This window comes from Oryza sativa, chromosome 11 (assembly GCF_034140825.1).
Source record: "Oryza sativa Japonica Group chromosome 11, ASM3414082v1".
NCBI classification, from domain to species: domain Eukaryota; kingdom Viridiplantae; phylum Streptophyta; class Magnoliopsida; order Poales; family Poaceae; genus Oryza; species Oryza sativa.
This window is the reverse complement of record NC_089045.1, coordinates 8301276-8351944: the sequence shown is the minus strand read 5'-3', so window position 1 is coordinate 8351944 and position 50669 is coordinate 8301276. Positions and strand designations below refer to the sequence as shown.

Sequence of the window (50669 nt, the reverse complement as noted above, 5' to 3'; positions counted from 1 at the left end):
AAACCACAGCCTATTCACAGGAAAATACAGCAAGGGCTTGTTCGGTTTTGAACGGCTCAAACCACACAGCCTAAGGCTTGTTCGGTTAATCCATATAAGGAAGACATTAGAGGGGAATTAACTTCACATGTGGAATTAATCCCTTTCAACCTTTTGAACCTTTTGGGAGGAATTAAGAAGGGATTAGAGGAGATTGAAGGAGATCTATTCCACACCTTCCCCAAATTCTCCTCAATCCTTAGGTGAGGAATTAACGGAACAAGGTCTAAAGCAGATGCACATGTTACTGCAGTTGAAAAAAAATCTAACCCTCCTACAGTTCCAGTTGCAGTCAGCTTACTGTCACACTATGCAAAATGGTAAAAGGCTGTTACTGTCTGAAGCTGTTTTCTTCCTACGATGTCCTGGTCCAAGGAATGGCATGTGAAAATGAAGTGTTGAGAAAAAGATGAAAGCATCGGCCCTGAAAAGCATACAGATGCTACAGCTAAAATAAAAATCATATGTGAATTGAATCATATTAGTGTGTTGTCAACCACAAATCTATGATGAACTATGCATGCAATCTTCATGAATGGTATGTTTATTGCCTTTTTCCCTGATGGGTAATCTAAGGGTGAAAGCATGGTGTAACATAAAGCAGTCAAGGTACAATTTTTTATAACATCAGAGCTGCAATGCTCTACCAAAATAAATCGACCAGTCTAAAGGTTGTGATTTGTGACAAGTCGGTCCATCTGCATTATTGTTGTTGTAGAGTAGAAAAATATACAAAAAGAAAAAAAAACGTGCTAAAATATATTTATAGGATTAAAAGGACATCTAGTCATGATCCTGAATGAGTTGTTTGCTAGCCCTAGAAATTCCTCCCAGAAACATATAATTAATTATAACAAATCGCTCACTAATTCGTTTCAGTGATAGACAGGCTTGAGTATTTCGCCAAATGATATGATTGCCCTATCAATCACAACCCCACAAGTAGTCGTAAAGTTCAACAGAAAGTTGTTTTTGATTTCTTGATTTCGACGCCTTAGGGTGACAACATAGAAAACACAATATATATATTTTTGTTTCCATAATAAAAAAAAGTCTTACAGTTACATGTACAGCATAGTTTATATAGACAGGGTCACATAACATAACATAATAGGCAATAATCTACCAATACAATTTACATCATGAACGTAGCAAAGACGGAATTAATTAGTATTTAAGCACAAATGATTCCGAGCAAGATGCAACGAGTTAAGCTAGGCTATTGGTACACCATACACAGGTAGAAAAAAGTGTACAACGATCAACAACATAAAAAAAAAAGAAAGAAATTATATCGCCCAATGATGAAGTACGAGAGGGACATTTCAACCAAAAGTATGATGTTGCATGTAACAACCAATAGAAATGGACCTAGGTTTTTCGGTATTGCACAAGGCAGGCAGGCAGCAGGGGGCGTGTGCCCACACCAAAGGTACCAACCTGAACTTGCAGACAAGCGAAAGATTCCAATACGCATAAAAAAGTTGCTTTCAAACAAATCTGTAAAATCATTCACCCCTTGAAACTTTTGCAATGCAGAAAGCAAAGAATTATTGATGGGGAGTTCACATTATTCAATCTCCATCTTTACATTTTTCCTTTGACACCATCGTACAAAAGTCGGGCATACTTGGTTGTTCTGAGACGACATGATAGCTGCTAACTATTTTTAGCATGTTGTTGAGATGTATCACTATGCCTTTGAATCTAAAACAGAAGGAAGTTGGCTGACATCTAGAACATATATACTGTACATACCATATGGAATTGGCAACATAGAACTGTATCAAGAAATGATTAATCTATCTGTATTGCTGTCTATTATTAGGGTTCCATTTTATTACGATGTGGTACTGATTAGGAGGGAAAAGACTTTATTTAGATTTAGGGACACAAGAATGAGAGCACAAGCTACACTGAGCTTGCCAAATAACAAAAGGTTATTTGAGACACTGACAATGAAACAAGCTGCAAACCACAGAACAGAACACAAGGCAAACATGGAAATCTCAGTTTATAAGCATATGCCACTGGCAAAATTGACTTGTTGCTCCAACTCCATATCGTACTATAATTCGCTCGCACCTTGTTTTCCTCTTCTGGAAAGGAGAGCATCTGTAGCCCCTGGTTAGAAAAACTCAACAAAGCGTTCATAGGGCATACTCCCTCCGTTTCACAATGTAAGTCATTCTAGCATTTCCCACATTCATATTGATGTTAATGAATCTAGATAGATATATATGTCTAGATTCATTACATCAATATGAATGTGGGAAATGCTAGAATGACTTATATTGTGAAACGGAGGAAGTATAAACTAAATTATATAGGATACATGAGTTGTGCTGGAAAATTCTACTCTTTGCTCAACCTTTCAAGCAAGATTAATTGTGAGTCATCTGCTAGAATCTGCTTCCTCTGGTATCACTGTCAAAGACACAGTTACATTGTTCGCCCTTTTAACAAGAACTTTAAATGGCACTCCAACCTTGTCCCCCATGATATCAATGATCTGGAATAAATATTTTATTTATAAATATGGTTTAACATGCTCTTGGCTCTTGGATTGAAGACAGGACAATATAATTACTAGGTTCCTAAAGGAATACTGTAAGTGATACACTAGTTAGCTTAGTTACCTCTTTGATGCTCTCAACCAGTTTACCATCAAATTCAACGACCACATCCCCAGGACGAAATCCTGCATGTTCAGCTGGTGATCCTGGTGTAACCTGGTTGACACTCATATGGTGTCAGCAGTGCCAACTACTATTATGATCATAATAAAAATAGACGCATGCTAAACATGTGACACCAGATTTGCAGTTGAGTTAAACAGTCATAGACTCCAGCCAATATCCAAAGGCCATTGCACTGTGATGATTAAAACTGAACAGTAAAATTCAATTCAAACAAGGTGATTAGATCCACTCTACCCAGCTGCAAGAAGATTCATCAGACATGATGAATTAAGCATCACTTACCATTGGAACAAGCACACCATTTTTTACATCTGGAAAAGAACTTGATCTTTCTTTAAGTTGTGCAATGATCATTGGGTTAAGGTCAAGCATCTTTAAACCAAGCCATGGTCTTACAACTCTCCTGCATTGCATGTTGGAGAAGTATAAGTAGCAGCTAAGCATATTACAAGCTAAACCAGAACAACTAAGCTAAGTGTTCATTACAAAAGCAAAGCCATGTCTGATTTCAAGTAATTGTTCACTATTGAATGAGGTTTCATTACTTCTCTTCGCACAAGAGAAACCAACAGGAACTAGAAGATTTAATCATGATAAAATAAATGTGACGATAATACATATATTACAGAACTTTACTGTTGTAAGCATGTTGAAACTATTTTGAAAGAACACACCCATTTTACCCCATTTGACTCTTATGAGCCCCCAAACTACAAAAGCATAGGCCTCACCAGTGTTTTCCTCTCTCTCTCTCTGTTTCTCTTATATGCAACTGCCAGCAGCTGAGCGCCGCTCCCTTCCCAATACCCTCACTGTCAAAGTTACTACACGAGCAACCTTGTCACTGTCTTATTTTCAAATATGCATCTTCTCGTAATTTTATCTCCCCAACTATCCTCAATAATCCTGCTGGGTCTAAGCAGTGCTCTCATTCCTCACATCTTAAGCCATGGAGGCAAGGTGGAGCAGTGGCCAAGATCAAACGAATTGATAAGATGCAAAGTTGGCTGGTTGGAAAAGTCTTGCTGTCTTGAAGAATGGTACAAAAGTTCACATACTCATCAAGAGTGAATTCATATCATTTTAAACACAGCGAAGGAAAACAGGTGAAATGGAAAACCACATGTATGCTACCAGAGAATTGAAATGGGTGAGAATCGCCTTCCTATTCACAGTCACCTACTCCTAGTCCTCATCTAGCCACTGATACGGATTGTTTGGGGAATTCGAACTAAATATACCAGCCCATCCCGGAAAATTGGTCATGATTTAACCCGTGCTAAACAAGACTTGAGTGGGATCAATGACTGCTATGGTGAGGAACTCAATAACATGGTAGCTAATTCAACAGCTTTATGGCTGTGTAAGGCACCGAAATAAGGTCAGTGACCACAACTGCTTGAAGCGGCGGTGATCAGCATGAAACTATTAGTGAGGGCTTCCATGTGTGCATTAGTATGCCAACTGTGACCATGTGCACACTAATATGCACATGAAAAGGACAAGTAGGGTTTGTTTTTGCCAAGATATAGTTACTACATTAGGACGTGACGACTCGAAATTTCGAATGCCATGTCAATCAAAACCACACTAGTCTTGAGAGTAAAGGGTTTACTGATTTTGATAATCAAGAGGGTGAAACTTAGACGGTCATGTAGTTGAAGGGTTGAAGTTGGATTCTTCTGGTAATTGAGGGTGTATACTAGATATATACCTATTTCAAAATTGACAGAAATATTACAAGCTGATTTGAAAGTATGATACTATGATGCTAGATGTCCTCATAATTCATTCTTGTACAAGAGTGCAATGCATGTGGAATTTATGTCACAAAAAAAAGAAAACTATTCATAAAAGTCAATGCATAAAGACAGACTAACCACCAAACGGTTTCTTGTATTTTATTTCTCCCACAGAACAAGTTGGAAACAATGAGGGCATTCCATTTAATTCTCACATTTATAGAAGTACCTAAGTGGGTAAACTACAGGCTTTAATCACTAAAAAAACCTCAACCTGAACTGAACAAATATATTTCAAAAGAAAAGACGAAATACACAGGAATGGTATCTAGGAATAAATAGTACAATGCAACTGGCATCATACAACTTAGAAGGAAGGCATACCCATTTTTCTTGAAGTTCTCCACTATTTTCACAATAGAGTCAATCGGTACTGCAAAGCTCAAACCATCAGCTGCCCAAACTTTCATCACATTAACTCCGACAATTTCACCGTCAAGATTCACAAGTGGACCACCAGAGTTTCCCTGTGTCCAATAAATGCGTGAACTATTTGACATAGAGAAATTGAGAAACTAGAACAGGAACTAGGGAAAAAAATATATCCTAGAAGTCGGTACATGTGAGCCCAATCATCCATAGGACAGAGTACAGAACCAACAAAAAATAACTCCAACAGACACAAAGGAGTTTATGTTCCTCCAAACAAGTATAACAAGAAAGCAAGAAAATTAAAAGGAAAATGGGATGGTTGACAGCACAATGTACTATATTTTTAGTTGGGTAAGCCCTGATAAGAAGGGGAAAAGTAATTCACAATTTTCCGATTACCCCCTTCTGCAATTACTAGAATTGCGATCCTGAATCAAATTGTATATGCTTCAGTAGAATTGAACTCTAGGATCAAAGCGTAGAATCTTAGACCTATTCCAAAGTGGCATGAGAGTCCGTTTGATCACCGTGGCACCTAATTTGATTCATTTATCGTTTATCTTAGCACCATAATACTGTATTCCTCTTAATAACATAATACCGTGGAATACATGCATTATTGACTGATTTTTTTTCAGCAATGTGCAGTACATTCCATGGGTTAATGGTAAGCATGTTTATTAGATCATTTACACATAATTTGGTTGGTAAATATACTCCCTCCGTCCCAAAATAAGTTCATCTTTGCCTCCACTTGTTTGTCCCAGAATAGGTTCATTTTTAAGCAATCATTACATTGTAGTTTGTGAAAGTAGGGGGACAAATGCGTTGGAAGTAAGTGGGGGACAATTCCATCGGGATTTAGTTGGAGGGTATTCTAGTCCTCTTGCTTTTGTATTGGTATGTATGTGATGGGTGAAAAATGAACTAATTTTGGGACGGAGGTAGTATTATTTAGCAACTAGGTCACATTCTGATATCATTTGAACAATTCTACGCCTAGAATAGCAATTTTAATGATCTTGACATTTTATGTGACAAACTAAACTAAATATATGTAATCCATTTTTACTTTTTCATCCTTCAGGATTCCAAATTTAAAGAGAAAATCTAATTCATCAAATAATAACTTCAAAGTAATCAACGTAGAAGTTCTAATTCTTTCCAAACCTGAGAAAGACCACACAAGCCAACTCCCAGAATGGTACAATCTTATACGATCCTACACGACTAGTGATCCTATGACTGGGATTACAAGCATTCGTGGATGAGCTGTAGCTCAGTGGTAGATCACCCAGTAGAGGTCTCGGTGGGCTTCGTACCCACTTCCCTGCACAAGGTTTCGGGGGCCCCTTCTTTAAAGCCAACTCAAGGGGGACATACTTGCCCCTTCATTGAGTTTTTTTAGGATTGCGAGACTTCCAGATATGATTCTTGATATGATTTTAGTTGTTTGGTTGGGTGGAATCGTAGAAATCACCCTATAACTAGAATCGTGATTTTAACAACCAATTGTTACCACCCAGTGAGATGATATACCAATGGTAACCACTCACTGAACAAACAGAGTACATAAAGGAGATAACACCTATGAGTACCACTCACTGAACAACAGAACAGAGTAGCTGAGAACTGTGTGGTGTTACGTTAATTGTTTTATCAGTGGGTTTGAACCACAAAACTACTTTGACATATGCTTATTAGATATATTAAAATTTTTCTGCATTTATTGTGATGGTTTGGTGACAGGGAGTAGTACAATGGCATAAACATTAGTATAAAACAATCTAGTGTACTCATAAAAGCAATGACTTAGGGGTATAATGTAAAGGGTCTTGCCTTATTGATAGCACAATCTGTTTGCAAATACTCCCTTCTTATTCCTCCAAGACCTAGGTCACTGCTTTTCCGGTCAACACAACTACAAGAGAATGGGGTGGAAGTGAAACATTGAAGCCATAAAAACAAGTAGAAAGCTTGCAATCAGAAGGTAGCTAATAATCTTAGTGATGGACAACAAATGAGAGTACAACAAACTAAAGAGATTAGGTCTGCACTTAGGGAGGTGTTAACCTTACAATACCAGCTGTAACTGTGTTTTGAAGAGAAAGTGGGCAGCCCAAAGCAACAACCCAATCACCTGGTCGAAGTTTAGATGATGATCCAAGATTTGCAGATGGTAAAGGGGTCTTCGATTTAATCTTCACAACAGCAATGTCAGAGTGACGATCAGCATTGAGAACAGTGCCTTCAAACTCACGACCATCTTGCAAAGTCACACTAACCTATTACAATTTCAACCTTTGTAAGAAAAGAATCAGGATTTATACAAACACATTGCAAAAATAACCTATATCAACCAAAATCATGCAAGAATTATCAAATAGTACTAAGTAAGAAACAGTATAAAAGTATTTATCATAATTCATAAGCACAACTATTGTATAATAATTTTTAAGAAAACAAGTACTTAGATGATCCGGACCATTAGGCACTGAATTATCCATTCTAACATGGACAATAATTTGGCCCCACACTTCATAGCTATCATAAGCACAGCTATAATAATTTGACCATACTAAAATTTAGGATTTTACCACTAGTACAGAGAAAAAAATTATTCTACGTCATTCTCTTTCTTCAAAAGAACATTAAAGGCCTATAACACTCAGTTTGTCCAAGCGCAAAGTGGTATTTGAAATACAAAACCAAACAGTAAATTCCAATACAAGCCAATTGTAATTTGTTGCATCTGTACTAATATAAGGAAATAAGTTAGTACATAAAAGCCTGAATTCTAAAGCTTGGAGTATATCAGATAAGTGTATTTCTGATGTCCAAGATTATTTTCCCATATTAGGGAAAAAAACACTAACCCCGGAAAAGAAGAAGAAGAAGAAAAGAACAATATGATATAAGGGGTTATCCATATCATGGCATTGAGTTTCATCAAATGCCTATGTGTGCCACTAATGTCTCACCAACGTAAGACAACTGCATGTTACCCTCACATTTTCTTTGGCATATTTCAGATATTGATGAAAACTATTGGCACAGCATGGATTTATCCTATAAAATACTGGTATACTTCCCCCGTGAGTAAATTATATTCAGGACTGAGCAAAAATCACAGATTTATATGAATAAGTGCAGGAAACATAATGAAGAAGTGTACAGCTTGAGATGAACAGAAAACTACGAAAGTTAGTGACATGTTAACAACCTTTCCCCTCAAGATTGGTTTTGTGCTTTGAAAATCTAGAACAACATGGGCACATGTCAATATTGTCCCATCTGGGTCTATTATGGTTCCAGATCCAATGCTCTTCTCTAGAACCCATCCATGAGTTTCTACAAAAAGACAAACAAAAGTTTATTATGTATAGCTAATGTGCTGACTGTAAGTTTTCACACCCTCCTTTAGACAGTTTTTACCTTGTGTAGAAGAAATGTTGACAACAGCAGGACCAACTGCAGCTGCAGCCTTGGCGATTGTATTTCGGTTAATACATCCTGGGCAACATTTTGAATCATCTGAGTTTCCATCAGAGCTCTGGTTGCTCAAATTAGTGGGTGGAACTGACGCAGATGCGAAGGAATTTTGGGTGGGAAACCCTGCACTCCAATTTGATGCAGATGTGAAGAAATTTAGGAAGGAAAACCCTGCACGTAAACTGTACACATTAAGATCTTCAAGGAAAAAAATACGAGAGATTAATCAAGAAGATATGGTGGCTACTATTGTTTTCAGCAAAAATAAATAAATAAATAAATTCTCTTGAGTGCTTCTCTTATATAGTGAATATGTTGTTAAGTTACACATCGTGAATATTCTCATAACATTTTATTGACAATCACAGAAGCTGTTCAGCTCAAATACTCATAAAAGGCATTTATACAGTGTAGAGGCAATTTCATACCTTCTACAGAACAAGCGAAAGTCAAAGCTAACTGTTAACAGCTGAAATCTAGCACATACTTACATGGTCAGATATACGCAGATTCTGCAATGTAATGGGATAACATACTATGTTCTCATCTCCACACACAACATGCCATCAGATTGGTCCTCAACCAGTCCTTTTGGTACACAGCACAATAGAGTACATATAATATAACATAGTGGGGGCACACGCTCAATTTAACTTTTTTATTTTAGGAATGACTGAATTTAAATTAACTACCCATCAAGAAAGCAACTGCACAGATAAACAAAGAAAAACTCCCACGCACAGGATCTCTCACCCACCTACTAAAAATTCAGAAGCATTGTTCATTTCCACATCGAACCACCATTTCCGGAAATCACAATGGTGGTTAAACTAGAATAACTCCAGCACATTGATGCACAACACCGTAGCTACACACCACACGCTAGAATGTATGCATATGACAAGGCGGCCACAAATTTATAGCTCAATATCACACTATGTTCATACATAGTTGGCAAAATACATTGAACTCGCCCAGGAAAGCAGATCACGCATCTACGTCGAGCAATCACAGTAGGAAAAAAAAACAATGAATCAATCCACCGTTGCGAGAACCGTACACGTCACCCCGACGAACGACGACGCCGAAAAATGGCAGGAGCTAGTCTGAAAGAGAAAACGGAAGGAAACCGAAGTACCTTCACCGAGAGGGAGCGGCGACGGGAGGAGGTGTGCACTGCCCCCCGGGAGGATCCCCGAGGCCGCGGAGGACAGCGCGCGGCGGAGCGGCGAGGACGCCGAGATGCGGACTGCGGTGGTGGTGGTGGAGAAGGCTTCACCGTCACCGTCGCCGTCGCCGTCGCCGCCGCGGCGGTCGTACGCGAGCGCTCCTGAGGAGGAGGCGGCGGCCGCGGCGGCGAGGAGGAGCGCGCCGGCTCGGCGGGGGCGAGCGGCGCGGAGCATTGCGGCGGCGGCGGCGAGAAGAGACGAGAAGAAGAAATAAAGAAAGAAAAGAAAAGGGAAACGTGTTTGGTGGGCCGTATCGAGGCCCATTTCATGGGTGAAGTCGGCTGGGCCCATTTCGAATGAAGAGTGGGTAGGGCTGGATGGATCTATGTTTTTTTTCTCATTGGAGTAAGTCTATTTTACCTCTCTCATTATCTTGCCCCTTAATCGAACCGCATCCCTCAACGGGTCCCCCTATTACGCGATTGATCGCTGGCGCCTGCGGCGAGCGATCGGGGAAGGACCCACTTGTATGCCTAACTTGCGTGTGTGGAGGACGGGAGATCGAAACGAGAAAAAAAACTGGTTCGTTGGTTTTGCCTTTTTTCTGTCTTACATACAACTGGTTTGTTGGTATTCTAACCATTGCTTCACATATTTTTCAGTAATTTGGGATGATCTAAATCCTAGTGTAATTAGGATGTAGTTGTGGGCCACTGGGCCCTAACATGTTACTTCCTACGTACGTTTACTTTTGACATATAAACTAACTGTGTCTAAACCCTATACATACAAATTTTTGTAGAAAATTTATACACGTAAACTTTTAATATAGAAACTTTATAGGTATAAACTTTAGATCTATAAACTTTCTATAGATGAATTCAAACGAATTTAAAAAATAAATTTTAAAAAGTCCCACATAGATATTCGCAAAAAGAAATGATATGCACGTACACACGTCTCCTTAGGAAGAAGAAAAGGAAAAAAAAGCGCTAACTTGGCTCCATGAAAATCGGTAATAGTAAAAAAAAAGGAAAATAAAAACAGTTAAGGAGCAATTTCTAACATAAAAAGGTAAAAAAAAAGATGACTCGATCACGTGGGCGCACGGATGGCGATCGTCCGCCCGTTAGCAATTTCGTCCCTCAACCACACAACCAAGTATAACTCCATCCTCAACTTGAAAATGGTTTATGCTGAGTTAGCAGAAAATACTTTAAACAATAATAGTGACCCCATGTGTCATCCCCTCTCTCTCTTTCCCTCTTCTCTCTCCTTCCACCGCCTCCCCAGCCTCCGCTTGGTGGGTTGTATTTTGGCCCATTGCTGAGGTGCAGAAGATTTGTGGCCCGTTTTGCATGAACGGCCAGTTCAGTTTGGTTGTTTGGATAGGCCTAGATGGTCCATGTTTTTTTCTTTTTCTTTTCCAAACTCATTCGTGTGTGTTGCGGGGTACCGAAAACCTAGTGCTCTCTCTGTTTTAAATTAAGGGACATTGTAGATTGACGTCAAAATGTGCCCTACTAATTTATCGGTAGTTTAAATAGTAAATGTGATAGTTTAGTTTAATGCTAAATAGTTGGTAATGCCCATGCTTTTATTATAAGATTTGCCATCATGTTGCTAACAAAACATTAATAACGAAAAAAAGTATTAACAGCCGCATCATTTGCTTGTTGGCTTATCAGACGTAATCAGAATTTAAATTTCAAAAGTTAATTTTAGATTTGATTTTAAAGTTTCATTAGTAGTTTATTATTTTTTAACATAAGCTTTTATAAGTTACTAAAGGATACAAGTATATAAAACTTCTACTTATAAATTATTTTAGTTGCTTTAGTTTGTTTTTCTACGGATTATCAAGTAGGGATCAAACAATGAGAAGTGCTAAAAGAACTCGCGCAATCCTTGACTTCACCAGAGCTATTTACGCATTTCATCTCCTTTTCTCTCTGACTGATCTAATATTCTTCCCTGTTGGAAGCTTCCATTGTACGGTAACGTACCATTGAATTTTCAGACCGAATCGAATCGAAGCAGGTTTTCCAGGATACACATCATCATACATGATGAAACCAAGAATTCGTCGTTCAAAGTTCTAAAATCGAGAAAGAGAAGCAGTATCAATTTAGTACTTTTATAATTTATATTTACGCCTGCGGGCAACGGACGCTGTCTGATGCGAGACAACATCAGGCAAATTACATCGATCGTCGACAAGTTAACTAACTCCATCCACCACTGCTGGATCGATTTCATCATACATATATGTGCAAAACGGAATCAAATCGCTTCTCATTCTAGCAGAGATCAGAGTCTGAACTCGGGAAATTAAACAGCAGTTCAATTGTCTAATCAACGTTTGCTCTTCCTTCTCTTCTAGCAGAGAATTGCAGAAAATGATGATAGAGATTAATAATAAAAAACTTTCGCGGACAAGTCGATGCAACTGATGATGATGCCAGATATGGATCTTGTTCAAGTGCAGACAAATCGTGATATCGACCAAATTTTCAGAGCGAACCGAAGCATCGATCGATCGATCGTCTCGCCCGGTGCAGTTTTTTTTCCAGCTCCAGCCAAGAAAATCTCTTCTTCCAGGATATACACATGATCAGACACGGAAGAACTTGCCGTTGAAAGCTCTGCTGTTTTTGTTCTTGAGAAAACAAAGTTACGTTGTCGTGTAAAGAGGAGCACGGTCAGTCAGTATTCGTGCAGAGATAGATCACTGTCTGAAAAAAAAGAACAGTTCAAGATTCTCTTCTTCCGTTCTCTGTTTAGATTAGTTGTAAAAAAAACCTTGCGTCCATAGTACAGATTAATGATGGTTAGATTAATCAAACTTTTTTGCAGAGAAGTCGATCGATGCAAACTGATGAAGTCGAAGCAGACAAGTGGCGATCAGTTTCTTCTGCTGAAGATTTCTGAAGGCAAACGTTGCTTGTTTTGCCGCCATGGACGAGACGACCAGGCTATAGGCGGCCATTTTCGTCCCTGACGCCATCGATGAGCTCGCTCGATCAGATTCCAGACGAAAAACCTCTACAAGATGGTTTAATTGCTTAATTAAATCGCAGTGCTGTTTGTGATCGATGACGTCCATGTGGATCAGAGACAAAGCATCCGTGGCATTACTTTCAGAAAAGATAGAGTAAAGAGTGAAAGATATTGTTGCAGCCTTATCATGATGCACTTAGAAGTTAGAATGCAGTTCAGACGATGACAAACGGACCATTGCAAACAAAAAAATAAGTAGAATTAATCTCGTAAAATAGTTTAGAGATGATGCTGATGAACTGTGATGGAGACCTGTATGTTGACATGTTGTGTCTCTCCTTAATTATGTAGAGCATGACAATTTAGTGTGATAAAATAATAGTAACATTTCATGCTAGCTAGAATGACTCAACACTGTCGTTTGGATTGATCCAATGGGCATCTGATTCGACAACCACAGCCACTTGCATTAACAAGTTAACATCAGCTGCAAGCAGACATGGATACTTTGGCATGCAGCTCTGATGAACATCAGTAGACTCACTGTACTCCAGTCCACTAGACTTGTCTGCTCTGCATATGCCATGGAATTCTCTGAACTTTGTTGCATTTTGCATCATGCTGCCTGCAGAAGCCTGAATTTTACAAGGCAGAGAACGACCAGTCCACATGTCACAATGACTTTGCACGGTGCTGTACTGTAGTACTATGTACTTTTCTCTATGTCCAAACACTTTCTCTGAATAGTGGTGATCTTGGACAGTTCAGAAGCTCAGTACGTATACTTTTCTGTGGTCCAGGAGAAAGAGTTTTTTCATTTCTTTCTTGTTCTGTTCTGCAAATAACTGAACATTAATTTGATCGATTTGTATGAGGTGGTGGCTCCATCTGTTGCCTTGTCTGGCTGCAGTGTTCTCGAAGACAGGGACTGAATTTTACTTTCGGTAGTTTACTCCTCAAACCAAAAAATGTTTCTAGAAGCAAAGGTTTGGATGTGGACATATTTTGTAGCTAAACTGATGTGGATTGATGGGGGTTAAAGAAATGCATGGAAGTGGAAGCTGCAGGAAGGTTTTCTTTTCTGAAACCATGTTCAGCATCGGTATTGTATAATACTAATAGTTTCATTGTCTTGTATGTTTCTTTCTCATTTAAAAACTTTTTAGAGGCGCATACTTTCGTGGTATTTGTTAATGCAGATAATGCAAATAACCCGCTACTTGCCACTGCTTTTGTAAAACAAAATTCTGGCATAATGTTAACATAAGCACCTTCTGTGTAAAAAAATAATTTCTAGCTATAAATCTAAGCACCGTCTATACCCAGATTTAAAGTTAGAAGTTGATTTTTTTTCCTGTAACAGGGGAGCAGCGGGGAAGTGTGTATACCTATCTGTAATGAACTGACATTTCTAAATAGCTATCCTTAATGGTGGATCTAAACAAAATAACGGGAAAGCATAGTGCTTCCTTCGTTTCAAAATATAAGGATTTTCATGTTGTTTAGCCAATCCCAAGGTTAGGTCAAAAGATTCATTTTTAGTCACTTAAGTTGTTAATTTTGATATTCTAAATTACTTAGATCCTCTTTCTAGGCATGTGATCGACTTAAAATCACTAAAATAACGAGAATCATATGAATCAATATAGAAATCACTATATAGTGGTATAAAGTTCGAGTTCCAGAAATTCATTGTAGAATGAAGGGAGGACCAAAGAACACGTGATGAGTAGAAAAATGTTGTGAAAACACCTGCACAGCACCTCTACTGTACTCCGTCAAACCGGCAAACCCATGGCGGCTGCCTAGCGGTCGTCGGTTCCTTTGGTCGGCCACTGCTTCTGCTGGATCTGCATCTGTGGAGACAACAAATCGTGTCTTGAGGAAATCATTCAAGCTCATACTCGTATTAATCAACATCAAAATTCTCTCTCTAGATCTCTCTCCCAATTCATCATCATGTCTAAGACTAAGATCGAGAAGGTGGAATAAGGGCAATCCCAACCCCCTACCTCAGTTAGTGTCCATAGTATTAAATACACTGTCACATATGTAAAATTTTGAAGCGCTAAACAGGGGCGAAGCTAGCATCAAAACAAGGGGAATGCACTACCATTGAGAATCTAGAAAATTTCAGTACAACACTGTACATTCTAGTGTTTTTAAGTGAGAAATTAGGAATTTGGGGGTTCATGTGCACCTCCAATATAACATAGCTTCGCCACTAGCGCTAAAAGAGTTAACAAGAAGATAGGTAAAAAGATGAATACACTATTTTTTATGTAAGAAATCATCTCTATACAAGGAGATATGTGGCTAAAAGAGAAGAGAAGAGAGGTGATTGGATGATAATTTAATTTGAAGATACCAATGGTATAATGTTTATATGGCAGAGCAAGTACGTGGTTGGGATTGTCCTATTGCATCGATCAATCTCTCATTCAATCGTATCATGAACCCAGGATGGGCCAGATTCATCACTTACCGGCATGGCAGGGAGATCCAAATTAAATACAGACACTTGCCTCGTTGCTTTACATGTCATCGATTGCCTCTACATATCACCTTGATTTTCTTTTTCTTCTTTTGTCCTTTGGATTGTTCTGGGGGCAGCCTAATCTAGTTTTGTGTGATTGGTTCACGGTGGTATAACTTTAGTTCTGGTTTGTGCCTTTGAGGATTATTTGTTGATTAATTAACTTTAGTTTGCGTTTGTACCTTTCAGGTTATATTGATTTTGGGTCTGTTCACTTTGATGTCATTTTTAACCATACTAATTTTTCTGTTAAAGTTGTCAAAAAAATATCTACGTTTAGTTTATTGCCAAATTTGGTCAATACATAAGAAATCCTGTCAAAATTTTAGCAATATTGCCATCTTGCTAAAATTCTAAAAATTTTGATATTACTAAAACTTGTTAAGGTTTATTTTGACTACAATCTGAACAGAACAGGCTCTTTAGGCAAGCTGTTAGAAAAGCAAAAGCTTCTAGAAGGAAACTATACATCGGTGTGCATGGATTCTTTTTACCAGCCTGGATGTTGATGGGTGAGTCAACACTCGAGACACCACAAGCGTGAGTGCGTGACATGTACTGCATATTCCAAATGGAGGGATTTTTACACACAAGGACAATAGAGTTTAGTACTTTTGGGGAAGAAATGACCGGACATTTGGAGTTAACATATGCATTTTTTACTATTGTTACCACAAGGACAATTTTCATGAAGTCATTATCTTTGACTGAGTACACCCTTTTCTGGGTGTAGAGGTTTTAATCTATTGTTTTTTAAGAAAATAAAGTATTTATCTTATTAGTACAAGTTATGATTTTATTGTACCGTTTCATGCAAATAGATGATGGTGAAATTTTGTCAAATAAATATGACATTGTGCTATATTGTAGTACTATAGTATTTATAGAAAATTTCATAATCATCAGGGCGCGCACGTTTTTCCTGAAGCTTGGATATTGTATAATATCTAATTAGGCTGAGTTCTAAATAGATATTCAGAACGTCTATTTTCTTTCGTGAAACCAGCTTTCTCAAACCACGTGTTTCTTGTAAAAGTTATATATACACATGTTTTTCTTTAAAAATATTTTTAAATTTATAGTAGTTAACACTAATTTATCTCGTTTGCATGCCAAAAAATCCTAAACAGTTATAGAGTTGTGTATATAGATCAAGAAAACAAAACCGGCCTTATTGTCAAGTACCAGTAATTAAGCACTGAAAATGATACTTCCTCCATCCATTAAAGTTAGACATATTTTATATTTAAGTTTTTCAAATAAGTTGTTCCTACTTATAGGCTCTACACATTTAAATAGAGAGGAAAATTAAATGATTGATCAGAATCCGAGAAACCATTTTTATACTAAATGGTTGTACGCGTGCATATATCTTTGTTTTGTTATATACCAGATGAGTTAATTTTTTTTGGTCTTGGTGATAAAAATAATGTGTAATATTTGGAAAGGATATGAAGTACCACATATTTTATCGACGAGAGTGGTACTCCCAAGATCCACAGCAAAATTAATTTTGGATCGAGTCTCTTCATCGCTTTTGTCATTCGGCTCCAGCTCTTCTCAGGGCACTCCCAACCCTCCACCTCAGCTAGTGTCTATAGAATTTATTAGGCTGCCACATAAGCAAAAATATGATGTGGCAAAGAATTTAATGAAGGGAGAGAAGAAAAAAAGAGAGAAACCGTGTCTCATGCACGAAACGGGGTCGGGCGCAGGCACCAAGACTACGAAACAAGAGAAACTAGCGTTGGGGGCAACTCATCGTTTCTTCCGCCCGGATTTTCCTCGAGCTCTCGATCTGCTGCGCCCGCCTCCATCCCGCCGCCATGCCTACCACCGTCCCGCGCCAAATCCTCACGATTTTTCGGCGCGCCCCTAATCCTCTTCGCGCCAACACCAGCTCGTGCTTCTCTCTATCCATCTCGTTGCCTCCTTTTTTCCCTAATCACTTGTCTTCTCCAATCTCTCTCGTGACAGCTAGAATCAGCCAAAACCATCCCCAATCGCTCATCCCTGAGAAAGTAGTTCTCCCTAGCCATGCGCAAGCATGAATCTGACGGAATCGAAGATGCGTCGATCCAAATCCAATCAGGCTGCCGGTGAATCGACTGCCCTTGATCCAGATGCCGCTAGTGTTGTGGGAGCCGACGGTGCTCCAGATTCTACTGTTGTTGCTTGTGGTGCTCTACGAGCTAGTGCTCTAGGCGCTGGCTTTCCTACCGTAGGTGCTCATGCCGCCAGTGCATGGTGGCAGGAATCATCTCCCGGTAGCTCGGAATGGTAAGGTGCAAATTTTTGTATGCAAAGATTTAGGTTAATCAATGTTATTAGTAAATTAATGGGTTATATTAGGCTGACAACTTTTTGCTTCAGAGAATTGCTAATCTAGTGTTGTATAGCTGGCACTTTTTTACTTTAAAGAATTTTTTGCTAGCCTCGGTGGCAAGATGTATAGCTGGTACTGCTAATTACTTGTATTCACCTGATTAATTTAAGTCAAACTCATATATGCTAGTTTATGGGGACTGATTTTTTTCTGAAATATATTGTGCTTGTATTTCACCACTTCTGTTCTTGACACAGATATTAATTTTTTTTGTTGTTTTCTTTTTCAAGATGTATCCACCAGGTGGTTTCCTAAATTATTTACAGAGTAATAAGATCTCTCCATTTACCCAGACACATCCATTTGTGAACTATCATAATGCAAGTCAGCTGCCAGAAAATTTCCACTTTGTTGGTGCACCAATGAGTTATTCTACAATGTCACCTACAACTCCATGTTCTAAAGCGATACCGTCACCAACTGGGAGGTGTGCTGCAGCACAAATAGGTTCACAAGATAAAGAAACAATTGATATTGAGGACGATGACACCATCGAGCCTGCTAGATCCGATGCTAGGTCCGAGAAGCGATTGAATTGGTCAAATGAAGAAGACATTAGATTGGTAAGTTAATTTTCTTTGTTTCTTTTTGAAGATTTCAGTCTGTATGCATTTAAAATTATTTGCACTTCATTAAAGGTACGGTTTATTCTTCTCCTAATTGTAGGCTAGTGCTTGGCTGCACAATTCAATTGACCCGATCAATGGAAATGATAAGAAGTCATATCAATATTGGTTAGATGTTACTGCTACATACAACAGTACCACTAAGAGTAACCGTATGAGAAATCGTAACCAGTTGAAGCAACGTTGGGAGCGCATTAAGAAACCAGTCTCCGAATTCAATGGTTGCTATGCAAGAATCACTAAAATACATCAAAGTGGTATGAGTGAAGACCAAAAGATGGACCAAGCATTCCAGCTATATGCCTCTGAACATAATGACAAGCCTTTCACAATGGTGCATGTATGGAGGATATTACGGCATGAGAAAAAGTGGTCTACATATTTGAAGAAAATTAACAAGGAAAAGTACAAGAGTATAACTTCTAACCCAACTCATGTTGTGAATGTCGAAGATGCTCCAAAACTGCGTCCTATTAGGCATAAGAAGGCCAAAGATGAACGCAGCGGAAAACGTCTGGCATCAGAGGCTATTTCTGTTATTGACCAGAAACTAGATAAATTCATTGAAGCAAGCAGCAAGGCTGAGAAGATAGGAGAGGTACAACAAAGTTTGGCAAATAAGAAGCTAGAAGTAGCCAACCTTAATCATAAAGCAGCTCAGGAACAAACAAAGAGTAAAATGATTGACCTTTACAAAGACTTACTGCTAGCTCCCACAAGTGATCTTAGAGAAAGTTCAATACTATAGCCCACTACTAGCTCCAATTCATCTATAGCCAATCTAATAGCTAATTTATACAATGTTGCTTCCTATAATATTAATATATGGTCCCACCTGCCATACACATATTGCATCTTGGAGCCTGTGCTACAGCTGGCTACAAATCTGTAGTCTGCTGCTCTTCTCTCTTATTATTTATCTCATTAAAATATATTTATAGCTGGCTAATAGCCTGCTATTGTACCTGCTCTTAGTGAAGAAGCTTTGGCTGAGAGATCCAAAACATTGGAGTGTATGAGATTGGCTTTGTTTGCTAAAGATAATTGAGGTATGTTTTTAATATATTGTTGGCAAACAAATTGTGTTGTGATAGTACCATTCAAATCTGAACAAGTGTTAATTTTGTCAATTGTGTGAACTCATTTTATTTTTCTAGTGCTTGTTTGAACACAATTAATTATGTTAACTCATTTTTTATACTGCATGTTGAACACAATTAATTTTGTGAACCTATTTTCTTTTTATACTACAACTGAATACTATCAATTGTGTGAATGCATCCTCTTTTTGTACTGCATTTGACCACTATCTATTGTGTGGACCCATTTTATTTTTCTAGTTCTTGTTTGAACACAACTAATTATGTGAACTCATTTTTTTATACTGCATGTTGAACACAATTAATTTTGTGAACCCATTTTCCTTTTATACTACAACTGAATACTATCAATTGTGTGAATGCATCTTCTTTTTATACTGCATCTGACCACTATCTATTGTGTGAACCCATTTTTTCTACTGCAACTGAACACCATTAATTGTGTGAACCCATTTGACTACCCTGACATATTTATGTGTGTGTATATATATCCTCTAGCTCACACATTCTCCCCCTCCTCTGCCTTCCACATTCTTTCTTCCCTCTTTACTCTTCCATCTTCTCTCATCCTTAACACCATGTCGAACCAATCTGATGGTGATTCCCCTACACATGATGATTCTCTTGATGAGGTGAGCAGCATAGATCCAATGGATCTGTACCCATTGGATGAGATCAGCAACATATTGGGTGATCTTGCTGATCATGTGGTAGCCGAATTGAAGTCCGAAGTTGAAGCTCTACAAGATATGAGACCTACTAGGCAGAGTGGTCCGAGGAGGTATGTTGATAGGCCTTATGAAGAATCTAAACATGGGCTATTGAAAGATTACTTTGTACAGAATCCAGTCTATAATGATACAACCTTCCGGAGAAGATTCAGGATGAAAAAGCACCTCTTCTTACGCATTGTTGAAGCCCTAGGCCAGTGGGATAAATATTTCACACTGAGAATGGATGCTCTTAACCGCCCAGGGTTATCTCCACTTAAGAAATGCACATCGGCTATTTGCCAATTGGGAAATGGTAGCCCTGCAGATCAGCTTGATGAGTATCTAAATATTGGAGATAGTACTACAGTGGAGTGCTTGAAGATGTTTGTGAAGGGTGTGATTGAGGTATTCGGTGCAGAGTATTTGCGACGCCCCATGGTGCAAGATGTTGAACGCTTAGTGCAGATTGGTGAGCGTCGTGGTTTCCCGGGCATGTTAGGGAGCATTGACTGCATGCACTGGCATTGGGAGAAATGCCCTGTTGCATGGAAGGAAATGTATACCCGTGGTAATCAAGGTGTTCCTACGGTCATTCTAGAAGCAGTAGCTTCACATGATCGTTGGATATGGCATGCCTTTTTTGGTGTTGCTGGATCCAACAATGATATTAACGTCCTTAATCAATCACCATTGTTCGTCCAGCAACTAAGAGGGGAAGGTCCTCAGGTGCAGTACCATGTCAATGGAAGGCAATACAACACAGGTTATTACCTTGCAGATGGCATATACCCAGAATGGGCTGTCTTTGTTAAGTCAATACGTCATCCACAATCTGAAAAGCACAAGTTGTTTGCAAAACATCAAGAAGGGAAATGGAAGGATGTTGAATGTGCTTTTGGTATTTTACAATCTCGCTTTAGTATTTTGAAACGACCTGCACGTCTATATGATCAAGGGGATCTTGAGAATATCATGCTAGCTTGTATTATCCTTCACAACATGGTAATCGAAGATGAGAAAGACATCGAGCAGCTTCCTCTTGATTTGAATGAGACACCAAGCACATTAACTGTATAAGAAGCTACAATCTCACAAGGACCTAACCCAGAGATGGAAGAAGTGATACAAAGAAATGCTATTATTCGTGATCGTATTACTCATAAGCAACTTCAATCAGACTTGATTGAGCATATCTAGCAAAACTTTAGGAATTCAAACTAATTAGGTGATTGTTAATCATTTAAAGTCTAATTTACAATTTGCGTGTTGCTAATAACTAGTATGTTTCATTTTAAGTTGCAATCTCTGTTACATTTTAGCCTAGCAGTACCAGTTTAGCTAATTATGTTCTCACTTATTTTTCTTGATGTAAAGCTTCTGCATTATTTTGATATTGACTTGCCAACTATTTTCTTTTTATAGATCAAGTCCTGCTATTTTGGTGCTGTTGTGCTGCTGGTGGAAATGCTATGGATCAAGTTCGGTATGCTGTCGAAGCGTGTGGCAGACTTATGGTTACATATGTTTTTTTGGTTTGGTGTTGCAGTGCATCTAGAAGAACTGCTCATGTCATAAGAGACTAATTTGAGTCCAACTATTTTGGCTGCCAGTTTGGGTCCTACCATTTGGCTACCTATATGTTTTTTTTCCTTTTTATTGTACTGAGATGGATGAACTTGAAAATTCGCTACTACTTTATGCTCATATATGCACTGATATCTGCTAGTTTCTACTCATATAATGTGATTTGCACTAATATATGTTCATGTTTTGATATTTGGCACTACAGTACTATGTAGATTGGCGTTCATATTTGGACGTATGCATTGATGTGTGTCACAGTTGATCCTTCTCCATTTACAGGACATGCAAATAGCTATTAAATTTTCTTCTCTTAGAAACTGCTATAGACACTGTGCATTGGGGAGGTAGTGTCTACAAATGCATTTATTATTGTTTCTCTCTTCTAGACACTACCTATAGACACCATGGATTGGGAGTGCACTCAGACCGTACGTCAAGAGCAATAAATATAGAAAAGCCGTGCTATAAAACCGTTTCGTACTTTCTCATTGCTTCGGTCAAGGAGCCGTTTCTCACGGCATTTAACGCATAAAATCCGTATTAGTGAAGATGTGCACATTTCGATCGTGCAGCTAGCTAGCTAGCACGCAAATTTTGTGGCACGACCGTGTGCCACGCCACGACGGCTACTCGCGTCGACCATTATTCGTAAAATCTCAGTTGGTTCGTTTTCCACGCGAGGATTGTAATTAACTTTGGATGACGCCCATGGATATATCGAGCGATAGACCCACACAACACGCGTCGATGATGAGCAACCAAGCGGTGGCCGATGGATCGATATATCCACCGCCGGAATTGACCGAAATTCCGTGGGCGCGCCGGCAATTTTCCAGCCAGCGAGACCACGGATCACGTGGCCGGCAAGTTTAAGCTTGATCATCCCCTAAGATTATTTTTAGGATCTTCTAAAAAATAATTATTCTCCCTAACTAGTCGTGTCTCTCTGTTTATTTGTATGAAGAATAAATAGACATAATTTAATACGCTGCATGTAACCACGGCCAAGATTAATTTATATTAGTGTAACCTCGTGCAATATTTAAAGCTTGATGCAATTCACGGGGCACGAGCGACGTAGCATCTTAACCGATGAGGATTAATTTCAGAATTATAAAGGTTTTATTGTCTTTGGCCTTTACATTCTTTGCTTAGGTGATGATCAAATCAGGATAAAGGGAGTAGTAGGCTATGTTCGGATGTATGGTTCCTAACTTTAATTCCTTGTTTTCCACGCGCACATTTTTATACTCGGTGCATTTTTATAAGAAAAAAATATAGGAAAGTTAATTTTAAAAAAATCATATGAATCCATCTTTCAAGTTATCTTTAGCTCTGCGCCATGAACACAATAGATCCAACCTAGTGCTCGCTGCATTTGGCCTCGGAGGCAATGGTAGCTCAAGCGTCGGATCTGGCTTCCTCTACTTCCTCGGCTAGTTGGATCCTATTGAAGCTCAATGGTGGTGGCAACAGATGCTTTGCGTCGTGATCACAACCTCCCTAACGCGGTTTCGACCTTTGCTCATGTGCATCATTGTCCTTCGTCCTAACAATCCGTGACAAGATTCGTGTATTCTCGTGAGGGCTTGCGCACCCTAGCAAGGGCATAACCCACGCTTATGTGGACGGGAATCTTCGAGCTGACGAGGTGAGGCCAACCACTATCTCACCACACTGTAAATGGCCTAAGTATAGATTTTAACAATGTGTAGCCATGGAATTAGAAAATGAACTACACTATATAAAGCTGACAAAAGCAATTCTTTCAGAGTCTCATATGTTAGCTACTCCCTCCATCTCAAAATATAAGCATTTTTAGTTTAGTGACAAGTCAAACATTATCAACTTTGACTATTAATAGAAAAAAATAAAAAAGATTAATCATATAAAATTGATGTTACTAGATTTATCATTAAACAAACTATCATAATATGTAATTTTTTTATTTTAAACATCTTACTTTTATAAATATTATTGATCAAAATAGCATCTCGGAGACCATGTCAGAGACTAAAAATGCTTATATTTGAGAACGGAGGGAGTACTCATTTAGATCCCCAAACAACCCCAAAGATCCCGCTAACGAGTAAATCATCAAATTTTCTCAGAAACCATGGCAGCTCTCTACTAGCGTTACCGACAGACATATGACGCTGAACAGCAATCTTTTTGTTGATAGATTGATATATATATATCGTCGCAAATTCTAGGATGTAGTGACTCCCAAATTAAATTAAGGCAAGTGATGATCGATGCGACGTCGACAACAGGGCTGGATTTTTTTTTTCTGGTTTGGTTTATTTGAAATCTTATCATCTTTGCTTTTACAAAGTTCACATGTCGTCTCTAGGCATTTTCTTTCAATCCCTTTCCGAGAGCATTAATTAGTTGAGGTAGAATTATGCAGTGCGTATAATTGCCGTGTTGGGTGGGCACCATAACATGATGTGCTTCTGCCACCGTTCAAGGTGCACAATACGTTGTTACTGTATTATCAGGGTTTTTCTGCTTGCAGCTGTATTGTAAAATGGTTCTATGGCCAAAGTATATACTCCCTCTATTTTATATTATAATATATTTTGATTTTTCTAAAATTAAACTTCTTTAAATTTAAAGATAGAGAAATGTAGTAACTTTTTAAACATGAAATAAATATATTATCAAAATAAAATCAATGTTAGATTTAATCAAACTAATTTAATTTTATAAATATTATTATGTTTTTTATAAACTTGGTCAAACTAAATTTAAGAAAGTTTAACTTAAAAAAAGTCAAAGCGTTCGTACCAGTATATATCAAGCTTTCGTCATCCCCCTAAGATAGAACAAATTATTTTGTTAAAATTTATTATACCCATATTTAAATATATAATATTGTTGACTTTATTCGGTCTTTAGTACTCCTATGTAACATTTATCTCTGTTTTTATTGAAATATAACAATAACATCTAACAAAATTATAGCATGTAAAAGTATATAACGAAAAATATACCCATATGATTCTTATGTTCTCAATATATTTTTTTTTAAGAATTATTGATGGTTAAAGTTTTAAAAGTTTGATTGGATAGTCAACATTGTCATACTTTAAATAAGGAGTTAGCTAGTAGTACTAGATTTTAATGGAAATTCCCATATAAAATAAAATAAAAAAATGTGTTAAAAGGAGGATGGATATTTCAGTTAAAAAGTACAGGGAGGACAAGCCAGATGATATGACTCTAGGTTACTTTTGTACCAGCTAATTTGATGCAATGGAATTGACTAATAATGTGGTGAGGACAGTGAGGAGGGGCCCATGGGAGTGGTACCTATGATGTTGCAGGGTGGCCATGCAGTAGATGAGCTAGAAAAGTGAGTGGCCATGTCCTTGATTAGCATGGCCTAACAATCAAGTGAGCAATGGTAATATCTTGGTTGCTTTGACATGTCATCATCATTGATTTATTATTGGCAACTATACATTGCCCACAATAGGGTGGGATAAGATAAACCTAGGCATCTTTTTATCTTTATTTTCTCTCATTCTTAACGGATATACTATTTATCGGATGTCTAAGATCATTGCCCATTAATAGATCTCAATCCAACAGCTACGGTTTAATTTATCTTTCCCTTTAACTAGAAGTCTAGAGCCCAAAATATGTAAGGAGTGTTTAAGAGAGTCCAAGGTGACAAAAGACCATGCCACACTTCAATGAAATGTGATAGGAAGAACCATGGATTGTGGTGCAGTAGCAGTGATGCCGCCTCAACCACAAGATAATATGATGATAGTAGATAAGGTTGGTAATAATGATGAGAGAGATCAGCGGCACAGAACAATGCAACAACGACAAGTCTGATGGCGCAAATCGTGACATATAAGATAGGACATATGGGGTAATGGAGTATCATCACGGAAGATGAAGAAACGTGTGACCGACAACAATGATGTGCAACAACAAAATAAGCAGCACATAGGACAGGGGAAGACGTGGCCTGGTTTTGTGACATAGAATCCATATCAAATTGTGTATGTTGAGACTTGAGATACGAGGAAGCAATAACTCTAAGAGCCCCTTTAAATTGGACGGTTGGTAAATGAATTTTTTTTAGATTCAGTACCTTTATGATTTTGTTCTTATGGATCCCTCTAATTCATAGGAAAAGGGTAGGAAACTTTCCTCTACTTCAACTCTTCCTATGGTACCATCAAAGGACATCTCTTCTTATTTCACGCGTTTCAATTCATATAGGATTGAACAAGCATATGCTACTTTTTAATTCCTATGTTTTTTTTTCTATCCAATGCTTTAAAGGTGCCCTGAAGTCCAATGAGATTAGAGCAAACTCTAAATGAAATGAAAGTGAATCGAATTATTGATTGTGTAGTAAACGCCCTTAATTATGCCTTCATGCCGGAATAGGAACAAGGTGCATGACTCCTCATAGCCAACATGAAAACGGACAGTAAAATCCTATTGCAGTTGTAGTACTAGTATATATTGGTCCAATTTAGGTCAACTGCTTCTCTCTGAAATATTGTCTCCTTTTCCGACATACTCCATATGTAGTCGGAATGTTTGTATGGGCACGCGAGTCGGCTCATGTTATTTTTTTCCCTCTTAATTTCCAAATTATGGCAAGTTGGTCTCGTGTTATTTTCAGTCCAAGCTCTGTTAATTTAATCAGTAGTACCAAAACAAGCAGCCGTGCATATCATCTGTGTGCTATATTATATGCCACACATGCAGCCATTTGCTTTGTGTTCCCTTCTAGAAGCTTAATCGATCGTATCACCGCCCTCTTGCCAATTAATTAAGCATGGGCTTCTAGAAGCTTAATCATACTGTAGTAATATCTTAGTGGAGCAGATAATTAATTAATTAACAGTCATGCTTAATTTAATTTGTGAGTTGTGAAGCCATTCGAATTTTGGACAATGAAAAAGACACCCATGCAGGAGATTAATTTAAAAACCAAAGGACAGAAGGGAATGGAACTCGACCAAAATTAAACCATCGTTCGTTCGTACTAGTAGCATGTTGTGGCCATTGGCAATGGAATAAAAGTTTGAATTCAAAAGATAGAATTTGTTTATGTTCTATTGAGGAGAGTGATTTATTTAATTAATTTGTTCCATCGCGTGGCGTCAAAATCACGGTGAGATAATGGCTGGCGTCGCTTGATTGTGTTTTTTTTATCGTGACGCCCAAGTAATTAGTAGTACTTAATTTTTTGTTAATGGAATAAAACATCCCGGCCTTTACTCATCAGAGCTATAGCCAATTATTACAAAAGTAACACCCAAACACTGAGTGTAGTTCAAATGAATTAAACACACCTAACAAAATAAAAGATCAAACTAAGATAAGGAGAGTACATTTATTCAAATCTATTTGTGAATCTCCATCCATAGTTTGCAAGGAGTTGCATGGCCGTTGTCTCAAGTCTACGACATGCAATCTTCATAAACTCTCGATCATCTTCACACATTTGCAGCTGTACCCAAAATCTTAACGCCTGTATATATTTCGCATTTATTTATTATTTTTCTTCAAATATGCTAATCCTTCCTGCTGCTCGAGCATGCATGTTTCATCTGCATCTTTAAGAAATCTTACAGGTTCAGTTTGACTTTATTTTCTTCTTAATTTTCTGTCCGTGTTCTCGATTTCCATCTTATCTCGTGTATCGCCTGCTGCTCAAATTCTGGCCTCGTTGGCTTTCGAAATATACGAAACCATTGACTTTTAATATAACATTTAATTATTTATTTTATTTAAAAATTTAATATAGCATAAGTTAAAATTATTTGATGATAAAACAAGTCACAATAAAATAAATAATACTTATATATATTTTTAAAATGAGATGAAGGGACAATCGTTGGCATCATATATTCCGGAACAGAGGAAGGAGTAATTAAGAAGAAGATCGCATCTCTGCGACGAACAGATAAAGTAGGTTCATTTACACGCACTACTTGCGATGCAAGGCAAACCTTAATTTAGGTCAGACAGCAGAAGCAAAGACCAAGAAATTAAACGTATGTAGTACTCCCTCAATCCCTAAATATTAACACCGTTGACTTTTTTAAATATATTTGACTGTTTGTCTTATTAAAAAAATAAGTAATTATTAATTTTTTTTTCTATCATTTTATTCATTGTTAAATATACTTTTATGTATACATATAGTTTTACATGATTCACAAAGGTTTTTGAATAAGATGAATGGTCAAACATGTGTTAAAAAGTCAACCGCGTCAAACATTTAGGGAAGGAGGGAGTATTATTTTTGTCATATAATCAGAAGGTCAACCATAGTATCTGTCACAACCTGTTTCAGCGCGCATACGGCACACACCGCGCACTCGCGTTCACGGCAGAAAAAAATGAATAATACGCGCCCGCCCACACCTTTTTTAAAATTTGCTGCAAATCCCGAACGACTTGTTGCTTTCAAATACAGAAGATTTTCGGCCAACTTGACCCCTCCTCCATCTGCCTGGAGATTTAATTGATTGATTTTTTTGTTTCTTCTCTGTTTCGGCCTCTTTCTTTCTTGTGTGCCATACACTGCCACTTGTGCAGGCCAGCGTTCCATCACTGTACACAAGGTGTGCACACACGCGTTTTCTGCGAGTGGAAATTAACACTAGGTAAGGTCGACTGTGTGACAGCGATATTATAGGATCCACACAGTCGGCCTGAACAGTAGGGATTTCGCAGGAAATGGTCGTGGTATATGATGAGTCCTCATCGGTATCGGTGTCAGATTCTTAACCTGGCACTAGCTAGGGCGAAAGTTTAGTGCCGATTCGATTTCAGACACTGATAAGGGGTTATGACCCGACACTAAAGCCATTTTCTGTAATAGTGGATATAGGATCGACGTAGTCGGCACGAACAATAGGGATTTCGCAGGAAATGATCTTAATATATGAACAATGTTATGATTCGATATGCCTGAGATGTTGTTATCAAGTTCATCACAAAAATGATTTTACATGGTTTTCATTTTTATTTTTTTTAGAAACACAGTACAAACATCGTCTCACTATCAACAGGTACGTCGCTTACCACTAAAATAATAGTTAGCCGTAAATACGAGCACACGTGTCAAGTCTAGGACTTGAGCTCGGGTGGGTTGGTTTCACCACAAGGAATCTAACCAGTTAAGTTACACTCAATTTACTTTTTGTTTTATTTTTATAAACATTGAATTAGGAAATATAAGAACTGAAATGCATATTGAAAACTACGTAGATTGGTATATAAATGTGAACAAACATTGAGTATTGCCCACTACTTTCTCCTTGCGTCTTAGGTCCTACTAATATTTAGGAAGCTGTAAATTAATTCTGATAAGTAGTAAGTGAGAATTTAAAATGTTAGATTAATTTTTTTGAGTTTATTTTTTAACTAAATCTGTACCCAACGTTCTTAAATATGAGTGAAAGTGATCTAAATTATTTAGGGGTTGTTCAGATTGATGTTGTTTCAAATCATATCTTTTTTAAAGTAAAGTTATCAAATATGTGCATACATTTTTTTCCAAACTTGCCTAAACACATATAAGGAATCCTGTTAAAATTCAATAATATTGTCAACTTAACAAAATTTTGATAATGCCAAAATTCGGTAAATTTCATTTTGATTACAATCTGATCAGCTCCTTAGATAGCTAAAAATTATGGAAGCTCTCTAAACATGAGCTATAATCATATTCCTACATGTTTGGAACACGGGAGACATGAGGAATATCTCTATGGAATAAGTGAAAGCTAACATGAGAATTGAGATTAATTTGCATGAGATGAGTGCCTGACACATCCACACGTGCATAAGCTTCATCAGTTCCCTGGTCATCAGGAATCTGCACAGTACGTATATATCCTACTTAATTATGTGCTCCACCATGTTATGAGATCTAAAGATTCTCTGAGAACCGAGCGTTGCTCGGTTGGCTAGCTTCGCTGGTGAGCGAGCAGCCCGCGCGGGTTCGATCCCTGGGATCGTCACCCGCGTGTCTCACCGGGATTTATTCCCAAATAAATTTCCAGCTCTCCCGTGCCAGCGCCACAATAGTAGAGTGACGTCCTCGTCACACACAAGGTTCTTAGGTGGCTTTGTGTATCTCATTAGTACGTGTGTGTATAGTTGATAGGTCTAGCATGCGTGTAGGGGTGTGGGTGTGTGTGCGTGGTGGAGTGCGTTTGCACGTATGTTCAGATACTACAGCTTGTACTCAAAGTGGAGAGCTCTCAAAAAAAAAAAATCTAAAGATTCTCTTAGAGAGAGTATAATAGCAGACTAATAGCTAGCTATAAATATATTTTAGTAAGATAAAAGATGAGAGAGAAGAACAGCGGGCTACAAATTCGTAGTCAGCTATAGCACGGACTACAAGACGTAATGTGCATATAATAGGTGGGATCATATATTAATAGTATAGTAAGCAACTATTATATAAATTAACTATTAGATTGGTTATAAATGAATTAGAGTTAGTAGTGGGCTATACTATTAAACTTGCTCTTGGAGATAACTATGAAAATTAGCAGATGGATTGCCATGGCAGAGGGGATCGATCAGTACGATCGATTTGAAATAATAATGCTCTTGTCTTCGCTTTACATGTCATATCGGAGCCTCTTCATCACTTTATAGTACTCCGTACATATTTTTTTTGTAAGGTGCTAGTATATGTGTAAGCGATTGGTGCGTGGTGGGGCCATCGTGTTTGTGCGATTGTGGGATCGATCGATCTCACGATGGATGGGTACGGGTGCTCATGCAGGCTGTGATCGGTCGCAATGATTGAAATGATTTGATTGAAATGATTTGCTACGCTTCGGTGCAGAAATTATTAAGTAATTTTTATTTATTTTTTTTGACAATCGGCTATAAGTAAAAGGAAAAAATAATAAAATGTGAGGGTTTATTAGTATTTATCATCAGACAAGCAAATCATTACTCGCGATTTAATGTGGAACAGATTGATAATATATTGATAAGTGCATGTTAAATACTATAAAAAATGATATATAGATTTGTTAAAATATTGTAAAAATGATGTGAGGGATGATGATTAGATATACTTGCAGATTGATTTGTAGAATTAAATAAGTTATAGATGATGTTGTATGTTTGTATGATATTAAATATGCAATTATTGAGTGTGTGATGATGTGCCATGGTTGCAAGTTGAGTTTTAGAGGTTAGTGGACATTAACTTTATTAACTTTATAGTAATATAGGATTAAAGCAAAACTCTCGTCGTCCACAGATCGCTTTTTTTTTTCATCAAATCCAAATTACAATTTGCTCGTTATTCGGTAGCACATCTTTTAAACTGTTAAATAGTATGCTTTTAAAAATCCTATTTACATAGAAGTTTCTTTAAAAATTTAGATTAACTCACTTTTAAAGTTTGTAATAATTAACCACTCCATCCTAAATTATAAGACCTATATTTTTTATACGATCCTTGATGCCATATTTTAGTTATTAATTTATTTCATATTATACTTCCAACGAATATGAAAAATACTTGATATAACACGTGTAATGCTTAGCATAGATATGGTTAGTATGATTATCAGTTAAAAAATACCGAGTTTAATTTCCTTTAAAAAGAGGTGCCATATAATTTGAAACGAAGGGAGTAATACTTGATTATCCATGTGCGAATGACTTATCTTACTTTATGTGCCGTTGAAAAGCTAAAGTAAGCTAAATTCAAATAGCCATATCAAAAAATTAATTCTAAAGTTGATTTTTTTTTTGAAGTAGTCTATTTTTAACCTTCTTTTAAATTGATATAATATAACATATGTAAAAGTTTATACTGTAAATCAGCTTTAGTTGCTTCGTTTATTTTTTTAACACTTTAGTCGTCATAGCTCTCAACATAATCCTATTTATTTTTAAAGTTTATATTCAATTAAGTGTTGCTAATATTATTTCTCTATTATCTATTAAGCTACATTAGCTTAATTGTTCCTAACACTTGATAATTAATCTATGGTCCAAATTACCCTATCATTTTTTCTCTTATGAAGTCATATCATCTTAGCTTTGTATTTAGATGATTAATTTATATTATCTTTCTTCTTTTCTTTCTCTTATTGAGCCAATCATTTTAGTTCTAATTTTGGACGATCAATCTATATATAATTTAAATTATTATAAACTACATTATCTTAATTATTTATAGGCCATGTTCTTTTCTCTAACAAAAGTTGGATTAAATTTTGGATACTCGTGGCATGCTTTTCAAACTGCTAAATGGTGCGTTCCGTGCGAAAACTTTCTATATAAAAGTTATTCTAAAATATCAGATTAATCTATTTTTTAAATTTGAAATAATTAGAACTCAATTAATCACATGTTATTACAACCTCGTTTTACGTGAAACACTTAATCTTCATATTAATCTTTATTTTCATGACATTCAAACACCACCATAGTTTTTTTAATAGTCGATCAAAGATGAAAATTACATAAAGTTATGTTGTCTAGCTCTCTTAAATATTATTTGTACTATTATATACAATTTTTTTAGCAACATGCGAGGTTTCATCTGATTAACCTGGAATTAGAGCGATAACGTATTGTACCTATCTAGGTTAAAGCCATAGTACTGCAGCTGGAACATCTTCTAGAAGCAGAGATCGATGGAGCTAGCTAGCTGAGCAACAAGAGGATCTGGATATGAATGTACGATGCAACCTTGTCACCAGCTCAGATGTTGACCCTTGCATGGGAAAGGCGCCAAGAAAAAGGACATTGTAGAGTAGTGATTCAGATGTTGGGAGTGAATAATTAAGTGCAGCTTAATTAGATCAGATAGGACAGTGATGAGTGGTTGTGTGTCCTCAAATTAGGCACTTTTGATTAGTTAGTATCACTCAAATGTACATATGTAAAGTCTATGTTAGCTTTTAGGGCACCATGTGCAAATGCTTGGTCGTCCTTGGCCGATAGATGTGAATAATAAGTGGTGAAAATTACGTATATTTTTCGTTTAGTAGGGTATCAATAAGAGATTGTTAAACCAGTGCGATGTTTTAATATTAACTTACTCATACTATTAGATTAGACTCCGTCTTATATATAGATTTACTGGAAAAATATCCGTACGTTGCAACGGGTGAAGAATATTTTAATCTTATTATTGTTATATGGTTTAGTTGAGATGAAATTCACTGTGTTAAACTCACTTGGATAAATAGTTTGTTAGAAAATCATGAGCTGTAATTAGGAGTCCAATTGTCTCAAGTTAATATGCGAGGTTTTTGAAAAGATTTCTTATACGATTCCTTCTATATTTTTAAAAGCGAAAGAACTTAAAACCCGTCTCAAATATAGATTTTGTATTTCTAAAAGCGAACGGATTTAAAACCCGACTCATATACAGATAACGTAGCAAAAACATCTTCAATTTTTATAATAGTAGAGATTATTAGCGGCTTTGACATGTCACTCTGCCTTATCAACATGACTTGGTGACTAACTAGCTAGGTGGAGTACTATGGTACTATGCCTTGATACTTCAATTGTGTAATAAAGTTTGCTCGTCTCACACATCCATCAGTCCAACCAGTTAATTCTTATCGTCTTGCTATCTCTATCAGTTGGTCTTTTTTTCCTCACATTCATTTTCCATTTTCTTTGTACAAGATGAAAAGGAAACTCGTTGAAAGACCCCCCACAAGTAGAATGTACAGGAAGATATTACCTTTTCCGTCTTAGAAAAAATAACTTTTACCTACGAATCTAAGTTAAAAGTGATTTTTTTTACAGATACGCAAAGAGGCCGAGCTATCCTAATAACCAGGATTTATCTTTTCGTTTTTGAAGTAAATCGCTCTTCACCGGTTCACCCAAAACCGATAAACACCAACGACTCACGGTCAACACCTTACGAAAATCGGCTAATATCCAACGGTTCAATAAAGCATTGTCCAGGTCAAGTGATGCCGTCCTACGTGGAAGGATTGGAACGGGTGAGCTGGAAAAGTGACTACCAGGTGGGCCCCACCGATCCTAAATCCGTTTCTCATTTTTTTACTGCAAGTAATAACTATCCCTCTTTTCTTTGTCCCGTACTGGACGGTTGAAAGTACATGAATGAGAGGCGGTGGTGGGGCCCGCGGCTGGTAAGGTGGGCCCACCGACGACTTGTCCACCCAGCGGGAGAGCCGGGCCCACCGGCCGGCCGCCGAACACCCGCCTGCCTGCCTGCCCCATGTGGGCTCGGGCCCACCAGGTTTTTTTCCCTTTTCTTTTTAAGTTTTCCCCGTAGTAATCTATACAAGCTGTTGTCATTTTCTTCCTTAAAAATGTGATCCTAATCCAACGAATACTCCTAAAATTATGGAGAAACTTATTGGTTTATTATAGCACTATAGTTGAATTCACTTCTCCAGTGTTCTAGGTCAACTGCTAATCTCCACCGCGGTTCACACCCTGCCCAAGTTCACAATTACCATGGCAATAATAATATAATATTTTTCACCATGAGAAAATCAAAGAATAATGTTTTCCCCATTTTCAACCTGGTGTAATTGATTACGTACATGGAAATTTTAGGACAAAATAAGGGCGGTGCAACATAAGTAGATACGCAAACGAACATTAATAATTTAATTAGTCGGCGGTTTTTGTTTTCCACTTGTTTAGTGATAAAGGATGCGCTGAACCGGGAGCGCTAACGGGAATCGAGCGCCCACCTTTTTCTCCCTTTTTCTTCTCTTCATCATCCAAAAGCCAAGTTGCCAAGTTGCATATATCCATGTCATTTATAGTTTTCAATTCTAGCTTTGGTGATAGATTAGGGTCAAGTGGTCGATTTAGTTATCAAGGAGGAAAGCTAGTGCCCAATATCCAGAGTAATGGTAATTAATAATAAATTGTAAGCACATGAATTACATATATAACATAAATCTTAGGACTCTTCAACATGACAAAAGAATCGGTGAAGTGAACACCTCCACCGATTTTTCTCCAAATCTGGGCAAGTCGCATGATGCATGCAGACATGAGCATCAGTGGACAAATCATTTTGTATTTTATATCGTTTTTCTAAATACTTTTCCGAGTTGGATTCCTTTCCATGATGGCAGCGGGCGGCTTCTACTATAGTTGTCGGTTTGTCATGGCAAGACAAATATTGCCGCACTAGGTTAAAGTTGGGATATAGCTATACAAACTATGTTATTAAATAGCGTCGGTTTGTACGTCATGCAGGTTGCCTTGTCTATTTATTTAGAAATATAATTTTAAGTTGCATAGATTATTTTAAAAATATATATGTAATTACTGTTAAACTCAGTATTGAAATTGGGTTCAATGTCGTCATACACACGGCGACTGATGGTTAAACCCATTAATCATAACAATTGAGATTAATTATGCATGTTAGCTAGTGTATCATTGTCTCTCTCCATGAAACTCTACAATCTAGTACTATAGTATATCTTGCAGTATATCCCATGTCCTCCAATTAGGCCGCTGTTTATATCTACTGTATGCCCTAACCGCTGGATTCGATATGATTGAGGAGTACTGGATTGAAACTATCATCGAACGAGAACATAATTAATTAATTAATTAATTAACATGTTGTAAAGGACACTACCTTTTTCCCCGGCCCATCTCCATCTCAAGAGGATGACAGCATGAATATGTTTTTCTTCAGACAAGATGCAACACAACACACTGAAAATATCTACATATATCTGTGTGCTATAATTAAACCACCCAATGCAAGGCCCCCTGTTCTAGAAGCTGGATCTTACGGTTGCCCTCTTGCAAAGAAATAGTTTTCTCGAGGGTATCATCTTTAGTGGAGTATGTGGAGATAGCATTAATTAAGCTGGTAATCTCAATTAACTAATTAGATGATCAAAGCCTTGGGACTATGGTACTGTTTCAATAAAGAAAATAAAAAAACATGGAAGATGTTTAGCCCCATTGGTTGTCCTAATAAGTCAAAACCAAAGAAAAAAATTTAAATTTTCAAACTTAATTTTAAAGTTGATTTTAAACTATTTGCAACGTAATTTTTTTCAGCATTAACTTAAGTCGCTAAAAACACATATATAAAAGTTTTATCTACAAATTAATTTTTATTTTTTAATAGTAAGTTGTTTTGGTTTATTAGGGAATATGAGCAACCAATAAAGCGGGTTAAAATCACACGGACCTTTTACTTCACCTCTGTCCTATGTCCATTGTCCATATTCATCTTTAAGATTGGATTTATTTTTGGACAGAGAAAGTACGTGCGTATATCAAATTTGACAAACTATTCATATCCGCAAGCAAATGCAGCCAAAATGGTGAGATTTGAGAGCTAGAGATCGCACGAGACACAGTTGCCGACTTGGCGTTCTCTTCTCTCCAACAATATCGCCACAACTATTTATTTCCAACGAAGAAAACGTACCTTTTCTATCACACAGGAACCGGGAGAATCTTTCCACATGACTGACGACTACTAATATTCTCTTGGAACATAATCTAATTAATCTAGTTTTTTAGCTCGATTTTTCAACTCGAAAAAGGAAAATTGGAAAAGGAAATCAGAGTGGCAGATCTCTGCCACTTTTCTCGAGGCAATCTTGCATATCACACCTCTACAAAACTAATATCCCAGTTGTCAGTGGTATAACCCATATTATTCAGTTAAAAGCATTCTAGAGTAGCTAAATGTTTACGTGGTTTCCACACAACTTTTGTGGTTTTTCACCATAATTTACTCCACTTCCCCCGAGACAATCTTAAAAAATCACATCCTCCACAAAATTAATACTCCTTCCGTCACATAATATAGCAATCTAATACCGGATGGGACATCTCATAATACAATAAATCTGAATATCCGGTTATATATTATGGGACGGAGGAAGTACTAGCTTCGATTTGTTTGTCCCTATAACCCAAATGATTCCGTTGGAAAAGCATACCCTACCAACATATCCAGTTTTTTTTTAAAAAAAAAACCAACATATCCAGAATTACAAAAGAAACAAACCTCTGCAGAGCATGCACGCTTGCTTCTGGAGACACTCATGACATGCAGTCTCCTTTGATCTGATCTTCACTCCATCACTGAACCTGAAAACGAAGTGGCAACAGCTCAAAAGGTAGACGGACAACTCACACTCCTATCTCCTACTTGAGCTTCTAGAAGCTTGTGCTTTTGCTTTGCTTGATAACCAGCTTAGCTTGGCTGATCATTTCATGCCCTTGGTGTGATCCACTGATCACTGCTGAGTGATGACTCAACACCAAGCGGCCCTCCTCCTCTCTAGCTAAGCTCCTTTTAGATCTGCATTGTGGGGCCCACTGTGACTTTTAGGTGGCCCACATGTGCCAAAAGGTACAAATAAAAAGAATTGTGGTTTGATTTGCTTCGTACTAGTCCATACTAAACCTCGGAATATTGTGGTATTGATTTAATTAGTAGAAAAATATTTTCGTATTACATGAAACAATTATCACACAAAGCTATATGCGTTATGCAAGGAATAAGTTTAAGAAAAAGGAGAAGTGGTGGTAATACAATTTATAGCTAATCCGGTTGGCAATGGATGAATTAAATAAATGGCTGATAAGGAGTTAAAAAAAATAGAACTTATAGCTATGAACCTAAACATGGTTTTGTTTTGTGAGCTTAAAATTCGGAGAAGCTACTGGTTTATAGTTAACATCTGTAAATCTAAAAAGAAGTTAGGTTTTTCCACATTCTGGCTTGTAATTCATTTTTTATCTACACTATTTATGAGAGTTAGAGAATATGGGGCTTTTAACTATTTGCCACACCTATCTCAATGACATGTGGGTCCACATGTATCTATGACATGTGGGTCCACATGTATCTATGACATGTGGGTCTAGTGGCAAATAGTTAATTGCCACATCTAAAAGTGGCATATATAGTTCAATATCTCAGAGAATATGGGAAAAGCTATAACTGCTAAAAGTCCCCTCTGATAGGTTCTAGGAGTCTATCAAGGGAGTTTCTGACGGTTGCAGCTTATCTAAGAATCTCCAGCTGCCAGAAGCTCCCCTAAACAGTCCAGGATTTCACTCAGAATTTTAGAATGTGTAGCCGTAGAATTTAGATACTATTAGTTAGAAACTAGGTTTTTCAGCCCAGATTATTAAGAGCTGACTACCAATTAATTACTCTTAAAATCATAAGTTTCCAACAGGGCCCAAGTTTGTGGTAGAAATTGGTGTCCCCATCATTTGGCTTATTTCGTAATAAGCCAAAACGGTTTATTAGGAAATAAAAATGAATTTGTAGATAAAACTTTTGTAAATGTATTCTTGGTGACTTAAAAGTCAATGTTGAAAAAGAAACTACGTTGAAAATATCTCAAAATCAATCTCAAAATTAAGCTTGAAAATTTAAAATTTAGTTTTTTCTTTGACCGATTAGGCCATCAGATAGGACCCTGGATTTTTCGACCAAGGGTAAGCAGCGTAGGCCCTGACCCTCTTAACAGCTGAACAAACCTGAACACTGAAGCAAGTGATGGAGACCATTCTCCTTCCACCTCACATGAGCTGTCCTTGTTGCCCAGCCTCCTCTCCTCTCCTCTCCTCTCCACCCTCATCCTTATCCTAATCCAAATCCACCTCCATCTCCATGTTCATCTCAAGCTTCTCAGTCCCCACACACCCCAGAAGCCTCATCACATTCACTGATTGCAAAAAAAAAAAAAAACAAATCACTCAAGGATAATTTTAAGATCACTGTCACTGATTGATCCTTTGCATCAGGAGGTTCTTTTATTGTTTCCATGGACCAAGTTTGGATGGCATCTTTTGGGGGTGGAAAATTTGGGTCCATAATATGTTTTTTCCATTGTCTGGATTTTATTCTGGGGGTGTTCAAGAAGAGCACCAAGTTGGACAAAGAATAAGTCTACAATGCCATCTAGTCAAATTTGGGATAAGAATTTAGAAACAGTGTGCTTTGCTGGTCTATATGGTGACAGCATGTGATTAATTTATTTAGTTTTCTTTGTGGGGGAGATTCGGATGCTGTTCTGGACTCTCGTTTTAAGCGCGCTGGAGATTTATATTAGTGGGACATCAAAATGGAATTTTTCAGGTAAGAGAATGCAAGCTAAATAATTGAAATAGAATTATTGTTATTTTTATTATTACTCATGCCAAGATGGACCGGCTAGTATCTCCTTAACTACTACTGTGGATAAATTCTAAGCGCTATAATTAACACCACTACGGTGAATAATTATTTTTAAACTTAACGATAAGTGAGCTGCTAATTAATTAAATCAAATAATATTAAGAGGAAAATGTTGTCATAAAAAGTCAGGCAAAATGAAATGGAGTAAAAAAAACACTCTCATTATAGGCACTGCAATAATTCAACAAAAGAATACAAAGGCCTTGTCAGGTTGTCATGGACTGTTCTACTATTATAGAAGTAGCAAGGAAAAATGAAGCCTTTCTTTTGGCCATAAAAATAATTAGACAGCAACTAATTTTTCAGGCAAAAAGGCACTTACTAGTCATTATCACCTTTTCCATAGTTCCATCATCAAAAACCACAAGATCAAGTTTTCCAGCTCGCTCTTTCTTTTCTTTTCATTTCCCTGTGTACTTGTTCTGATCTACTTCTACTCAATTACACCTCATCCTTGCATACAAACAAACAAAAAAAGTAAAAAAATGAATTTCCACTAATGATCATTACCTGTAATTCAAGCCCCTCTTTAAGCAACAAAATAAACTTTTTTTTTTATGAAGAGTTGCATGTTGAACCGGCAGAAAAACAGGCTTTCCAAACAGGTTGCTTTCATTTTTAAAATTTAATTTTCATTAAATTTCGTTAGCGGTGGAGATCCACCAATCAGAAGGCGCCACGTAGCCTTGAGTGAGCTCTATTTAAACCACTCCTCTCCCCCCAGAGAGAGGCGACCCACAGATCCAGAAGCAGCAAAAAAAAGAGAAAAAAATCAGAGAAAAAAAAATGAGGAGCCCGAGGAGCCGTGCGCTAGAGCGCGACGCCGGCGGCGTCGCCGTCGAGCACGTCGAGCTCATCCCGGGGATGCCCGACGACGTCGCCGTCGACTGCCTGGCGCGCGTCCCGCACGGGGCTCACCGGGCGATGCGGCGCGTGTGCCGCGGGTGGAGGAGCGCGGCGGCGACGCCCGCGTTCGCCATGGCGCGCGCCGAGGCGGGCGCCAACGAGGATTTGGTTTACCTGCTCCAGTTCGCGAACCCCGCGGCGGCCGCGGCGGCCGCGGAGGAGGCGAAGGAGGACGGCGACGCGCCGGCGAACTCCCCGGCGTACGGGGTGGCGGTGTACAACGTGACGACGGGGGAGTGGAGGCGGGAGAAGGCGGCGCCGCCGGTGCCCATGTTCGCGCAGTGCGCCGCGGTGGGGACGCGCCTGGCGGTGCTCGGCGGGTGGGACCCCGAGACGTTCGAGCCCGTGGCGGACGTCCACGTGCTCGACGCCTCCACCGGCGTGTGGCGGAGCGCGCCGCCGATGCGGTCGGCGAGGTCCTTCTTCGCGTGCGCGGAGGCCGGCGGGAGGATCTACGTGGCGGGCGGGCACGACAAGCACAAGAACGCGCTCAAGACGGCGGAGGCGTACGACGCCGTGGCGGACGCGTGGGACCCGCTCCCGGACATGTCGGAGGAGCGGGACGAGTGCGACGGGATGGCGACCGTCGCCGGCGACAGGTTCCTCGCCGTGAGCGGGTACCGCACGGCGAGGCAGGGCGGGTTCGAGCGCGACGCCGAGTGGTTCGACCCGGCGGCGCGCGCGTGGCGCCGCCTCGACCGCGTCCGCGCCCCTCCCTCCGCCGCCCACGTCGTGGTCCGCGGCCGCGTCTGGTGCATCGAGGGCGCCGCCGTGATGGAGTGGCTCGGCTCGCGCGGCGGGTGGCGCGAGGTCGGCCCCTCCCCCCCGGGCCTCAAGGCCGGCACCGCCCGCGCCGTCTGCGTCGGCGGCGGCGAGCGCGTCGTCGTCACCGGCGCCATCGAGGACTCCGACGGCGGGTCCGGCCGCCACGCCCTCTGGGTGTTCGACGTAAAGACCAAGAACTGGACCGTGGTTCGCCCACCTCCAGAGTTCGCCGGATTCGCCTTCTCCGTCGCCGCCGTCCGCATCTGATCCGATCCGATCCGCCATTGACGACGAACCCCGCCAAGATCCAAGATCTCGATCTGGATCCAGCTGCTCCGCCTCAAGGAGATCTCTACTACACACAACCAAATACTACTCTACTCTACTAGAACAGTAGTATGTGCACAAGAAAAGAATCACAAGGAGAAGAGAAGGAGAGGAAGCTAGTGGTGAGTTTGTGAAGCTCCTCTCCTCTCTCTATCTCTCCCCAATCTGTTGTTGTTGTGAGGATGATGATGATGATGAGTGTGGTGTTTTTGTCCAAGAAAACCATGGAGGAATCAAGGGGATGATCTTGGATCTCCTCCTCATCCTCCATCGTTCAACCATGGTTATGGTTATGAGTAGCAATAATCCAATCCATTGTACATATTATGACCAGCCGTTTGAGGTGCAGATTGCAGAGTCCATCTTTTGTCTCAAAATGAAACCATCTCGTCTTATGATTTCTTGAGAAATTTGAATCAGTTCTTGCTGCAAGAGAAACACAAGCTGTGGCCGGATTTGCGCCGGGATCTTGGCCGGTGTAGAGTGGTTGACATTGGCGTTTGGATCTGGAGGTTGTAGTTAATTGGTCGATTATTGGTAATTAATTAGCTGTGGAGCGTTGCGTGAGGCGATGGAAGCACGTCGCCATCGGCGAGGAAGGAAGGAAGGGAGATAAGGTCGGCACCGAGTAAACCTCACATTTGCTTTGCTTGATTGCTTCTCTTTTCGCCCTTCTTTTCCTTTTCGTTTTTGTTTTTGGTTCTCACATGGGAGATGACGAGATCCTCTCGTTTATGGACTTCTCCCTCTGTTTTTAGCTCCCCTATGTTTCATCGTATTGTATGACCCGTTTTGATTCTTTATACCATGTTGAAACTTTTAAAGTTTAACCAAGTTTCTTGAAAATTTTAGTAGCATTAGTTTCATTAAATCTAACACATATGTTTTGATAATACATTTGTTTTGGGTTAGAAATGGTATTATATTTTTTATAAACTTAATAAAACTGGTCTAGGAAAAAAAATTCAAAATAACTATAATATGAAACGGATATAGTATCTAAGTTAAGGTTTGTGATCTCGTTTTGCACCGTGTTTAGATCCCAATTTTTTCTTCAAACTTCTAACTTTTTCCATCTCATTAAACTTTCCTACTCACATAAACTTTCAACTTTTTCGTCACATCGTTTCAATTTCAACCAAATTTCTAATTTTGACGTGAACTAAACAGCCTTGGGGTCGAAAATGCTAAGCTAGTCAATGAATTTTTACATAGAGGGGGCCTGTTTTATAGGGCTTCTAACTTTAGCCCATCTACCCCTCTCCCGCTCACTCATATTAGGAGTCCTTTTAGTTTAGGTGATAAAATCTGGATAAAATTACATTCAGTTGCGGTGGAAATCAAAATGTTTTCATTGACGGACAGTTTTACAACTTTGACACAATCTCATGTTTTCTGCATTTCCTTGTGAAGGAGTACTTAAAAATACTACCTCTGTCCAAAAATAAGTGCAGTCATGGATATCCGTGCCCAACGTTTGATCGTCCGTCTTATTTGAAAAATTTGTGAAAAATTTAAAAATATTTAGTCACACATAAAGTACTATTCATGATTTATCATCTAATAGCAATAAAAATACTAATCATAAAATTTTTCTAAATAAGACGAACGGTCAAACGTTGAACGTGAATGGTATAAAACTGCATTTATTTTGGGATGGAGGGAGTAATAACATACAGTTTTTGACCTAAGTTACTTTTTTTTCTATCCTTGAAGCCCGTAGAACAGATTTTCCCTTCTGATCCAACCAGATGTCCACAGATAGTGCTAATGTGATGGAGCTATGCATTTACTAACATGAAGTAATCCATACTTCTGACGGTTAGGGGGTCGAGAGGCAGCCAACGGCCCAACCCCCTCTCTCTCTCGTTGCTTGGAAACGCAAGGAATTGATGAATCCAAGCCATTGAAACTTGTAAATAGCCAAGTGTCACACTCCATTGCCACATCAGTGATTTCCTTCATTGACAAGTTCATAGAGTATCGACGATGATATCGTCTGCACCGCGCGATCTCTTTGAACTATTCAGGACTATCGCGTTCGTAGTTGACTTCCTTTCCAAAGGTTTTGTTAAGATTTTCGGTGGCATGAAAATAGTTACAGTATTGTACTAGTCGGGCTGTGTTTAGATCCAAATTTTGGATCCAAACTTCAGTCATTTTTCATCACATCAACATGTCATACACACACAACTTTTCAGTCACATCATCTCCAATTTCAATCAAAATCCAAACTTTGCGCTGAACTAAACACAGCCTCGGTTTTGTGAGAATTTATATCATGAGCTATGCCGCCGTGGAGTTCAAATTCAGTGTTTTGGAATGTTCTATTTCAAGAATTTAGTTAGTCCCAAAACGCTCGTCTCGGATCGAGACTAAACTCAGGTTGAAACGAAAGACTAAAACTGGAGTATTTGTCACCATCACCCCCCGTTGGCTTTTCTTTGTATAACCATGATCCAAGCAATTTTAATTTCCCCTTCCATGCTTGGTCCCAAAGAAAAACAAACCTCCCTAAAATCAAAGAAAAAAACTAAAAAAAAAGGTAAACCTTCTTGCCAAGAAAATTGGGGGAGAAAAAAAAAGAAAAACAAAGGATAAGATCGAGAGAGGCAGCCATGACGGCGTCCATACTCCGCTGGCGGTTGATGCTGACAAGCTGAGGCACGCAGTTTTGATTTGTAGCGTCCGGAGAAGAAGAGAAGAGAAGCGACGACTTGGTTGTGAGGAATCATGCTGAGTTTGCTGACGGCTGTACGTTCCAGCTTAGGAAGAGGAGATCGACTTGATTTGTTGAAAGCTCCAGCAAACGAACTTGTCTGGATCACTTTGATCAAGAGGTGACATGGTGGATGAACAAGCTGTGTTCGATTAATACAAAGGTTCGGAAAATCGGAACCTTTCTACAGCGCACGAAAAACATGTTAACTTATTATTGCAAAACTAACTAATTATTAGCTTAAAAAAATTTAAAAACAAATTAATATTATTTCTAAAGCAACTTTTTATTTTTTTAAAAAAACGTACTTGCTCCGTTCCAAAATATAAGAGATTTTAAATAGATATGACACATCCTAGTACAATGAATTTGAATAGATGGTCCGCCTATTTAGATTCATTGTGCTAGGATGTATTATATCCATGCAAAACCCGAGGGAGTATTCTTTAGTAATTGGGGAAGTGTGCTTGTGGAAAGCGAGAGAACAAAAGTTGGAAAAATGCAGGTGAGAACACACCAAGCCTTGCAAGGTAGCTTAGCTACTTCTAGTTATTTTATACATTTTTTAAAATGCTAAACAATTTGGTTTTTTCAAAAGCTTTCTATATACAAGTTTTAAATAAATCAATCTATTTTTAAAATTATAATAGTTAATACTTAATTAACTATGTGCTAATGATCTTACTCGTTTTGCATGCATCTGCAGTTTAGCCTTGGCAATATGCTCAAACGATCGCAGCTTAAGTTTCACCCCTTGTGTTTGTCAGCTAGTTAGCGTTCTAAAAAATTTGGATTGCTAGGTTCATGCGTGTGGGGAGGCCCAACGGCATGTTGGTTTGCCACACCGAAAAAAACACGAGAAACCAGAGTCTTACTTTTGAAGTTACCGAATTCTGGGGAAGCTAAAAGTTGGTTAAAACTTAAATTTCAGTTGGAGTTGGGAAAGAAGAACATTTCCATCCATCACTCCATGAGAACAGCACTGAAACTGAAAGGAGTTCGTGCCCATCAATCCGTGCATTCTCATGGTTTAATTTCCATTTTCTGTTTTCTCCTCGACAGATAGGCATGGGAGATGCAACCAACATTTAATGAAAACTGGAAACAGCAAGCAATCCTCATGTATATATATATATATATATATATTTTAAAAAATTCTCCTTTGAATAACTAAACAATGTTATCGATACTAACTAACGGTAGCTATCAAATTATTTCAGTTATTTCAGCATTTTCGCAGCAGGTAGCATTAATCAGATTCTCTGTATGCATTTGTGTATTATCTCGGAAGTACTACATGTTGTTGCGAAACCTAATAGAGGAAGCTAGGCAGATGTGTGTATCAATCATTCCAATTAGCTTAAAATAAAATTTATTGTACAACCTTTCAGGTTCGAAAATTGAGCTTATCTCATCCGAACTTTTATTATACTGCAAGTTTTGTGTACTTGTACCATTCAAAGCAGAATTATTGTGCCTGATAGACCTGGACCTATAGGTTCCAATTAAACTAAACAAGCAATGAACCCTCGCTCAGCCCCAGGGCGACATGGGCAGCAACTCGAGGCTGCCCCGCCGCCGGCCTCCTCTCCCTCGCCTCCTCCGCCTCACTGCTACCTGAGCAGCCGCCGGCAGAGCCGGGTGGCGGCAAGGACGGCGGCGGCGGGGCCTTTCTACCCCCTCCAACACCCGGCGACTGGGGTTAATGGAATTTGGTGGTTCCTGTACAGCAGTACAACTAGCATGCAGTGGTGACATATATACACCCTGTTTAGATTCCAACATTTTTCTACAAACTTTCAACTTTTCTGTCACATCGAACTTACCTACACACACAAACTTCTAACTTTTCCGTCACATCGTTTCAATTCCTTCAAACTTCCAATTTTAACGTGGAACTAAACACAGCCATAGTCCACATTTCCTAACAAGAGTGTTGTTCCAAGGGCCTTTGCAGAAAGCTCCACATAACAAACTTCAATTGGGTAACTTGGTGGATGATAGGAAAGGATGAACATCGATCACCCCATAAAAATGCCACCTGATGCATTTGTCATATTGCTTCATGCATTTGGAAAGGCTCAACAACTTTGTCAAGTGAAAGCCTTGGCTGCTTGGCACCTGTTTGGCTCAGCCATACGAAGCACGTGAAGCCTTAACCTGAATTCTAGCATTACTTTAAACTGGGGGTGGTTAATCAAAATTCGGCTAAAAGCTAGAGACGTCAAGAAGCAGAAGATTCCTAAATTTGTAGCATCATTAAAAATTTAGTTCCCGTTAATTTGTAGCATCATTAAAAATTTAGTTCCCGTTGGTCTGTTGCTGCCAATATACGTGCAGTCAACACACCCGGCAGCGTAGATAGCTCCCGGGTAGGTCAGGCGACCGCCCGGCCTCCACAAGTCCACAGTTGTCTATCGGCGTATAAAAGAATCGGTAGATCATATAGAAATATCATTAGCCGCTCAGGCTCGATAGCGTCACTGGCTCCGCCTAGGCCCTAGCCAGTGGAGGTTCCCATCGGTTGCCCATTTGGCCCAAAATGGCTTATTTGGTTTATTAGAAAATTAAAATTAATTTATAAGTAAAACTTTTGTAGATTTGTTTGTAGCGACTTAAAAGCCAACATTAACAAAAACTACGTTAAAAGCATTCAAAATCAACTTCAAAATCAAGTTCAAAAATTCAAATTTTGGCTTATTATTTGGCTGTTTAGGCCAAACGATAGGGCAAGGAGTCTAGTGGAGTTCTATTGAACTCCAGTGGTAGAAATCAGATACCCAAATGCAACTCTACGGTGGTGTTTGAATCTTTTGAAAATGGATATGAAGATGAAGATAAAGATTAAGTATTTCACGCAAAATAAGATGGTAATAACATGATATTAATTGAGGTTTAATTATTACAAACTTGAAGGTCCTTGTTAACATGGATAACATGATATTAACATGGTAATAACGCCCCTTGTTACCCTAGTTGATAGAACCGGCCCATCTTGAAGGTCCAAACCGATGATAAGTAATTGAAATCAACTTCTGGCCTTGTTACTGTATTACAATTAAGGGAGAGATTTCATTTCTTACACTCCACAAATTGGGCTTACATCCTGGACAAAATAATCAATGTGGCAACGAAAAAGTGTCAAATTGTTGAGCTTTTGAGTACAAGCTTTGTGTATTTGTACCATTAAAATCAGAAATATTGTGCCTAACATGGTTAATAAGATATGATAGACGTGGATTAATTACCTATAGGTTCCAAATTAAGTTAAACAAGCAGCCAACCACCCAATCTAGACTTGAATTCCATGTCTATACCAGGTAAATAATCAGTTGGCAGCTGCCCAGTGTAATCGGTTGTTAGGCAGGTAGGCTTGCTACAAAGTTACAATTAAGCTCATTAATTTCATATAGTAGTTAATGGAATTTGGTGGTTCCTGCATACTAGCATGTATAGTGACATAGTGAACATTTCCTAGCAAGAGAGTTGTTCCAGGACCTTTCCAGAAAGCTCCACATAACAAACTTTAAGTGCATAACTCGATGGATGACAGGAAAGGATGGACAACATCACCCCATAAAAATGTCACCTGATGCATTTGTCATATAGTAATAAAAACAATTTGGATTGCTTCATGCATTTGGAAAGGCTCAACAACTTTTGCCAAGTGAAAGCATTGATGCTATATGTTTGGCTCATTAGCCATACGAAGCATATGAAGCCTAACCTTAATTCTAGCATTACCAAAATTGGAATGGTTAAAAGTTGGGTACTACCAAAGTTCAGCTAAAAGTTAAGAGAGTACAGAAGCAGGAGATTCCCAAAATTTTAGCACCATTAAAATTTTTAGTTCCCCTTGGTTTGTTGATGCATTGTGCATGCTGTGAACGCTTCATGCTGCCACTGGGGTTCTAGTGAACGATTCTTCCTTGTAGCAGAAATCAGATGCTGGATGCAACTCTAGATGTGCATGGGCTGGGCCAAGCTGTTGTTGGTCTCTGGATGGGCCCCCTTGTCTCCTAGTTGATAGAACCGGCCCATCTCGAAGGTCCAAACCAACGATAAGTAGTTGAAATAGACTTTTGGCATTGTTGGTTAATTACCTTACTATACCCCCTTCAGCTTGTAATGTTTGACGTTGATGATTTTTGGACATATGTTTGATCATTCATGCCTTCTGTTCCAACCGATGTTATATACGTGCCTATTTTCACTTGTCTTCCATTCCGACCGGTTGATTCCTCAACACGTATGTTGCCTCTCCATCACTGAAAATAATTAAGGAAATATAGTTAGGTAACCTTGCTAAACATTTAAATTACGCACTAGTTTACCATTCTAGTGCGGGATGCGAAACAGCAGCCCTTTGTGTTGGATGGACATCTTAAAAGAAAATGTAAAGTATCGCCAAGCTATTTCTTGAATGGAACTGCCAGGAATTTGCGAAGCATACTAGTATCCATCTGTTTCACCATTCAAGAATGACTTAGACTGAACTTGGACAGCATCGGTGTGTAATCACTTTAATCGTGCCATGCAGTGTAGCGTCGCGCGAACTACTTTATAGTACATGTAAACATCAATGGAAGGTTGAATATAGAATCAAAATTAGGAAATGCAGAGGAAGTGAAAACGAAGCAAGAAAACTGCCAAAAACCCTTGTTTGCTCAAATTTAACAGAACACGAAAATAGTTGTCGAAGCAACAAGACATCACATGAGAAGTAAGGACGCTAAGCTAGCAAGATTAAAACAATCACAATCGAGCTGCTGCATAAATATCCATGACTTCAACTTGCATTAGCATTATCAGCAATCAGATCATTTGTAGTTCTACCATTGACTGATGTCGAGATTTGAGAAAAATAGATGTTGCCATGACTAAAAAATCAACAGACAACTTCAGAGGATGAAGTGTTGCATTAGCTATAAAGCCAGAGAGACAACTGACCTCCGATATCTGTCTGTCTTAAGATGTTGAGTTAGACTTTGTGCAGGCGATTTGCCAGCATGAACAGCGGCATAGGCATCCGTGAGACCAGGAAGAGCATCCTCGTGGCGATCAATGTACCTCGCTACGAAATGTTCATTGCCAAAACAAACACAACTGTAGTAATCAACATCATTTTTTATCAACCCCTTCTCCACAAGGGCTTGTAGAACATAATGCCGCGGCGCCAACCGCTTGTCCAGGCTGAGCGTGAGCATCACAGGCCTCTGCAAGATGTATTCAGTCTCCAATTGGACCTTAGTGAGCAAGAACTCTATTTTGCCGCGAAGCGTCTTCTCCGAGAATCCTAGAATGCTCGGCTTCCTGCTGATCGCAGAGCGTAGCTTGTCCATGGAGCAACCAAGAGTGCCGCGCAAGAACTCCATCCTCGCGGCGATGGTGCCCTCGTTGTTACGGGCGACGGTGCACACGGCGTCCTTGAACGCCCACGATGAAGTGGGCACGCCGAGCTCCTCGGCGCGCCGCACGACAATCTTCAGTCGCTCTGGGTTGAACGTGAGCAGCCACGCGGCGGTCTGGGTCATCTGGACAATATCACAAACACCTAGCCCGCACTCCCCGAGCAGCGCGACGTTGGGCCTGACCACCCTGTCGACGTCGGTGGCGAGGATCGCGTTGCACCTCCTGAGGATCTTGAGGAGCATGTCGAAGGAGCCGAGGAAGGGGACCCAGAACGCGAGCTTCGGGGAGACGTCGGACGAGGCGAGGTGCGCCGCGCCGCCGGACATGAGGAAGCTGCGGATCTGGGGCGCAGACAGGTTGGCGCGGCCGCGGAGGGAGGCGATGCGGCGGGCGATGGTGCCGGGCCTCGCGCGGAGCAGCCGCGGCTCGGCGGCGACGACGGCGGCGAGGTCCGCGCGGGAGAGGGAGAGGGAGTCGAGGCCGGCGGCGGAGGAGGAGAGGAGGGCGAGCACGGCGTCGGGGTTGGAGGAGGAGTTGAGACGGGAGAGCTTCGGGGACGCCCTGCGCGCCTGAGCGGCGGTGAGGCCGCAGGTGGCGATGAGGTAGTGCTCGACGGAGAAGGGGGATCTTGCGGCGGTGGAGAGAAGGCGGTGGGTGAGGTGCAGAGGGGAGGAGGAGGCGGTGGAGGTGGCGGCGTGGAGCAGCGGGAGGAGGTGGTTGCGGAGGTGGAGCATGTCGCCGCGCCGGCGACGCCGCCGCCGCCGTCGCCGCGTGACAGCGTCGGCTAGGCACAAGGCTTTTGGTGGCTGTGGGGTCCTGATCCTCGACGGATTGAGATCTTCTACATTGCACCGTGTCACTGACATGTAGATCCGATGATTTCCGGTCTCATATGTTTAGTGATAAAGGCGTGGTGCAGTCGACCGTAGAGGATCTTAAAGTATCGATGCCTTAACACTACCAAGGTTTAATGAAAATATTGAAAACCGCAAAATTTCAAGGTTTTGAAGCGGGACAAAAGTAGATTACAAGTGAAATTTCGAAAGGATTTGGTGAACTAAAATTTAGAGTAGTAAAAATCAATCAAAATAACTCAATTTTTTTGAAAATTCGGCAAAAATTATGGTACAATCGAAATCCGATACTCAATGGAAAAAGTGAACCAAGCACACTAGTACTCTGAATCACTACAATACTATTAAATTAATAATTTTACTAGCAAAAATACCTGTGCGTTGCAACGGGAAGCATACAGACCAGAAAATTGAGAAAAAGTTAAGAAAAAAATTACATTATGTAATTAATTAAAATATAAATTTGCTAAAATATTTGGTATTTTTAAGTAGGTAGGTGTATAATTAAATCAATTTAAAAGTAAAGCAAGTGTGAGAAATAAAATGACATGGTTAAATTTTTATTAAATTCTCCTTGATTAGTTACGCTCTTTGAAATTTTATTGAAATTATCAGAGCTTAATTGCTAATTTTTAATAATACAAACATCATTTAACAATTATTTAATTGGAAAATGAATCAAAATCCTCGTTTTTAGTTTGGGCCGAATATAGAAAAGTTTATATAACCTCCCTTTTTTCTATTCAATCTGTCTGGCCTATTTCCTTTCTCCGTTGAAGTCCATTTTGTGTCCTCCATTCGGTGACTCAATAGGCCGGTGGCCCGACGTGGCAGCAACTAGAGCTGTCCGATCGAATGGACGGTCCAGATTAATCCTAACCTAAATAAATACACCCAAACCGTAACCCTAACCCTAGGATTCATTCTCCCCCTCCCCCTGC

At 39.1% G+C, this 50669-nt stretch overlaps 5 protein-coding genes across 9 annotated transcripts; 3 read left to right on the top strand and 2 right to left on the bottom strand.

The window, feature by feature from the left end:
- Positions 1–1896: 1896 nt before the first annotated feature.
- On the bottom strand, positions 1897–9839 carry LOC4350193 (putative protease Do-like 14). Of its 3 annotated transcripts, none has more exons than XR_010737878.1 (10): positions 9546–9839; positions 8351–8578; positions 8139–8266; positions 6989–7200; positions 6755–6836; positions 4868–5010; positions 3024–3144; positions 2679–2771; positions 2375–2551; positions 1897–2154 (listed from the first exon to the last, which is right to left on the bottom strand). XR_010737878.1 is itself a non-coding variant. In XM_066305775.1 (10 exons), the coding sequence occupies exons 1-9, from the start codon at positions 9808–9810 to the stop codon at positions 2435–2437; spliced, it is 1389 nt and encodes a 462-aa protein (XP_066161872.1). In that variant the 5' UTR covers positions 9811–9839; the 3' UTR covers positions 1897–2154; positions 2411–2434. The 3 variants fall into 3 exon arrangements, 2 of the variants coding, with proteins under 2 accessions (XP_066161872.1, XP_015615568.1); XM_066305775.1 differs by having other exon boundaries at positions 2411–2551; XM_015760082.3 differs by having other exon boundaries at positions 1897–2551.
- A 7002-nt stretch (positions 9840–16841) lies between these two features.
- LOC112936128 (glutathione S-transferase T3-like) lies at positions 16842–21695 on the top strand. 2 transcript variants are annotated; one of them, XM_026021654.2, is made up of 5 exons: positions 16843–17392; positions 17729–18061; positions 18165–18722; positions 19100–19173; positions 21360–21695. In XM_026021654.2, the coding sequence occupies exons 1-4, from the start codon at positions 17390–17392 to the stop codon at positions 19100–19102; spliced, it is 897 nt and encodes a 298-aa protein (XP_025877439.2). In that variant the 5' UTR covers positions 16843–17389; the 3' UTR covers positions 19103–19173; positions 21360–21695. The 2 variants fall into 2 exon arrangements, with proteins under 2 accessions (XP_066161298.1, XP_025877439.2); XM_066305201.1 differs by having other exon boundaries at positions 16842–17392; positions 18165–19173.
- LOC107278345 (protein ANTAGONIST OF LIKE HETEROCHROMATIN PROTEIN 1) lies at positions 19270–21351 on the top strand. The gene is given in 1 exon segment (XM_066305200.1): positions 19270–21351. A coding segment is annotated over 1 exon segment (1551 nt). The 5' UTR covers positions 19270–19583; the 3' UTR covers positions 21135–21351.
- Positions 21696–39477: 17782 nt separating the features above from the next.
- LOC4350190 (F-box/kelch-repeat protein At2g44130) lies at positions 39478–41091 on the top strand. Its single transcript, XM_015762127.3, has one exon. The coding sequence runs from the start codon at positions 39532–39534 to the stop codon at positions 40681–40683; it is 1152 nt and encodes a 383-aa protein (XP_015617613.1). The 5' UTR covers positions 39478–39531; the 3' UTR covers positions 40684–41091.
- Positions 41092–46313: 5222 nt separating this feature from the next.
- Positions 46314–49684, bottom strand: LOC4350189 (uncharacterized). 2 transcript variants are annotated; one of them, XR_001540944.3, is made up of 3 exons: positions 48413–49684; positions 47566–47730; positions 46314–46568 (listed from the first exon to the last, which is right to left on the bottom strand). XR_001540944.3 is itself a non-coding variant. In XM_015759831.3 (2 exons), exons 1-2 carry the CDS (start codon positions 49606–49608, stop codon positions 47673–47675), a joined length of 1254 nt encoding a protein of 417 aa, XP_015615317.3. In that variant the 5' UTR covers positions 49609–49684; the 3' UTR covers positions 47069–47672. The 2 variants fall into 2 exon arrangements, 1 of the variants encoding a protein (XP_015615317.3); XM_015759831.3 differs by lacking the exon at positions 46314–46568 and having other exon boundaries at positions 47069–47730.
- Positions 49685–50669: the final 985 nt, after the last annotated feature.

Coding starts and splice junctions, on each gene's coding strand:
- LOC4350189 (XM_015759831.3), bottom strand. CDS start 49,608: ATGCTCCACCTCCGCAACCACCTCCTCCCGCTGCTCCACGCCGCCACC. Junction 47,731..48,412: donor AAGACAGACAGATATCGGAG/GTCAGTTGTCTC, acceptor AATTATTTTCAG/TGATGGAGAGGCAACATACG.
- LOC4350190 (XM_015762127.3), top strand. CDS start 39,532: ATGAGGAGCCCGAGGAGCCGTGCGCTAGAGCGCGACGCCGGCGGCGTC.
- LOC112936128 (XM_066305201.1), top strand. Junction 18,062..18,164: donor ATGAAGAAGACATTAGATTG/GTAAGTTAATTT, acceptor TCCTAATTGTAG/GCTAGTGCTTGGCTGCACAA.
- LOC4350193 (XM_015760082.3), bottom strand. CDS start 9,810: ATGCTCCGCGCCGCTCGCCCCCGCCGAGCCGGCGCGCTCCTCCTCGCC. Junction 6,837..6,988: donor GTTACAGCTGGTATTGTAAG/GTTAACACCTCC, acceptor ATTCTCTTGTAG/TTGTGTTGACCGGAAAAGCA. Junction 2,552..2,678: donor TGGTTGAGAGCATCAAAGAG/GTAACTAAGCTA, acceptor TATTTATTCCAG/ATCATTGATATCATGGGGGA.